The following is a 60308-nucleotide window of genomic DNA, read 5'->3' as shown; positions in this document are numbered from 1 at the left end:
CCAGAGCACGGGTATGGTGTTGAAAACCCCTAAAATATAAACAGGGAGAATATTGGATTCGAACCCACGATTCTGGCACGACTGGGCCACCCGTTGCCCTCCTGTATCATAGTTGTAGCTGGAGTGGAACAGAGCCCGGGCCCAAATGACAAAGGTGGGAAAAACATTGACAAGGGTTGTTTATAGCTTACCTGCAAGAACATTAGTCGATTTCACCACACCGTCCATCTTCACCGACATATCCTGAAAAGCATTCATGACAGATTCCAGGTTTGTTGTGTCACTCTCCCTCGTGAGACGCACAGTCTGCAGTTGACGAGAGCTACCCCGTGCCTAGGGTCCTTGGTCACCTTTGTCATTTGACCCGGGCTCTGTTCCACTCCAGCTTGATATAACAAGGCGAGTATTTAGGATTAAGAACCTGGAGCGTAGACACGAACCACGTGCTTCACGTGCTGTAACACATTTCTATCATCATCTTATACTGAATGGCCAAATATGATAAAATTTGTAAAACTCTTATCAACAACAAACACACAGGATCTAAAGAAATTTATCAAGATTTATTGTAAAAATGTCCATTAGTGTTAAAAATGCTAGGTAATCACCGCATAGGAATGCGGCCGGGTTCACCAGGACACGAGACACAGCGAAAACAACGACAAAAATACACGTGACTTTCACCGAACACATTGTGAACTCATGACCGGGAATGTGATTGGATTCAAATGTAAAGTAAACAACAAAGAATTGACTGACTCAATTTGATATTTTTGGTTTACTGGAGGGTTTGAAGAATTGTAGTAAATGGAATATTGAAACATCGTTTCCCGACTACCAAGTTAATGCTAACCACAGGGACGCCAACTCCCGTGTGTGGTTGCTGTGTGTATTCGTGCTGGACGTGGTCGCTTTATCAAACATGTTGTGCTGGACCTTTCTGACTTGGTATTTGTACTTCTGTGAGAGGCATTTATCACTTGTTAGAACTTACACCGAAACGTCGCTCCTAATTGTAATAAGGAAGTTGTTCATCCATATATCATATCCTTACTTGGTATTTTTAGTTCTTGAGAAAGCTGTGTTCATGTAGATTGTGATGTCAACATTAGGTTTGTGTATATATACTACCCATCAAAGTTAAGATTCACCAGTGTAAATGTAGCCACTCACTATACTCAACTGTTTCAAACCAGATAATGCCAAATATTCTAAACTTTTTACAGGTACTGTTAGCACATGAACTGATGTGGCGTAAAACCAAATCTGTAACGGTGAAAAGATTAGAGTTTTTCTTTCATTAATTGATAAAACTCTGTGAAATGTCGCACATCTTTAAACAAAATTCGCACCAAAACGCAGGTGTTCACATGCACGATAATGCACGTGTTTTAGCAGCAATTTGACGCGGGATACTCGTGCAATTCATCTTTATAAGGATTGCAGTTGGCTCTTCTGAGTTAGTGGAGAAATTCTTCTTTGATGCAAGCATGGGTAGAGGGAGAATCTCCGTATTGAGCAACGACATCAAGCCTTGGCACTGCTACAAGATGGCAGATCACAACGGTATGTTGCCAGACGTCTTGGCGTATCCCAATAGGCAGTTTCCAACCTCTGGGTACGCTTTCAACAGACCAACTCCGTCCAGGATCGACCCAGGTCGGGTAGGTCAAGGGTAACATCACAGCAAGATGACCGATGCGTCTTTTTGCTGTTTCTCAGGGGCAGACACATTACAGCCACAGCAGCCAATAATGCTTTCCAACAAGCTACAGGACGACGTGTATCTGTATCAACAATACGCCGCCGATTACGTCACTACGGACTGCGGGCACGTCGTCTAGCTGTAAGACCCCCTCTTACACCACGCCACCGTCAGAATAGACTGAATTGGGGAAATGGACATTTACGCTGGGGTCCCCGCAGATGGGCAAGGGTACTCTTCTCCGACGAATCAAGGTTCAATCTGCATTTCAACGATGGTCGGATCCAAGTCTACAGACGTCAGGGAGAACGGTACGCTGACGTTGCTGTTGTGGAGCATGGTCGATTTGGAGGTGGATCCGTTATCGTCTGGGGAGGTATCACCCTGACTGGAAGAACTGATTTACTGGTACAGGATGGAAATCTGACTGGCCAGAGATACATGGACGAGATCATCATTCCTATTGTGCTTCCATTCTTAAGGGCCATGCCAGGTCACGCGGTTTTCAAAGATGATAATGCCAGGCCTCACAGAGCTCGCATCGTGTCAGCTTGTTTACAACAAAATGGGGTGAATCGAATGGATTAGCGAGCATTATCGCCCGATATGAACCCCACTGAGCATGTTTGGGATCTGCTGGGACGGCGTGTTTATGCCAGAGTTCCTCCCCCTGCTAACCTTCGCCAACTTCGCAATGCATTGTTTGAGGAGTGGCAAACATTCCCCAGCGGCAGATTGAACTGTTCTTTCGTGGTATGCAACGTCGATGCAATGTCTGTGTTAGAGCCAGGGGTGGTCATACCCGTTATTACATTTTGCAATTTCACTTTTGTATGGTACTAGCCAATACGGCATTCTGGTTCACTAATCATCAATGCACACGTCCTTGTGAACAAGGATATGAAGACCTAAATGAATGATTTTGTTATTTTTTATCGGTAGCTTTCACAAATACGATTTTCTTACGAGATATAGTGAGTGGTTTCAGTGAGTCTAAACTTTTGATGGGTAGTATATGTTCCACCCATAAGGTCCTCTTTGCAGACTGACGTTAGATTAATTCAAGGCATTGGCGACTTAAATGCTAAATACGGAAGTCTGTATGTACCAAGTTTTGAGACTACCAATGTAAACCAGTAGTGATGGTGTATGTCATGAATATGGGAAGGAGCTCATCAACCTATGTTGGACACATGCCTTCACATGTTAAATGGATGCTGTCGCGGGTCGAAGGGGAGCATTCATTTGTTTTGAGGGAGAAGGAGCTAGTCTCATTGATAACTGCCTGTGCTCTAGTGAGTGTTTTACTCCGGAACCTCACATCAGGTTCCATGCAAGATGTAACTCAGATCACTTCCCTATACGCTTGTCCTTGCAATCTGAACAATTGACTCCTACCACCCATGTGTCGGGCGACAACAACGACAATGACGACACAACCGTCATTACTAGATTTAAGCAGAACTATTCGGTAAATGTCGCAGATGTTATTGTCTGTTTGTTCATTTTCAAAAAGGCATATGACTCTGAAAATGGTAATGGTTATGGTTGGTTTTCAATTATGAGTGAGTGAGTTTGATTTTACGCCGCTTTTAGCAATATCACGGCCGGGGACACCAGAATTGGGCTTCACACATTGTACCCATGTCGGGAATGGAACCCGGATCTTCGGCGTTATGAGCCAACGCTTTAACCACAACCCGACCGCTCCGTTTTAAATCATGAAGACGGGCGAACACGGTCGACTGCTTGCCGTTCTCAAGGACTTATATTCTGAAGTACAGATCGCAGTTAGAACATCTAAATGTTCCATATCAGAGGACTTTGATTCACGATTTAGTGTACGACAAGAGGCTTTGCTAAGACCTTTTTTGTTCACAATGTTTTTGTTAGACCTTCAGTCTATGTTAAGAAATAGTCGCCTCAGAGGAATTTCTGTAGGTCAAGAGTTTCTTTAATTGTTATATTTGTTATATGCTGGTGATTGTGTTTAACTGATGACACTGTGATTGGACTACAAAGACAAAGTGAAGTATTAGATAACCTTTGTAAAGTATAGTGTCTTCTAGTTATATTGGCTAAGACAGAAAGATTGGTTTTTAGAAGAGGTGGACTTCTGCGACGTACTGAAAAATGTTTTTGTTTTTCATGGTACATGGAGACTTATATTATGTTATATCATCACAGTAACAGTGTCATTTGGCTTGAAAGCCGATTAAACTGTTATTATAATTTTGTACTTATGAATGAAGCCACATATGTGAAAAAGACTATTATCACAATAGTCACTGTCAAATCAACAATCGTCACAAATGCGCTTGTAAACATCACTTATCTTTTTCTATGGTCCCACATACAGAAACTAAGATATACATGATCCCAAATAACGCACATAAGGCACATGACATGATCAAAACAATATTTTCGATGTAGGGCGAGGTTCAATAACGTCACAGAATTGATTATCTTTTATGATTTGATGCCCAGAGTCTCTCAGCAACACATGAACAATACGAATGTAGACTCTACTGACATATGATACAGCAAACATGTGCACCTTAGATTGGTTGTGAATTCGAGTTGGGGATTTGCTTCAATTATATTTCTTGATCAGCACCGTACCCGTGACAGTGACCAGCTCCTCCCACACGCCATCCATGACATTACTGTAACATTGTCCAAATCGGCGTTAAACACAACACACTCACTCGTCAAACACGATAACAGCAATCGTACATGGAACATTTTACCACAATTGGCACAAGCAAATACAGAACACATTAACTAAAACGCTGTGTACTGACAAGTTTAGTGTGAACTGTCAAGTACAATGTGTATGACAAGTTTAATATGAACTGACAGGTGGATGTGTACTGACAAGTGCTTATGGAACTGTCGAATATGTGTGAACTGTTCCCGTTACATCCGATTTAACGGTAGCAGTATATTCTGCAGTCTTTGTGTAACACCCTTCGCTAATGTTTTTTGGGCCAACGTAACTTGCTTATCAGCGTTTCGTTGACCCAGTATCCTGTATTCTGGGTTGAGTCCCGTTTACTACAAAAGCTGGTACTGACAAACCAAGGATTATAATCCCGTGTACGACTTACAGATGCTGTTCTTGACAGTAGATTGTGACGCCTCAGATGTTTGTCCCCGCTCTGTAATGTGAAGCTTATTTCCATATCTTCCCATCAATCAAGGGTAGGCTCACCCCGTGATCAGTAAATCTACCTGACGGGCATAGTAACTTACAGCGTCCAATAGCGCTGTATTGTAAACAGTGTCATCACGGGATGAATTGCTGTATACACCTAAGTTAAGAGGCATTTAAATGGAATTTGAAATCAAATCATTTTAACATTAACTTGCCTACCTACTGCGACACTGCAGCTCATGAATTCAAGATGCTATTTATAGGACGACGATTTACAACCCTAATCTCCTCCACGCTTCAGTGACCACTGATGAGGACCACGGTATAGCGGGGAGTGTGTATACGAAGGCTCCTTGGTAGAGGAAGGCCATTATAATTACGTTTGTCATTAACATTATGTAAATGTAAGTAAGTAGTCACCCACTGACCGCCATGTATTTGTGTTTTCAAATACCACAGAAATAACTTCTTTGATAGGCATTTAGAAGTTGGAGTACTAAGTAAGGGTAAGAATTTATGGATAAACAATTTCTTTATTACTATTAATAATTGTAATAAAGAAGTTGTTTATCCATAAATTCTTATCCTTACTTACGACGGAAATATATTGTTGAATTCTGTAAGCATACTTGATGTGCATGAGTACCTTACTCTCTACAACACATCTGTAAATGTATAGTAAAGTAATAACGCATATAATCTTTCTTTCATCCCTTCAAAATATCTTTGTTTTATCGTTTGTTATTATCTTTGCTTTATAGTTTGATATTATCCCTGTTTCATCGCTTGATATAACCTTTGATTCATCTTTTCATATATTTAATATTATCTTTGTTTCGTCAATTCATATTATCTTTGTTTCATCTTTTCATATTACCTTTTTTTCACCTTTTTATAATATCATTGTTTCATCCTCTTATATAATCTTTGTTTCACCATGTAATAGTATCTTTGTTTCACCCTTTCGTATCATCTTTGTTTCGTCCTTTCATATTAGCTTTGTTTCACACTTTCATACTATCTTTGTTTCATCCTTTCGTATTATTTTTGTTTCGCGCTTTCGTATTATCTTTGTTTGGTCGTTTCATGAAATATTTGTTTCGTCCTTTCATATTATCTTTGTTTCACCCTTTCATATTATCTTTGTTTCGTCATTTCATATTATCTTTGTTTCACCCTTTCGTATTATCTTTGTTTCATCCTTTCGTATTATCTTTGTTTTGCGCTTTCGTATTATCTTTGTTTCGTCCTTTCATATTAGCTTTGTTTCACACTTTCATATTATCTTTGTTTCGTCATTTCATATTATCTTTGTTTCACCCTTTCGTATTATCTTTGTTTCACCCTTTCATATTATATTTGTTTCACCCTTTCGTATTTTCTTTGTTTCACGTTTTCATACTATCTTTGTTTCACCCTTACATACTACCTTTGTTTCACGCTTTCATACTATCTTTGTTTCACCCTTTCGTATTATCTTTGTTTCACCCTTTCATATTATATTTGTTTCACCCTTTCGTATTTTCTTTGTTTCACGTTTTCATACTATCTTTGTTTCACCCTTACATACTACCTTTGTTTCACGCTTTCATACTATCTTTGTTTCACCCTTTCGTATTATCTTTGTTTCGTCATTTCATATAATATTTGTTTCACCCTTTCGTATTATCTTTGTTTCACCCTTTCGTATAATCTTTGTTTCACGCTTTCATACTATCTTTGTTTCACGCTTTCGTATTATCTTTGTTTCGTCCTTTCATGTAATATTTGTTTCACGCCTTCGTATTATCTTTGTTTCACGCTTTCATACTATCATTGTTTCACGCTTTCATACTATCTTTGTTTCACCCTTTCGTATTATCTTTGTTTCGTCATTTCATGTAATATTTGTTTTACCCTTTCGTATAATCTTTGTTTCACGCTTTCATACTATCTTTGTTTCACGCTTTCGTATTATCTTTGTTTCGTCCGTCCTTGTTATGTTTGTTTCACCCTTTCGTATAATCTTTGTTTCACCCTTTCATACTGTCTTTGTTTCACGCTTTCGTATAATCTTTGTTTCACCCTTTCATACTATCTTTGTTTCACGCTTTCGTATTATCTTTGTTTCACGCTCTCGTATTATCTTTTCTTCACCCTGTCTTTGTCATTTCATATCATCTTTGTTTTATCGTTCAATAAACCATCAAATAGCCGATTCCCTTCCAATGATTTATCTACCTGAATTAGAAGTAAAGGAATTTAATTGATCATTTGTGAAAAATTTTGTTCTGTTGATTCCAGAAAATGACGTATTAAAATTGCTTGACACGCTATCTAATTACTGAAATGTGTTCAATAACAGTTTTTAAGTGACAACCATGACTGACAAATTGTTTAATAGAATATGCATTCGTTCAAAAGGGCTTTTTCAATATCACAGATTTCTTTCCCGATAAACCACAATATTCTAATTCAATAATGCAATATACGTTCTCTATTCCTCCTGTGGGTAAAGGAATAAATAGTATTATTTCACGTGGTATTTTTTTAAAAAGATGTGTCTATGTAATTTTTAAATCACCTCTATACGTGGTCCCAATCGTTAAAGTTATTTATAGGCTATTTACAGCTGCGGTTCGCTATAAAGTGTCTTGCTACAGGTGGAGTCTTTGCATCAATCAACGTGGGTTCCGAGCTCCAACTGATATAGTGTCTCATGCATATTCAGGTCTACCGGTGAATGTATTTGATGAATGTAATCAAACGGATCAAGTCCAAAGAGACTGTTTGACATTTACATGGTACAAAATCAACACAAATGAAATGTTACAATATTCAATACTTAACTGTGTATAATGTGGAGGTCTAAAATATAGGTAAAATACCTCATTTAAGATAATGAGTTGTATGACATTGCTTGAACCTATTCAGAAGTTTATTTCGAAAGAAGGGTCGACAATGCATGTCACACATTTACGCATGCATGTATTTCAAACGAGGTAATAAAATTCATGGTCTTATATACATTAAGGGATTGATGATCCCCATCTGCCACTACCTGTTCTATCGGTGGGTGTGTCTGGACCTACACACACAGAGCACAGGGAACAAAGGTAAGTCACGTCTAAAGCTGGGATTTGTTGTTTTCTTTGTTTGCTGTTTAACGCCGCACTCAGCAATATTCCAGCTATATGACAGCGATTTGTAAATAATCGAGTCTAAACCAGACAATCCAGTCATTGACATCACGAGCATCGATCTACGCAAGTGGGATCGATGGCATACATCAACCAAGTCAGGTAAGCTGACCACCCGATCCCGTTAGTCGCCTCTTACCACAAGCATAGTCGCCTTTTGCGGCAAGCATGGGTTGCTGAAGACCTATTCTACCCCGAATATTCACGGGTTGTAAAGCTGGGAATTATCCTGGAAAACAATAATTACTTAGTGATATTGCTGCAATATTACTACTTTAGCATTGCCATACATCGATGAAATACCTACGCGTTCGATAAATATTAATTACATAACGTCCGTAATAAGTTGAGGGTAAAGGTTCCCGAAGTGTATGTGCTCCGTGCAATCATCTGGCACTACATTCTGAATGCGCTGGATTTTCTAAGCCAAACTCGGCTTATATTCTCTACGTACTGAACAAGAAAAGTACGCCTGGAGAACAGCAGATATGGCAGATACCTAACTAGGGTGAAAGACAATACTGAGATTTAAACAAAAACCACTGACGTTCTCAGTTATGCAAAGAGAGATTCATGTTTCAACTAATACCGAGGCACGTGGTAGACGGTTGATACTTGATGGTGAAATATAGATCAAGGTATGGTGCTGACAAACCAAAGGTCATAGTCAATCTGAATCTTGGGATCGAACCACGATCCCTGTCTGATCACAGACTCTTAATAGTGAGTTTTCGGCCACCATCACTTATAACGGATACAGTAGTAAGGGCAAAGAGGGCAATTTGTGATCAAAAGGTAACAAACGATAAATGCAAATAATTCGCAAAATTTGTCTGATCAAAATGGTAACATAAAAGTGTTTCATGAATGCATATAATCCACGAAGAAATTACCTTTTTGCGATGGTGTTATTTTGTTGAAAACATAAAACTAAACGAGTTGGGTACAATGTTAAAATTTTGTAGAGCGTTTACATGTAAAAATGTATACATGGGGTATACTTCAATTCTGGATCAGCTATGTATTGCTCCGTTTAGAAAGGGCTGGAAATAGTACATGTTGTCGTTGAAGAGAAGATTGTTAACCTGCCTCTCTAACTCGCAAGAGGACTTCTGATACAGCTACGCATTGACTTAAGTTACCGGTTCTACTTTGGGGGTTATTTACAGACAAGCTTCACATAAGGGCCTTATTCATTCATCTATTTGGGGCGATGGGGCATCCTAGTGGTTAAAACGTTCGCTCGTCACGCCGAAGACCCGGGTTTGATATCCACATGGGTATAATGTGTGAAACCCATTCCTGATGTCCCTCAACGATATATTGCTAAAGCGTAAAACCATATTCACTTCCCATTCATCCATTTCAGAAGATACATATTTAAAGGAGACTTTGATCCACGATCCATTGTCAGCTATGTGCTAGGTGTTGACATTGTAATTAGTGACTTGTGCCAAACTGAGACATCTTATGAATATAGTTAGGACAATCATTAACTGCAGGCTTGATCTACATCATTTATTTGAATTGACAGACAAAGTGTGTTTTGAATGACTTCAATCACATGTGCTGAGACTATTCGTTGACCTGGGCCTAGTCCCGCTTCAACTCGTGAAATCTTGTCACTACACGACTGGCATTCATGATCTTTCCGTAAACTCATCAGAAATGCACAATCATGAATCACACTATGTGATATTTTGCTTCATCAATTCCAAGTCTTTAGTTTGTCAGCACCATACCCGTGCTCGTGGGTTTCACCAAAGTGGTAAACGTCTGAGACCTGCATCATTTCGGGCTTTTCTCCTACATTTAGCTGACACGCCGCGATATGACTGTAATACTGTTAAAAGCGACGTTAAACCCAACTCACTCACTCACTCACTCTTATTGTCACATATTATAGACGTTAAACAAAACCGGAATTTTTTAAAACCAAGATAACCATTGCGTGTATAGATAAAAACGGAAGATGTTATTTACACTGATTTTGCCAAATAAAACATCCCTATTTGATTATGTGGTGTACATTAAATCAGTTAAATCTATCGGAGACAGTGTGTACTGTCCATGACACTGTGTGCTGCACGTGCATTCCATGCAAACGGTGTGTATAATTCATGAAACTCAGCTGCACGTGCATTCCATGCAAACAGTGTGTACATTTCATGACACTCAGCTGCACGTGCATTCCATGCAAACAGTGTGTACATTTCATGACATTCAGCTGCACGTGCATTCCATGCAAACGGTGTGTATAATTCATGAAACACAGGTGCACGTGCATTACATGCAAACAGTGTGTACAGTCCACGACACTGTGTGCTGCACTTGCATCACATGCAAATGGTGTGTACAAGTCATGACACTCAGATGCACGTGCATTCCATGCAAAATGTGGTGTTCGTTGCTTTGATGAATAATCTGTGTTGTGCGTCTCACATGAAACATCAAACGGTAAATGCACTCAAACTATGTCAGAAATGTAACATTCATGTGCTTAAAAGGGGAAATATTTACTCGTTGTTTTATTACCTACAATAATCCGTATTCGTCTTTCCTGAGGGCCCATAATCGAAATAGGCCACTTTTAACGGTATGCCATTAGACAGTGTTTATGAGGGACCAATCAAATGAAGTCAAGTGAAACACTCAGCAGGGCGTGAATAAAGAGTTTCGTCACTTGGGCAATCACGCGGCTCTGCTTTTAGGTGCACCTTCGTCAGCTGCTTTCCAACTATGTTGATATTAATCAAGTAAATGTACGTTAAAAGCTGGAATATGGTGAAAGATTCTGTTCTAGATTTCTCATTAAAACATATATTTAGAAACGAACTTTGATGACCTTTAAAGTTATGGTTACAAGTATGGTCTGTACAATAATGACCCCTTAAAGAATAACAACATTCCATTTTGTTAATTATTGAACGAGGACATTTTTAACGAGTATTATTTTGTCATACCTGACCCCAAAAGCATGAGCAAACAGGGGACAAAGTTGTTTTATTTATTTGTGTTATGTCAGCAGACGGACAGAAATCAATGTTTATATTTACTGCCCGTGTGTTCATGGTGAATACAGTTTTCATCATGTATGAAATTTCGGAATATCTTTGTTCATTAATGAAGTGGAACAACGCTGTGGCCTAACGATGTTGGATTAATATGTCTATAAATAACGCATATAAAACAACACAGAATGTAAACACAGCAAGGGATGGCCCCCTGTGTACTGTTTACTGTGCTTATGTAATAGTGTACGGGAGGGTGTCGCTAGATGGGGGATGATACTCTCAGTCTAGTGGGTACTGTGGTCAAGGGAGGCTCACCACAGCAGAGATACAGAGACCCCTTCAGTGGAGATCTTGAAAGGTAAGACATGTCAACATATATACCCAGGAAGTCACAGGCCTATACTACACATTGATAGTTGTTCAATGTAAGCATAGCTGCGGGAAAAGGGCTTTTTTCCAATTCAATTGATAGGAATAAGAGACCTCCTGGCGAATTGAACTTTCTGACATAATTCCGACGTTTAAAAACTCTTATCGGAATTTGTATCGCCTTAAGAAGGAAATGTATTAGGAAGTCATGGTAAATACATTTTTACAGTACTGTAGTCATTCAAAATAATTCTAGAATCAATTTAAACAGCTCACTAAAAGTAAAAGCATTTGTTACAAATTCTATATAAGCTGCGGAATGTGTGTCGCATTGAGTGGCTTTGGAACATCGTTGATTTCGATATTGACCAAGATCACATTGGAGAGGCGGATGAGTATGTACGATATCAATATGATGACATTTGTAATGTTTGCAAGGACGATGGTGTCAATATTATTCGAAACTTAGAAATATCTAACACTGAAATTGTAGAAGGTATTGGTAATCTGAGAGAGGGCAATGTGCCAGGGCATCATGCACTCACACTAGAGATGAGTTAGTGTTGTGAAGCCAATCTTTTACCATTTTTTCAATGTGTTATGTAATATAATTCTGAATAGTGGAAATTCTCCTGGGGAATGGGCGAAAAGATTACGAGTATGACTTAATGGAAACTTGCTTTGGAATACCATATAAAATGAAGGCATTCATGGTAAAGTCTTTAATGTTTTATTGGATGTGTACTCTCAGGAAATAATTCTATTTCTCATCACGTTGACACTTTCAGTGGTGTAAAGCAGGGTTGTGTTTTAGTCCTTTATTTTTCTAACTCTTTGTCGTAGATTTGGAATCCAATATTGGATTAGTAGGTCAATAATTCCTTGATATATATATTATTATTGTTATATGCAGATGACCTTTGCCTGTTTGGTGAAACTGTTATTGGTTTACAAAGAAAACTTAATGTTCTCAAAGAATTTAACATTCAATGGGAATTACCTATCAATTTAGATAAGACGGAAATGTTAGTTTTTTTACGGAATGGTGGTACACTTGTATGGAAATGAACATGTAAAATATGTACGTATTATAATTGTGTTGGGTTGCTATTCAAATAGGTTGTTTTGGTTTAATTGAATTATTATTCTTAATCCTAAAGCTGATAAAGCTTTAGTTTGTGTTAAACAGTTACAGTACAAGATTAATAATATTTCACTCTCTGTTCTCTTTAAAATATTTGATACCCAGATTAAACCAATATGACTGCATACATTGGACGTATGGGGACACTCTAAAGTTGTATACATCGAGTGGTTTCATATAAACGTTTGTAGGTATGAGATAGGAAATTGTTGTCAGTGTCTGATAACAGTTATCAAAAGCAATGTTTTCTTTTCTGTCTATCATAGATCAATGCAATCGTGTAACGTGGGGCAGGATACGCTCACATTTTCGCGAACACCTGGTATCATTACTATATTGATTCATAAACCCATGCTCGTGATATAGTCGTAATTGTACAATTGACTCCACTTATTTCTATTGGATATGGAAATGGGCTTATCGTTTTATTTATTTCAAATGTAAATAGATTATTGTTCTCGTACGGTTATGGCGTTGCACTGATCACACAAGAAGTTGGTGATCATATTTTATTTTAAATAACTTTGTACAAAGATGAAGAGATCAAAACAAGACTTGTATTCTAAAGCTTGTAAATCAAGTAAACTATGTCTTTATCGAGAACATAAATCACACTTTTTTGAATATTATTTGCGTGCATTCACGGTTCTTGAATACGTGCGACTTGTATGTTTATTACAAATTGGGGAACTGACACAAATGATATGTGTTGGAAGATGATCCGGTGTTGCTCGTTGGATTCGGCTGTGTAAATTGTGTAATCTTGGAATAATTGACGATGAGCAAAACTTTATATGTTTGCCCATATGGTTTGCCCATATTTCACTGCCTTAAGATCAACATGAGTAAATTTAATATGTAATTATCTTTTAATATGAAGGATACTGTAATGAACAGTACAAAGTTTGCGAGAGAAGCGTTTGTATTAAGAAATATCTATATGTTAAATTAATGTATCAATCTGTCACTGTAAAATGAATCGTGCTGAATCTATGTACATTGGCTTTATACCGAATATTTATTCTATACTTGAGCCTCGGAAACCCCCTCATCAGCTTGAAAAACAATGAACGTCAGTCACTGGGGAACTAAACATTTGTGACATTAATACTGGACTGCCTCTTCGATAGCATGTATGTCATTTGGCAATAGGATATTTAGGTAAGACGTGCTCCCTTTCTTGCTGATCTTTCTATTTAAGCATATGAATCAGAATTTCTCATCAGATTGGCAATATACGGGAAATAAGAACTTAAGCTTCAAGTTCATCAATAATCTGACATATTTCACTTATGGTCAAATAGCCAAATCCTTTTCCCAGATTTACCCACCTGCAATAGAAATAAAATAGACCAATAAAACAGCCTCACCTGTTTCATATGTAGATATATTTATAACCATTCAGAGTTACAATAAATATTCACAAGGCTGCATGATAAGAGAGATGAGGGATGTCCACAGGTAGCAAGATAACGAGTAAGTGAGTAACGTTGGTTCTTAGGCCGCTTTTAGCAATATCACGGCGGGAGACACCAGCAATCGGCTTCACACATTATACTAATCCAATGTTGGAAATCAGACCCTGGTCTTCACGAGACGTGACAACATAATCACAAAACAATCAATGTGTCCATGTGCTGGTAATGAAAGGTTACAGCACAGTTTATGCTGGGATGGTGGATGCTTTGGTCTATGTTATGTATCAGTATTGATCAGTGTTAATGTCTATCGTCTCCTTGAATCGTTTCACCCACATAAATCATATCCGTATCAAAATTCATTCGTTTCGTATTTACGTATTTTCAGTTATGGCGTTCCCTTCAGTGATATACCTCCTTGCTGCCTTGTGTCTGTGTGTCGCCGTAGCTGATTATTATGATGATTATATTGATACTCCTAGTGACCAGTTTGGTAAGTAATACCTTCTCGCCTTGTCAGATCAACTTCTGTTCTTCGCGAGTTTTTGTGTCCGCGTTTCTGGGCATTCTCAAATCATTGGAATAAACGGTTGGTACATGCTGAATGCAGTTATGGTGAAAATGTTCTTGTTAAGTTAACAAGACCTTCGTTGTTCTGCGAGACTTGGGAACACGACACTTATCACTTTCCAAAACATCTTATATGTAACATCTTTGTCTTTGAGCTGGAAAATCAATTGTGAATGACAGCTGACGTCCCCTCCCTCATGCCATTATTTATAATTCCCATATTCGAAAATGGGAAAAACGAGATTTGTCTTTTTTCATAAAATCAATATCAATCCACGTGTGATAGTAATGTCAGTTTTGTGTGTTGCCATGGCGATAAGTCTACACTTTGTCATCTTCCTATTTGTGTTACCTAGGAAACATAATCGGCCATGACCGCATGTCTGAGATCGCTGCTATGAGGTCCACCAAACTGGGATATGGGTTAGGAGGACAGTTCAAGAAGATGAACGACCTTTTTACATCTCCATTTGGATTTGGTGGTCTAAACTTCGGACATAAGATTTTTAAGAGACAGTAAGTGACAATTGATTTATGTCAATATTTTTCGAAGAATGCAATTCAAAACGTCAACACCAGCTAATAACCAGTCTCGATTATCTGCCGAAACTGATTCCATTGGTCGTAGAAGGCAAACTAATGGAGGACATTATATACATGGATCACTGAAAATCAGTGATGACACCAGGTGTTCACGAAAAGGGTGAGCATGTTCTACTCTAGCTGTAGCATCAGCAACTCACACGATTTTCATAAATTAGTAAGTGTTTGTTTGTTGCATCCTGCCACACCCATCAATTCTTCTGCCATTCGACGGCGGTCTGTAAACAATCCAGTTTGGACCAGACAATCCAGTGATCAGTATCATGAGCACTGATCATGGTCGTTTGGGTACAACATCCCGCTGTCAACCAAGTCACCAAGCCATTAAAGTAACAAAACATCTCTTTTAAATAGTCAGTCAGGGGACCACATCCTCCGCATAATTGTCGTCCTAAATGTCTGTATTTGTTCAACAAGACATGTTTCTATTGACCCCACAATTAATTAACCCTGTGATCACGTGTTGGATTGTACCTTCCCGTATGGCGAGCTTGTCTTTACATTCAAATTAAACCTGTTTTTGTTCAATCCGAGTATGAGTATGTTGAGATAAACATGGGAAGATAACGTCTTGCGTATATCGATCTAGAATTTCTTTAATATGTCGTAAATTATTGCATATACTTATAATCACATCATGTTGAAGTCGTCAGTTTTATTAAATACATGTTCCGGCATTCCATAATTTCAGAGCCCCAGGATTTGGTCCTGTGCCCAGTTTTACCGAAAAAGCATCTTTCGGTCCAGATCCGTTCCACAACGATCCATTCCAAGACAGTTTCGGCTCCACAAACGACAAAACAAACTTCTTCAAGGATTCGGACACTGGATTCAAGCCCCAGAAAGAGGTGAAGATCAGCTGCTCAGACAGGTCGATCCAGTGTGACCGTCTGGCCAAGTTCAGGACCTATGACGGCCATTGCAATAACCTCGCCAACCCCAAGTGGGGGGCAACGATGCAGCCTGTGGCCAGGTTCCTCAACCCCCTGTATGCTGATGGTGAGTCTCACCCTCCTTCGTATGTCACGTGGGCACGAGTAATCAACTTGTCTAATGCGCCGCTATTCGCTGTGCAGAGTCGCGTCCCTTTGGTCTGCCAGACACCCGAAGTCCTTGGTTTGCATCCAGATTCGTCGTGATGACGTTTCTAGGTTTGTCAGCACCATGTCCGTGCTGCTGGGTTTCACCTGCATCACTCTGAGCTTTCCTCCCACATTAAGCTGACACGCCGTGATCTTACCGAAATACTGTTCAAAGGGGCGATAAACCATCATCACTCACTCACTCTATAGATGTGAATTAATTGTGTAATAATCTTTTATAATCTATATAGTGTATATTTAAAATTGTCGTGACTGTTTTGGTCACCTTTCCATCTTTCAAGAGTTGACTGATAACACATCTGTTCCATAAATACTTCGGCCTAACATGAATTGTGTCCTTTTTTACCATGCCTGTGTTATTAACTCTGTAGCGCTCAGAGCATCCACTTGTGAATGGACTTTGGCGCCATACAAATGCACTTATTGTTATCAGAGTTAGTGAGTGAGTTTTGTTTAACTTCGCTTTTTTCGGCTTCACTGTTTGAATTTGGAGAAAAGTTCGAAATGACGAAATGGCTTGGATTATTGTTAAAGAATATTGATATTAAGTGGTTATAAAAGAACATGGTTGTCCTTCTTCCGACACGCGCAATCGGCATGAAGATAAGACTGTCGACGATGTCGTTGCCGTTTCTGTTGATGTTGATGTTGACGTTTCTATTGGTGTTGTTAACGTTTCTGTTTCTGTTGATATTGACGTTGCCGTCGATGTTGCTACTGGCATTTCTGTTGATGTTATTGTTGACGTACGTTTTCGCCGATGTTGCTGATGACGTTTCTGTCGATGTTGCTTCTGGCATTTTTGTTGATGTTACTGTTGACCCATCTGTCGATGCTGCTGTTGACGCTATTGTTGAAGTTTCTGACAATGTTCTGTGTTCCAGGAACATCTCTACCCCGGATGTACAGCCGTGTGAAGGACCGGAACACCGGACGCTATCCCCTCCTCCCGACCCCCCGCTACGTCAGCCGTCAGATGCTTCTTCCCGACGACGGCGACGACAAACACCTTCCCGACATCAGCAACCTCTTTATGCAGTGGGGACAGTTCACTGACCACGACATGACCGGCACGCCAGTCTCCAAAGGTACCGGGCGGAACTATTCATTGTGTTGTGAATATTCACCTTGCTGCATTTTAAAAAGGCGAAACTACATGCTAGCGTTTTCAAATTTTCCATTTATTCGTATTTTAATATAATAGTTGTTTGTACTGAGAATAATAAGAATACTAGGAACAGTACTGACACAGGGTGGTGATGAACCCAAGAAGATACACGACACTAAATACTCGGTGGAGGAATGCGATCTTTTCTTGAAAAAATAATTATAATTTGTACCCGAAAATATACGGGACAAAAGCGATATCCAATAGAAATCTCGATGGTACGATTCCGACAAAATCATAAGCATGTGTTTATGAATTACTTTCAAGTGGGGATGATACCAGGTGTTCGCGAAATGCTGAGCGTATTCTGCCTCACCGTGACACCCGTTACAAACACATGCAAAGGAAAGTCAATTGTTCACTTTAAAAAAAACGGGAACATATGGAACAAGTCAAGAACTAAGTTTACGTCATGTTTTTTACCTAAAAAATCTCGATGTAGTGAAACACATATTTTGTATCTAACAAAGCCCAATCACATTTCTAAATGAGACATTTGTATTGCAGCTACCAATGGGAAAGACCTGAAATGTTGCAACAATGTCTTCCTCTCTGATGACAACCCCCACCACCCTGATGTGTTCCAAGGGTAGGTCAAAGTGTACTGGTGAACACAGACCTTCTATCCAAGATGGTTTTCAATACATTTTGAGGATATTAAGCTAATATTGTCAAATAATGTTTATCTCAAATGTACCTGTCAAACATGATATTATCAGGAGTGGTTAAGCAAAGGCCAACTTGAGCAGGTCGATGAGCTGAACCTGTAATGAGGCTAAATGGGTTTTTTTTTCATTTTTGAGTATTTGTTTAAATTACATACGTCTTTAAGGCCCCTTTGTTCCGATTCGACATTAGATTAGTTTGTAATGTATAGTACAATTATCTTTTCGATATTTTGCAGCAAGCCTTGCTTCCCAATCTACATTCCCCCAGGTGATCGTCACTTTGATCGGACTTGCATGAACTTCGCCCGGTCTCAGCCGGAACCCCGGAAACTCATGTGCGAAGGAGGTACATGTATTGTGTTAAATACTGCTTCAGTAATGGATCTGGTGTCCCTGTGGACTTTGGTGTATGATCGACCGTTGTTTTATCTGGTCCCTGTTATATCTGAATCATTGAGCCATAAAACAATATCCACTCGTTTACTCATGCACCACGTGGCACATCCCCGATTATCCAGTGTAACCCCATTCTGTTATGAACCCATTCGCCGCCATAGCCTCGTTTTGATCCTGATTCGAATATACAGATACATACATTGACATCCGATAAGATCCGGGGTAGAATAGATCTTCAGCAACATATGCTTGCCATAAAAGGCGACTTTGCTTGTCATATTAGGTGACTATGCATGTCATCGTCTCCCAATTGCGTGAATCGATGCTGGTGATATCAATCACTGGATTATTCGGTCCAGACTCGATTATTTACAGACCGCCGTCATATAGCTGGAATATTGCTGAGTGCGGCGCTTTACAACAAACAAACACACAAAGCATATTCTTCATGGTGAATATTCACTAAATATATTTTTTATTGATGTTTGATTTTCAGTTCCTACTTCCAGGAGATATGTCGTCATATTGTGTTGTATTTGCCGTTTTAATCATAAACACGTGAGGAAACTGGTATATAATATCCCGGATATGTTGTCACAGGGATCAGGGAACAGATGAACATGATCACCGCTTTCATCGATGCCTCCCAGGTGTATGGTGCCAGTTTCAAGGAGATGAGGGATCTCAGGACCTACAACTTGGGTAAGTAAAACACTGGTATTGTGTCACTTACCTTGTACGGGCGCTGGGGTAGCCATGTGGTTCAAATTGTGTGCGTGGGTTCGAACTCCCGACTCGCCGCGCTTATAATCTGTGAGAATGTGTACCCGGTTTCGTCGGAATCACCAAATAATTGACGCATGAGACATCCTTCACAGATATCACGTCATAGTGTAATTGAAAAGCTGCTCGAAGCGGTGTTTAACACAGCCCTACAATGTCATGTTTGATGTCTTATTATTTAAATACCCGTGAAGATCCGGGGTAGAATAGATCTTCAGCAACCCATGCTTGCCGTAAAAGGCGATTATGCTTGTCGTAATGAGGCGACTAACGGGATCGGGTGGTCAGGCTCGCTGACTTGCATGTCATCGTATCCCCATAGCGTGGATCGATGCTCATAATGTCAATCACTCCAGACTCGATTATTTTCAGACCGTCATGATATAGCTGGTATATTGCTGAGTGCGGCGTTAAACAACAAATAAAAAAACAAACAAACTTATTATTTAAATTAAATTATCAGGACAGCTGAAGGTTACGGAGAAGAACCTTCTCCCCGAGGACGTCAATGCCACATGCATCAAGGACAACCTGGACGACTACTGCTTCAAGGCTGGTAAGTCAGATGCCTTCTTCGACGCAAATGTAACATTCCGCGCTTCTTGCCTCACGCTGCCTTCTTGCTCCATGAAGGTGTTACATCCGTGTTTACCGACCCATGCTTCTTGCAGGCGTTAGGCGTAGGTTCCGCACTGCTGACCCTTAGGTTGGTTTGAGGCGTAATTATAAGTTTCGTGCTTCTCGCACTGAAGTTGGCGTTATGCATAATTATAAATTCCTTGCTTCTCGCACTAAGGTTGGTGAGAGGCGTTAGTTCCGCGATTCTTGCCCTTAGATTGGTGAGGTGTGTGTGTGTTCCGCACTAATCGCACTAAGGTGGGTAGGAGGGGTGTGATCGGCGTTTCACGTACTTAGGTAAGTGAAAAGCGATGTTCTGGGTTTCGATGAGGGTAACATTGTTACTAAACAGCATTTCCCTTACAGGTACAATTACGTGTTAAAATTTCTTAACAAGATGTTTTTTTGTAGTTTTAGTAACATCAGTGAAACACATTGAGTTAAAATGTTACAAATGTAATCACAAACTATTGATACTAAGCGGCAAAACAAAATCAGGAGGAACGGAAACTCACAACGGCGATAAGGAAACACATTTCATATTCTTTACTAATGGAGGACATGCAATTTCCAGGTGACGAGAGAGTGAACGAACAGCCAGCCCTCACAGCTCTCCACACACTGTTCCATCGTTATCATAACATGCTGACTCTCACGTTGAAGAGAATCAACTCCCACTGGGAGGACGAGAGGCTGTACCGGGAGAGCAGGAAAATCCTGGGAGGACTGCTCCAGCATGTCACCTACTACGAGTGGCTGCCCATCCTATTGGGCAGGACTTACATGAAGGAGTATGGTCTTACCGTCTCAGGAAGTGCGGACTACCAACCCTACGGATCCAACAACTGGTACTACGATTCAAGCATGAACCCCACCATTATGAATGCTTTCGCCAGTGCAGCCTTTAGATTTGGACATTCTCTGGTTCCAAGCAAGTTCTCCATGGGTGGGCGTCGGGAGCTTCTGAGAAACATGTTCAATCGACCCAAGTTCATACTTCAGAACGATGGGGAGGGCGTGAACCTCATCTGCAATGGTCTTGCTGGAGATCCTCTTCAGCATCCAGACCACTTCTTTGCCACAGACCTCACTGACCGACTGTTTGAGGACTTCAATAACAAGAGTCTGGATCTGACGTCTCTGAACATTCAGAGAGGTCGTGATCACGGTCTCCCTCCGTACAACGACTTCAGGAGGGCCTGCGGAATCCCCGCCCTGCAGGACTACTCGGCTCTGAAGATCAACTTCCCTGACAAAGCTAAACTCCTGTCTCAAGCTTATCGGTAAAATGATTTTTGAGTTTCACTTTCCCCCTTAAACTCTCCTCAATCCGTCAGTCCGGAAAGACGCCTTTCGGACAAATTCTGTCGGAAACGACTTCATACATTCCCGACCCGTGAAGATACGGTTAAGAATTGGTCTTCAGCAACCCATGCTTGTCGTAAGAGACAACTATGCTTATCATAAGAGGCGATTAACGGGATCGGGTGGTCAGGTTCGCTTGGTTGATGCATGTCATCGTATCCCAATTGGGTAGATTTATGCAAATTATGTCAGTCACTGGACTATCTGGTCCAGATTCGATTATTAATAGACCACGGTCATAAAGCTGGAATATTGCTGGATTCGGCGTAAAAACAACAAACAAACAAAACATTTATACCCGTAAATAATAGTACATACCCTTTACTTGTTAATCTAAGATGTGTTAGACCAGACTGAGACAATACAGTACGGAATAGTGGAGTTTATCTCACATACTGCTATTGTCCGTCTTGATGGTATTGCACTCTTCGTTCACTCACCTCACCTCACCTCACCTCACCTCACCTCACCTCACCTCACCTCACTCACTCACTCACTCACCTCACTCACCTCACTCACCTCACTCCACTCACCTCACTCACCTCACTCACTCACTCACTCCACTCACTCACTCACTCACTCACTCACCTCACTCCACTCACTCACTCACTCACTCGCCGTCACATGGCGCCACGGACGAATACTTAAACTACCACTCCTAATACAGTTCTGAAAGAGCTAGGGAACCCTTTAACTTGTTTTCGTTTTATTCCTAGTTTATTCACCGGAGTGACAATGTTGTTTTCGACCGCAGTAATAATTAAAATAATCATTTTGAAATAATTCTGATGTTGTCTGATTGATGTTTTGGCCATCAAAATCCATCTCAAACATATTTAAACTTTCTTCCAGCAACATTGACGACCTTGACCTTTTCCCTGGTGGAATCGCCGAGAACCCTGTTGCTGGAGGTATGGTGGGACCAACGTTCGCCTGTATCATCGCCGAGCAGTTCCGGAGAATCAAGTACGGTGACCGCTACTGGTACGAGACCCAGGACCGCTACACTGGATTCACACTAGGTGAGCCATTCCTCTGTCGTCGTGCACTGTGTGTGCTTGCGCGTGCTTATAGTCATCTGGACAAATGTTGGAGTTCTAGTGCGAGCCTACTCAGATACCGTGCCGCAGTTTAACATGAATACCCTACTCAGAAACAGTATACTGACTCCGAGCCGACCAGTCCTTGAATTGATGCCGAGCGCCAGGCATGGTAACAACATGTAGCGTCTTTCGGTACGACGCGGTCGGGGATCGAATCAACGATCTTCCGTTCTCTAGGCAAACGCTCTGTCCTCTAGACCACAGAGGCGGTCCGTGTATGTAGGATGAATACATGACGATGTACGCTGTGTGGGGCTGAAGGAAAGAATGTTTCATGATCTGTTTCCTAAAGTTCTAGTATGATACCCTTCTGGAGAACGTGATCAGCAACACCGTACAGCAACACCGGACAACCTTCATACAGGATTCACATGATTGGAAGACTAAAATTTAATCAATTGTTTTGTTCTGTTTCAGACCAGGTGAAGGAAATCAAGAAGTTCTCCATTGCACGTGTCCTGTGTGATGCCACATCTGCACAAGAAATGCAGACTAACACCTTCCTCCAGCCGTCCTACCTGTGAGTAGTGGTAGTGGTAGTAGTATCAGTAGTGGTAGTAGAAGTAGTAGTAGTGGTAGTGGTAGTGGTAGTAGTAGTAGTAGTAGTGGTAGTGGTAGTGGTAGTGGTAGTGGTAGTAGTGGTAGTAGTAGTAGTAGTAGTAGTAGTAGTAGTAAGAAAAGAATCGCGAAATTGTTCCCAAGAACATAAAATTCCACTCACGACTTTGATTCTGTTTCAGCAACCCCAGGATCCCTTGTCGCGACCTTCCTGACCTGGATTACAACAAATGGAAGGAATAGTCACGTGAAAGTCGCGCATGCGCAGATCAACATAACCAGATTTGTCCTTGTAATTGCTGACAGTGGGGTTATAAACTTGGTATTGTTTATTGAATGTTTTGTACGCTGATTATATTGGTAAAACTGTCTTAAGTATTAAACTTTATACAAACTAAGTTCATATCTTTTTCGCGAATACTTGGTATCATCACTATTTGATAGTGATTCGGAAACCCATGCTCGTGATATAGTCGGAATTGTACAATCGACTCTGCTTTATGCAGATATTTCTATTGAATTCTGAAAGGGTTTTGTCGCTCAGTCAGGCAAGTGTTATGGACTTTACACTACGACCATGCGGTGAGTCATGGCAAAGTTCCGTCGAGGAGATCCGCCCTTAAGAAAATATCAGGACAACATTTAAACCCCGAACCGGGTAATGGTTGAGGTCTTGGTGTATATTTTACACCCGCTTCTAATACTCTCTCGCCTGGAAGCTGCGTGCTGTTGGTCAGTCAAACAAGAATGGAATACTGTAAGGGACATCACGCTCGACCTTTGGAAACGAGCTAAATACTAGTATGCCAAAAACACGAGAATGCGAGATCGCGAGAATGTCCCTTACAGTATTCCATACACAAGGGAAGGGCGGAATTGTTTCACCTATTATTGTGTCCATCATGGTAATGTTCTCGTCCGTAACTGAATACACGTCAGAAGGTGATTCCACTTGAATTAGATGATAGTAAACCGGGACCCCACAGAGTTACTGTTTGATGAATGAATAGAGTCCCAGACGAAAACAATTCACCCAACGCTATTCCCAGCGTTTTACTGAGCGAGATGTTACATTAAAATATATATAGGTCCGTAAACATTAATATGTATTATTCAAATGACCACCCCATGCACATGACTGCACTGTCTCGTGTAGTCTGCCGGGCAAACGAAAGTATACACCCATGCTTGATGGTGGCTAAAACTGAAACAATCAAGGAATGGTTATTCCATGGTGATGTGATTGATTCGGGTGCCATTGTATTTGGGACTTCACGCTTGTAAAGCTTCGTCGTTTGTTTTCTGGCTAGTACCGTTTTCATACCTTTTGGAAATATTTGGTCAAATCCAACGTGTAACAACTAGAAAGAGTGTCAACTGTCAAATATTGTCCGACTATAGTCAGAATCGTTCAGTGGGCTCTGCTTGTTAAAGAGATTTCTTATGATCATGGACACGGTTTTGTCGCTTTTATTTAAAGGAGGAATATTTAAAAGGGGAACAAGTGGCCCTCTGGACCTGGGGTCACGGGAGGTCATTAAGAGGAGTCGGGTTGAGGTGAACAACCTCAGCCACTCAACGTTTGTCTCGCGATGTGTGCAGAGTATCTTATTGTTCAGATTATAGGAGTCTGCCCAAGTGTTTTGTAGACACACTGATCAACCTGAAGTAGGTCCATACTCAATATCGAGGGATCAGATGAACCATCATATCACATGCGGCTCGGCCTCAGCTTGACCTCTCAGTGTCGTTATGCAGACATATCGTGTGATCACTACCCTCACATGCGCGGACAACTAGGGGCGGGGTGGTGGAGGTGTTGTGTATACTCAACGGTAGGATACGGGACGAAGCATGGTATATCGGGGATCCTTCCTGTCTCGGTGTCTCCCAGATGGACACACACGGGGTACTGGGGCCTATTCTCACATAGTATCTCACAATACAACACACAGGGAGTACTGGAGCCTATTCTCACATAGTATCTAACAATACGACACACACGGGGTACTGGGGCCTATTCTCACATAGTATCTCACAATACGACACACACGGAGTACTGGAGCCTATTCTCACATAGTATCTCACAATACGACACACACGGAGTACTGGAGCCTATTCTCACATAGTATCTCACAGTAAGACACACACGGGGTACTGGGGCCTATTCTCACATAGTATCTCACAATAGGACACACACGGAGTACTGGGGGCCTATTCTCACATAGTATCACACAGTACGACACACACGGGGTACTGGGGCCTATTCTCACATAGTATCTCATAGTACGACACACACGGGGTACTGGGGCCTATTCTCACATAGTATCTCACAATACGACACACACGGAGTACTGGAGCCTATTCTCACATAGTATCACACAATACGACACACACGGGGTACTGGAGCCTATTCTCACATAGTATCTCACAATACGACACACACGGAGTACTGGAGCCTATTCTCACATAGTATCTCATAGTACGATACACACGGGGTACTGGGGCCTATTCTCACATAGTATCTCACAATACGACACACACGGAGTACTGGAGCCTATTCTCACATAGTATCTAACAATACGACACACACGGGGTACTGGGGCCTGTTCTCACATAGTATCTCACAATACGACACACACGGAGTACTGGAGCCTATTCTCACATAGTATCTCACAATACGACACACACGGGGTACTGGGGCCTATTCTCACATAGTATCTAACAATACGACACACACGGGGTACTGGAGGCCTACTCTCACATACTATCACACAATACAACACATTGGGTACTGGTCCTATTCTCACATAGTATCTCGCAATACGACACCGAGGGGGACTGGGGAACTATTCTCACATAGTATCTCACAGTATGACACACACGGGTACCTGGGGCCTATTCTCACAAAGTATCTCACAATACGACACACACGGGGTGCTGGGGGCCTACTCTCAAATAGTATCACACAATACGACACACACGGGTACTGGGGACTATTCTCACATGGTATCTCACAATACGACACACACGGGGTACTGGGGGCCTATTCTCACATAGTATCTCACAGTACGACACACACGGGTACTGGGGGCCTATTCTCACATAGTATCACACAATACGACACACATGGGTACAGTGGGCCTATTCTCACATAGTATCTAACAATACGACACACACGGGGTACTGGGGGCCTACTCTCACATAGTATCTCACAATACAAAACACACGGACTACTGGGGGCCTATTCTCACATAGTATCACACAGTACGACACACACGGGGTACTGGGGCCTACTCTCACATAGTATCACACAATACGACACACACGGGGTACTGGAGGCCTACTCTCACATACTATCACACAATACAACACATTGGGTACTGGTCCTATTCTCACATAGTATGTCACAGTACGACACACACGGGTGCTGGGGGCCTACTCTCAAATAGTATCACACAATACGACACACACGGGGTACTGGGGACTATTCTCACATGGTATCTCACAAGACGACACACACGGGGTACTGGGGGCCTACTCTCACATAGTATCTCACAGTACGACACACACGGGTACTGGGGGCCTATTCTCACATAGTATCACACAGTACGACACACATGGGTACTGTGGGCCTATTCTCACATAGTATCTAACAATACGACACACACGGGGTACTGGGGGCCTTTTCTCACATAGTATCACACAGTGCGACACACACAGGGTACTGGGGGCCTTTTCTCACATAGTATCAGATAATACGACACACACGGGGTACTGGGGGCCAACTCTCACATAGTATCACACAGTACGACAAACACGTGGTACTGGGGGCCTACTCTCAAATAGTATCACACAATACGTAACAACATGGGGTACTGGGGACTATTCTCACATGGTTTCTCACAATACGACACACACGGGGTACTGGGTGCCTTTTCTCACATAGTATCTCACAGTACGACGCACTTGGTACTGGAGCCTAATCTCACATAGTATCACACAGTACGACACACACGGGGTACTGGGGAACTATTCTCACATAGTATCTCACAGTACGACACACACGGGGTACTGGGGGCCTATTCTCACATGGTATCTCACAATACCACACACACGGGGTACTGGGGGCCTATTCTCAAATAGTATCTCACAGTACGACACTCATAGAGAATTGGGGCCTATTCTCACATAGTATCACACAATACGACACACACGGGTACTGGGGCCTACTCTCACATAGTATCACACAATACGACACACACGGGTACTGGGGCCTATTCTCACATAGTATCACACAGTACGACACACACGGGTACTGGGGCCTATTCTCACATGGTATCTCACAATACGACACACTGGGGTACTGGGGGCCTACTCTCAAATAGTATCACACAATACGACACACGTCGGGTAATAGGCCTACTCTCACATAGTATCACACAATACGACACACATGGGGTACTGGGGGTCTATTCTCACATGGTATCTCACAATACGACACACATGGGGTACTGGGGGCCTGTTCTCACAAGTATCACACAGTACGACACACATGGGTACTTATGGGCCTACTCTCACATAGTATCACACAATACGACACACACGGGTACTGGGGCCTATTCTCACATAGTATCACACAGTACGACACACACGGGTACTGGGGCCTATTCTCACATAGTATCACACAATACGACACACGTCGGGTACTAGGCCTACTCTCACATAGTATCACATAATACGACACACATGGGGTACTGGGGGCCTATTCTCACATGGTATCTCACAATACGACACACATGGGGTACTGGGGGCCTATTCTCACAAGTATCACACGGTACGACACACATGGGTACTATGGGCCTACTCTCACATAGTATCACACAATACGACACACACGGGTACTGGGGCCTATTCTCACATAGTATCACACAGTACGACACACACGGGTACTGGGGCCTATTCTCACATAGTATCACACAATACGACACACGTCGGGTACTAGGCCTACTCTCACATAGTATCACACAATACGACACACATGGGGTACTGGGGGCCTATTCTCACATGGTATCTCACAATACGACACACATGGGGTACTGGGGCCTATTCTCACATAGTATCTCACAGTGCGACACACACGGGGTACTGGGGGCCTATTCTCACATAGTATCTCACAATACGACACACTGGGTACTGGGCGCCTATTCTCACATAGTATCACACAGTACGACACACACGGGGTACTGAGGGCCTATTTTCACATATTATCACACAGTACGACACACATGGGTAATAGGGGCCTATTCTCACATAGAACAACACTCCAACACAAAAGTTTGTTATCGTGTTCTGCAGTAGAACTGCGACCTGTCCGCGGATAAGTTGCAAATAATTCGCTAAAAATTGGCGAATAGATCGTGGATTTCTGCGAACACTATTTTATTGTTTTATGGCACTAATTAGGAGTTTTATGGGACTATCACGCCACTAATGCGAGGCGGGCCATGGCAATAGCCTCAATACATCTACAATGTATACTATGATGCTACGCTGTGTATGGATTACAGGTACATTTAATAAGTACATGTAAACACCACTTTGTAAAATATTTCTGCTGTGACAATGCTGTCATTAATAGTTCTTTTTGACATGAATATTTGATTTATGATCAACTTGCAATGTTGCTTGTCTTGTACAAATCTACATGTATACATGTATGTACTAGCATCTCCTTACCTATAAATACCACTTTGACACAGGTTTGAGAACAGTGAGATGAGATGGAGTTTAATAAAGCAGTGTATTTATTCAAATTCTTCACGCAAAACACAACGGCATACATGTTTGTTCTTCACTCAAAGCATAGGGAATGTTGGATATCATTACACTTCATCACGTTTTTAAGGAAAGCAGAATACCTTATCATATAATAAAGTTACCATTTTGGAAAGATGGCGATTGTACAATTGTACGATTGTAAAGCATGCAGTGGTGATATTCATGTAAAGCATGCGGTGGTGATCTTCATGACAAAATATGCAGTGGTAATCTTCATATAAAACTTGCAGTTGTGGCCAATAGCTGAGCATGTGACATTCAAAAACCATTTTGGTACGAGATATACACATTAGTGCAGCAGCATGGCATAATCACAGAACGCATAGAGGCATTTGATCTTCACCCGAAAGCATAATGGAACACGATCTTCACGCAAAGCACAACGGCACATGATCTTCACCCAAAGCATAGGGAATGTCGGATATCAATACACGTCATCACGCTTTTAAGGACAGCAGAATAGCTTATAATATAATAAAGTGACCATTTAGGAAAGACAGAAAATCTTCTGAACTCAAAATACTCATAATTTACAATTCACATGAGCTCAAATCAAGTGGTTATTTTAAAGTAGCCATCCACAACAACAAACTCAGAGGGCCAAACAAGATGCTGGGATTAAACTGGACACTACTCGCCATCGTTCTGCAAGTGTCAGCTCAATGGGTCTAATTTAGTTATATATCACATCATATATTTCTTGTCTTGCGGGAACGTGGTCTGAAGTGGCCATGGAAAAACATAAATCCTAGTCTAAAGGAACAATATACTACTGTCGCATTTAAGCATCAGCTGTCTATAATAATGTCAAACTACATAGTGTTATTACATGCTGCAGTTGGGCATCCGTTGTCTGCCATAAATTTGAAATGAAAGAGGCTCATTATTGTTTTAGTGGGAAAACACTTATCTGCAAAATAAATCAATCTATATATTAAATCACAATCGGTCATTATTGCTGCAGTAGTCATCAGTTGTGTGGAAATACATATGATATTGAATCGGGTGATTTCTGCTGTAGTTGGACACCAGTTGTCTGGAGCCGCCGATATATTGCTGGAATATTTCCGTGCACGGCGTTCTACGAGAAACAAACAGTTGTTTGGAATATATTTAAAACTTCATAGTTCCATTATTTCTGCAGTGGGTCATTAGTTGTCTGGAATAAATTTGAAATTAAAATAAGTGTCATTACTGCTGCTGATGGACACCAGTGATGCTGTCTGTGGCGGATCCAAGGAAGAGCAAGTACATGAGGACAGACAAATGTGTATATAATTCTTCATTATTTATTTAAATAGATAACCAAATGACCCAAGAGAGAATGAGATGATGTGCTGATCTCCATGTAAAAAGAAGCGACAAAACACTTTCATTATTCCTACGAAATCTCTGCCAAAAGCACATGCAATTGTACAATTGTACAATTGTAAAGCATGCAGTGGTGATCTTCATGTGAAGCATGCGGTGGTGATCTTCATGCCAAATATGCAGTGGTGATCTTCATATAAAACTTGCAGTTGTGGCCAATAGCTGAGCATGTGACATTCAAAAACCATTTTGGTACGAGATATACACATTAGTGCAGCAGCATGGCATAATCACAGAACGCATAGAGGCATATGATCTTCACCCGAAAGCATAATGGAACACGATCTTCACGCAAAGCACAACGGCACATGATCTTCACCAAGAGCATAGGGAATGTCGGATATCAATACACGTCATCACGCTTTTAAGGACAGCAGAATAGCTTATAATATAATAAAGTGACCATTTTGGAAAGACAGAAAATCTTCTGAACTCAAAATACTCATAATTTACAATTCACATGAGCTCAAATCAAGTGGTTATTTTAAAGTAGCCATCCACAACAACAAACTCAGAGGGCCAAACAAGATGCTGGGATTAAACTGGACACTACTCGCCATCGTTCTGCAAGTGTCAGCTCAATGGGTCTAATTTAGTTATATATTTCATCATATATTTCTTGTCTTGCGGGAACGTGGTCTGAAGTGGCCATGGAAAAACATAAATCCTAGTCTTAAGGAACAATATACTACTGTCGCATTTGAGCATCAGCTGTCTGTAATAATGTCAAACTACATAGTGTTATTACATGCTGCAGTTGGGCATCCGTTGTCTGCCATAAATTTGAAATGAAAGAGGCTCATTATTGTTGTAGTGGGAAATCACTTATCTGCAAAATAAATCAATCTTTATATTAAATCACAATCGGTCATTATTGCTGCAGTAGTCATCAGTTGTGTGGAAATACATATGATATTGAATCGGGTGATTTCTGTTGTAGTTGGACACCAGTTGTCTGGAGCCGCCTATATATTGCTGGAATATTGCCGAGTACGGCGTTCTACAAGAAACAAACAGTTGTTTGGAATATATTTAAAACTTCATAGTTCCATTATTTCTGCAATGGGTCATTAGTTGTCTGGAATAAATTTGAAATTAAAATGAGTGTCATTACTGCTGCTGATGGACACCAGTGATGCTGTCTGTGGCGGATCCAAGGAAGGAACAAGTACATGAGGACAGACAAATGTGTATATAATTCTTCATTATTTATTTGAATAGATAACCAAATGACCCAAGAGAGAATGAGATGATGTGCTGATCTCCATGTAAAAAGAAGCGACAAAACACTTTCATTATTCCTACGAAATCTCTGCCAAAAGTACACGCGATTGTACAATTGTACAATTGTAAAGCATGCAGTGGTGATCTTCATGTAAAGCATGCGGTGGTGATCTTCATGCCAAATATGCAGTGGTGATCTTCATATAAAACTTGCAGTTGTGGCCAATAGCTGAGCATGTGACATTCAAAAACCATTTTGGTACGAGATATACACATTAGTGCAGCAGCATGGCATAATCACAGAACGCATAGAGGCATATGATCTTCACCCGAAAGCATAATGGAACACGATCTTCACGCAAAGCACAACGGCACATGATCTTCACCCAAAGCATAGGGAATGTCGGATATCAATACACGTCATCACGCTTTTAAGGACAGCAGAATAGCTTATAATATAATAAAGTGACCATTTTGGAAAGACAGAAAATCTTCTGAACTCAAAATACTCATAATTTACAATTCACATGAGCTCAAATCAAGTGGTTATTTTAAAGTAGCCATCCACAACAGCAAACTCAGAGGGCCAAACAAGATGCTGGGATAAAACTGGACACGACTTGCCATCGTTCTGCAAGTGTCAGCTCAATGGGTCTAATTTAGTTATATATTACATCATATATTTCTTGTCTTGCGGGAACGTGGTCTGAAGTGGCCATGGAAAAACATAAATCCTAGTCTTAAGGAACAATATACTACTGTCGCATTTGAGCATCAGCTGTCTGTAATAATGTCAAACTACATAGTGTTATTACATGCTGCAGTTGGGCATCCGTTGTCTGCCATAAATTTGAAATGAAAGAGGCTCATTATTGTTTTAGTGGGAAAACACTTATCTGCAAAATAAATCAATCTATATATTAAATCACAATCGGTCATTATTGCTGCAGTAGTCATCAGTTGTGTGGAAATACATATGATATTGAATCGGGTGATTTCTGCTGTAGTTGGACACCAGTTGTCTGGAGCCGCCTATATATTGCTGGAATATTTCCGTGCACGGCGTTCTACAAGAAACAAACAGTCGTTTGGAATATATTTAAAACTTCATAGTTCCATTATTTCTGCAATGGGTCATTAGTTGTCGGGAATAAATTTGAAATTAAAATGAGTGTCATTACTGCTGCTGATGGACACCAGTGATGCTGTCTGTGGCGGATCCAAGGAAGGAACAAGTACATGAGGACAGACAAATGTGTATATAATTCTTCATTATTTATTTAAATAGATAACCAAATGACCCAAGAGAGAATGAGATGATGTGCTGATCTCCATGTAAAAAGAAGCGACAAAACACTTTCATTATTCCTACGAAATCTCTGCCAAAAGCACATGCAATTGTACAATTGTACAATTGTAAAGCATGCAGTGGTGATCTTCATGTAAAGCATGCGGTGGTGATCTTCATGCCAAATATGCAGTGGTGATCTTCATATAAAACTTGCAGTTGTGGCCAATAGCTGAGCATGTGACATTCAAAAACCATTTTGGTACGAGATATACACATTAGTGCAGCAGCATGGCATAATCACAGAACGCATAGAGGCATATGATCTTCACCCGAAAGCATAATGGAACACGATCTTCACGCAAAGCACAACGGCACATGATCTTCACCCAAAGCATAGGGAATGTCGGATATCAATACACGTCATCACGCTTTTAAGGACAGCAGAATAGCTTATAATATAATAAAGTGACCATTTTGGAAAGACAGAAAATCTTCTGAACTCAAAATACTCATAATTTACAATTCACATGAGCTCAAATCAAGTGGTTATTTTAAAGTAGCCATCCACAACAACAAACTCAGAGGGCCAAACAAGATGCTGGGATTAAACTGGACACTACTCGCCATCGTTCTGCAAGTGTCAGCTCAATGGGTCTAATTTAGTTATATATTACATCATATATTTCTTGTCTTGCGGGAACGTGGTCTGAAGTGGCCATGGAAAAACATAAATCCTAGTCTTAAGGAACAATATACTACTGTCGCATTTGAGCATCAGCTGTCTGTAATAATGTCAAACTACATAGTGTTATTACATGCTGCAGTTGGGCATCCGTTGTCTGCCATAAATTTGAAATGAAAGAGGCTCATTATTGTTTTAGTGGGAAAACACTCATCTGCAAAATAAATCAATCTAAATATTAAATCACAATCGGTCATTATTGCTGCAGTAGTCATCAGTTGTGTGGAAATACATATGATATTGAATCGGGTGATTTCTGCTGTAGTTGGACACCAGTTGTCTGGAGCCGCCGATATATTGCTGGAATATTGCCGAGTACGGCGTTCTACAAGAAACAAACAGTTGTTTGGAATATATATAAAACTTCCTAGTTCCATTATTTCTGCAATGGGTCATTAGTTGTCTGGAATAAATTTGAAATTAAAATGAGTGTCATTACTGCTGCTGATGGACACCAGTGATGCTGTCTGTGGCGGATCCAAGGAAGGAACAAGTACATGAGGACAGACAAATGTGTATATAATTCTTCATTATTTATTTAAATAGATAACCAAATGACCCAAGAGAGAATGAGATGATGTGCTGATCTCCATGTAAAAAGAAGCGACAAAATACTTTCATTATTCCTACGAAATCTCTGCCAAAAGCACGTGCGATTGTACAATTGTACGATTGTAAAGCATGCAGTGGTGATCTTCATGTAAAGCATGCGGTGGTGATCTTCATGCCAAATATGCAGTGGTGATCTTCATATAAAACTTGCAGTTGTGGCCAATAGCTGAGCATGTGACATTCAAAAACCATTTTGGTACGAGATATACACATTAGTGCAGCAGCATGGCATAATCACAGAACGCATAGAGGCATATGATCTTCACCCGAAAGCATAATGGAACACGATCTTCACGCAAAGCACAACGGCACATGATCTTCACCCAAAGCATAGGGAATGTCGGATATCAATACACGTCATCACGCTTTTAAGGACAGCAGAATAGCTTATAATATAATGAAGTGACCATTTTGGAAATACAGAAAATCTTCTGAACTCAAAATACTCATAATTTACAATTCACATGAGCTCAAATCAAGTGGTTATTTTAAAGTAGCCATCCACAACAACAAACTCAGAGGGCCAAACAAGATGCTGGGATTAAACTGGACACTACTCGCCATCGTTCTGCAAGTGTCAGCTCAATGGGTCTAATTTAGTTATATATTACATCATATATTTCTTGTCTTGCGGGAACGTGGTCTGAAGTGGCAATGGAAAAACATAAATCCTAGTCTTAAGGAACAATATACTACTGTCGCATTTGAGCATCAGCTGTCTGTAATAATGTCAAACTACATAGTGTTATTACATGCTGCAGTTGGGCATCCGTTGTCTGCCATAAATTTGAAATGAAAGAGGCTCATTATTGTTTTAGTGGGAAAACACTTATCTGCAAAATAAATCAATCTATATATTAAATCACAATCGGTCATTATTGTTGCAGTAGTCATCAGTTGTGTGGAAATACATATGATATTGAATCGGGTGATTTCTGCTGTAGTTGGACACCAGTTGTCTGGAGCCGCCGATATATTGCTGGAATATTTCCGTGCACGGCGTTCTACATGAAACAAACAGTTGTTTGGAATATATTTAAAACTTCATAGTTCCATTATTTCTGCAATGGGTCATTAGTTGTCTGGAATAAATTTGAAATTAAAATGAGTGTCATTACTGCTGCTGATGGACACCAGTGATGCTGTCTGTGGCGGATCCAAGGAAGGAACAAGTACACGAGGACAGACAAATGTGTATATAATTCTTCATTATTTATTTAAATAGATAACCAAATGACCCAAGAGAGAATGAGATGATGTGCTGATCTCCATGTAAAAAGAAGCGACAAAATACTTTCATTATTCCTACGAAATCTCTGCCAAAAGCACGTGCGATTGTACAATTGTACGATTGTAAAGCATGCAGTGGTGATCTTCATGTAAAGCATGCGGTGGTGATCTTCATGCCAAATATGCAGTGGTGATCTTCATATAAAACTTGCAGTTGTGGCCAATAGCTGAGCATGTGACATTCAAAAACCATTTTGGTACGAGATATACACATTAGTGCAGCAGCATGGCATAATCACAGAACGCATAGAGGCATATGATCTTCACCCGAAAGCATAATGGAACACGATCTTCACGCAAAGCACAACGGCACATGATCTTCACCCAAAGCATAGGGAATGTCGGATATCAAAACACGTCATCACGCTTTTAAGGACAGCAGAATAGCTTATAATATAATAAAGTGACCATTTTGGAAAGACAGAAAATCTTCTGAACTCAAAATACTCATAATTTACAATTCACATGAGCTCAAATCAAGTGGTTATTTTAAAGTAGCCATCCACAACAACAAACTCAGAGGGCCAAACAAGATGCTGGGATTAAACTGGACACTACTCGCCATCGTTCTGCAAGTGTCAGCTCAATGGGTCTAATTTAGTTATATATTACATCATATATTTCTTGTCTTGCGGGAACGTGGTCTGAAGTGGCCATGGAAAAACATAAATCCTAGTCTTAAGGAACAATATACTACTGTCGCATTTGAGCATCAGCTGTCTGTAATAATGTCAAACTACATAGTGTTATTACATGCTGCAGTTGGGCATCCGTTGTCTGCCATAAATTTGAAATGAAAGAGGCTCATTATTGTTTTAGTGGGAAAACACTCATCTGCAAAATAAATCAATCTAAATATTAAATCACAATCGGTCATTATTGCTGCAGTAGTCATCAGTTGTGTGGAAATACATATGATATTGAATCGGGTGATTTCTGCTGTAGTTGGACACCAGTTGTCTGGAGCCGCCGATATATTGCTGGAATATTGCCGAGTACGGCGTTCTACAAGAAACAAACAGTTGTTTGGAATATATATAAAACTTCCTAGTTCCATTATTTCTGCAATGGGTCATTAGTTGTCTGGAATAAATTTGAAATTAAAATGAGTGTCATTACTGCTGCTGATGGACACCAGTGATGCTGTCTGTGGCGGATCCAAGGAAGGAACAAGTACATGAGGACAGACAAATGTGTATATAATTCTTCATTATTTATTTAAATAGATAACCAAATGACCCAAGAGAGAATGAGATGATGTGCTGATCTCCATGTAAAAAGAAGCGACAAAATACTTTCATTATTCCTACGAAATCTCTGCCAAAAGCACGTGCGATTGTACAATTGTACGATTGTAAAGCATGCAGTGGTGATCTTCATGTAAAGCATGCGGTGGTGATCTTCATGCCAAATATGCAGTGGTGATCTTCATATAAAACTTGCAGTTGTGGCCAATAGCTGAGCATGTGACATTCAAAAACCATTTTGGTACGAGATATACACATTAGTGCAGCAGCATGGCATAATCACAGAACGCATAGAGGCATATGATCTTCACCCGAAAGCATAATGGAACACGATCTTCACGCAAAGCACAACGGCACATGATCTTCACCCAAAGCATAGGGAATGTCGGATATCAATACACGTCATCACGCTTTTAAGGACAGCAGAATAGCTTATAATATAATGAAGTGACCATTTTGGAAATACAGAAAATCTTCTGAACTCAAAATACTCATAATTTACAATTCACATGAGCTCAAATCAAGTGGTTATTTTAAAGTAGCCATCCACAACAACAAACTCAGAGGGCCAAACAAGATGCTGGGATTAAACTGGACACTACTCGCCATCGTTCTGCAAGTGTCAGCTCAATGGGTCTAATTTAGTTATATATTACATCATATATTTCTTGTCTTGCGGGAACGTGGTCTGAAGTGGCCATGGAAAAACATAAATCCTAGTCTTAAGGAACAATATACTACTGTCGCATTTGAGCATCAGCTGTCTGTAATAATGTCAAACTACATAGTGTTATTACATGCTGCAGTTGGGCATCCGTTGTCTGCCATAAATTTGAAATGAAAGAGGCTCATTATTGTTTTAGTGGGAAAACACTTATCTGCAAAATAAATCAATCTATATATTAAATCACAATCGGTCATTATTGTTGCAGTAGTCATCAGTTGTGTGGAAATACATATGATATTGAATCGGGTGATTTCTGCTGTAGTTGGACACCAGTTGTCTGGAGCCGCCGATATATTGCTGGAATATTTCCGTGCACGGCGTTCTACATGAAACAAACAGTTGTTTGGAATATATTTAAAACTTCATAGTTCCATTATTTCTGCAATGGGTCATTAGTTGTCTGGAATAAATTTGAAATTAAAATGAGTGTCATTACTGCTGCTGATGGACACCAGTGATGCTGTCTGTGGCGGATCCAAGGAAGGAACAAGTACATGAGGACAGACAAATGTGTATATAATTCTTCATTATTTATTTAAATAGATAACCAAATGACCCAAGAGAGAATGAGATGATGTGCTGATCTCCATGTAAAAAGAAGCGACAAAACACTTTCATTATTCCTACGAAATCTCTGCCAAAAGCACATGCAATTGTACAATTGTACAATTGTAAAGCATGCAGTGGTGATCTTCATGTAAAGCATGCGGTGGTGATCTTCATGACAAAATATGCAGTGGTGATCTTCATATAAAACTTGCAGTTGTGGCCAATAGCTGAGCATGTGACATTCAAAAACCATTTTGGTACGAGATATACACATTAGTGCAGCAGCATGGCATAATCACAGAACGCATAGAGGCATATGATCTTCACCCGAAAGCATAATGGAACACGATCTTCACGCAAAGCACAACGGCACATGATCTTCACCCAAAGCATAGGGAATGTCGGATATCAATACACGTCATCACGCTTTTAAGGACAGCAGAATAGCTTATAATATAATAAAGTGACCATTTTGGAAAGACAGAAAATCTTCTGAACTCAAAATACTCATAATTTACAATTCACATGAGCTCAAATCAAGTGGTTATTTTAAAGTAGCCATCCACAACAACAAACTCAGAGGGCCAAACAAGATGCTGGGATTAAACTGGACACTACTCGCCATCGTTCTGCAAGTGTCAGCTCAATGGGTCTAATTTAGTTATATATTACATCATATATTTCTTGTCTTGCGGGAACGTGGTATGAAGTGGCCATGGAAAAACATAAATCCTAGTCTTAAGGAACAATATACTACTGTCGCATTTGAGCATCAGCTGTCTGTAATAATGTCAAACTACATAGTGTTATTACATGCCGCAGTTGGGCATCCGTTGTCTGCCATAAATTTGAAATGAAAGAGGCTCATTATTGTTTTAGTGGGAAAACACTTATCTGCAAAATAAATCAATCTATATATTAAATCACAATCGGTCATTATTGCTGCAGTAGTCATCAGTTGTGTGGAAATACATATGATATTGAATCGGGTGATTTCTGTTGTAGTTGGACACCAGTTGTCTGGAGCCGCCTATATATTGCTGGAATATTGCCGTGCACGGCATTCTACAAGAAACAAACAGTTGTTTGGAATATATTTAAAACTTCATAGTTCCATTATTTCTGCAATGGGTCATTAGTTGTCTGGAATAAATTTGAAATTAAAATAAGTGTCATTACTGCTGCTGATGGACACCATTGATGCTGTCTGTGGCGGATCCAAGGAAGGAACAAGTACATGAGGACAGACAAATGTGTATATAATTCTTCATTATTTATTTAAATAGATAACCCAATGACCCAAGAGAGAATGAGATGATGTGCTGATCTCCATGTAAAAAGAAGCGACAAAACACTTTCATGATTCCTACGAAATCTCTGCCAAAAGTACACGCGATTGTACAATTGTACAATTGTAAAGCATGCAGTGGTGATCTTCATGTGAAGCATGCGGTGGTGATCTTCATGCCAAATATGCAGTGGTGATCTTCATATAAAACTTGCAGTTGTGGCCAATAGCTGAGCATGTGACATTCAAAAACCATTTTGGTACGAGATATACACATTAGTGCAGCAGCATGGCATAATCACAGAACGCATAGAGGCATATGATCTTCACCCGAAAGCATAATGGAACACGATCTTCACGCAAAGCACAACGGCACATGATCTTCACCCAAAGCATAGGGAATGTCGGATATCAATACACGTCATCACGCTTTTAAGGACAGCAGAATAGCTTATAATATAATAAAGTGACCATTTTGGAAAGACAGAAAATCTTCTGAACTCAAAATACTCATAATTTACAATTCACATGAGCTCAAATCAAGTGGTTATTTTAAAGTAGCCATCCACAACAACAAACTCAGAGGGCCAAACAAGATGCTGGGATAAAACTGGACACGACTTGCCATCGTTCTGCAAGTGTCAGCTCAATGGGTCTAATTTAGTTATATATTACATCATATATTTCTTGTCTTGCGGGAACGTGGTCTGAAGTGGCAATGGAAAAACATAAATCCTAGTCTTAAGGAACAATATACTACTGTCGCATTTGAGCATCAGCTGTCTGTAATAATGTCAAACTACATAGTGTTATTACATGCTGCAGTTGGGCATCCGTTGTCTGCCATAAATTTGAAATGAAAGAGGCTCATTATTGTTTTAGTGGGAAAACACTTATCTGCAAAATAAATCAATCTATATATTAAATCACAATCGGTCATTATTGCTGCAGTAGTCATCAGTTGTGTGGAAATACATATGATATTGAATCGGGTGATTTCTGTTGTAGTTGGACACCAGTTGTCTGGAGCCGCCTATATATTGCTGGAATATTGCCGTGAACGGCGTTCTACAAGAAACAAACAGTCGTTTGGAATATATTTAAAACTTCATAGTTCCATTATTTCTGCAATGGGTCATTAGTTGTCTGGAATAAATTTGAAATTAAAATAAGTGTCATTACTGCTGCTGATGGACACCAGTGATGCTGTCTGTGGCGGATCCAAGGAAGGAACAAGTACATGAGGACAGACAAATGTGTATATAATTCTTCATTATTTATTTAAATAGATAACCCAATGACCCAAGAGAGAATGAGATGATGTGCTGATCTCCATGTAAAAAGAAGCGACAAAACACTTTCATGATTCCTACGAAATCTCTGCCAAAAGTACACGCGATTGTACAATTGTACAATTGTAAAGCATGCAGTGGTGATCTTCATGTGAAGCATGCGGTGGTGATCTTCATGCCAAATATGCAGTGGTGATCTTCATATAAAACTTGCAGTTGTGGCCAATAGCTGAGCATGTGACATTCAAAAACCATTTTGGTACGAGATATACACATTAGTGCAGCAGCATGGCATAATCACAGAACGCATAGAGGCATATGATCTTCACCCGAAAGCATAATGGAACACGATCTTCACGCAAAGCACAACGGCACATGATCTTCACCCAAAGCATAGGGAATGTCGGATATCAATACACGTCATCACGCTTTTAAGGACAGCAGAATAGCTTATAATATAATGAAGTGACCATTTTGGAAATACAGAAAATCTTCTGAACTCAAAATACTCATAATTTACAATTCACATGAGCTCAAATCAAGTGGTTATTTTAAAGTAGCCATCCACAACAACAAACTCAGAGGGCCAAACAAGATGCTGGGATTAAACTGGACACTACTCGCCATCGTTCTGCAAGTGTCAGCTCAATGGGTCTAATTTAGTTATATATTACATCATATATTTCTTGTCTTGCGGGAACGTGGTATGAAGTGGCCATGGAAAAACATAAATCCTAGTCTTAAGGAACAATATACTACTGTCGCATTTGAGCATCAGCTGTCTGTAATAATGTCAAACTACATAGTGTTATTACATGCTGCAGTTGGGCATCCGTTGTCTGCCATAAATTTGAAATGAAAGAGGCTCATTATTGTTGTAGTGGGAAATCACTTATCTGCAAAATAAATCAATCTTTATATTAAATCACAATCGGTCATTATTGCTGCAGTAGTCATCAGTTGTGTGGAAATACATATGATATTGAATCGGGTGATTTCTGTTGTAGTTGGACACCAGTTGTCTGGAGCCGCCTATATATTGTTGGAATATTGCCGAGTACGGCGTTCTACATGAAACAAACAGTTGTTTGGAATATATTTAAAACTTCATAGTTCCATTATTTCTGCAATGGGTCATTAGTTGTCTGGAATAAATTTGAAATTAAAATGAGTGTCATTACTGCTGCTGATGGACACCAATGATGCTGTCTGTGGCGGATCCAAGGAAGGAACAAGTACATGAGGACAGACAAATGTGTATATAATTCTTCATTATTTATTTGAATAGATAACCAAATGACCCAAGAGAGAATGAGATGATGTGCTGATCTCCATGTAAAAAGAAGCGACAAAACACTTTCATTATTCCTACGAAATCTCTGCCAAAAGTACACGCGATTGTACAATTGTACAATTGTAAAGCATGCAGTGGTGATCTTCATGTAAAGCATGCGGTGGTGATCTTCATGCCAAATATGCAGTGGTGATCTTCATATAAAACTTGCAGTTGTGGCCAATAGCTGAGCATGTGACATTCAAAAACCATTTTGGTACGAGATATACACATTAGTGCAGCAGCATGGCATAATCACAGAACGCATAAAGGCATATGATCTTCACCCGAAAGCATAATGGAACACGATCTTCACGCAAAGCACAACGGCACATGATCTTCACCCAAAGCATAGGGAATGTCGGATATCAATACACGTCATCACGCTTTTAAGGACAGCAGAATAGCTTATAATATAATAAAGTGACCATTTAGGAAAGACAGAAAATCTTCTGAACTCAAAATACTCATAATTTACAATTCACATGAGCTCAAATCAAGTGGTTATTTTAAAGTAGCCATCCACAACAACAAACTCAGAGGGCCAAACAAGATGCTGGGATTAAACTGGACACGACTTGCCATCGTTCTGCAAGTGTCAGCTCAATGGGTCTAATTTAGTTATATATTACATCATATATTTCTTGTCTTGCGGGAACGTGGTCTGAAGTGGCAATGGAAAAACATAAATCCTAGTCTTAAGGAACAATATACTACTGTCGCATTTGAGCATCAGCTGTCTGTAATAATGTCAAACTACATAGTGTTATTACATGCTGCAGTTGGGCATCCGTTGTCTGCCATAAATTTGAAATGAAAGAGGCTCATTATTGTTTTAGTGGGAAAACACTTATCTGCAAAATAAATCAATCTATATATTAAATCACAATCGGTCATTATTGTTGCAGTAGTCATCAGTTGTGTGGAAATACATATGATATTGAATCGGGCGATTTCTGTTGTAGTTGGACACCAGTTGTCTGGAGCCGCCTATATATTGCTGGAATATTTCCGTGCACGGCGTTCTACAAGAAACAAACAGTCGTTTGGAATATATTTAAAACTTCCTAGTTCCATTATTTCTGCAATGGGTCATTAGTTGTCTGGAATAAATTTGAAATTAAAATGAGTGTCATTACTGCTGCTGATGGACACCAGTGATGCTGTCTGTGGCGGATCCAAGGAAGGAACAAGTACACGAGGACAGACAAATGTGTATATAATTCTTCATTATTTATTTAAATAGATAACCCAATGACCCAAGAGAGAATGAGATGATGTGCTGATCTCCATGTAAAAAGAAGCGACAAAACACTTTCATGATTCCTACGAAATCTCTGCCAAAAGTACACGCGATTGTACAATTGTACAATTGTAAAGCATGCAGTGGTGATCTTCATGTGAAGCATGCGGTGGTGATCTTCATGCCAAATATGCAGTGGTGATCTTCATATAAAACTTGCAGTTGTGGCCAATAGCTGAGCATGTGACATTCAAAAACCATTTTGGTACGAGATATACACATTAGTGCAGCAGCATGGCATAATCACAGAACGCATAGAGGCATATGATCTTCACCCGAAAGCATAATGGAACACGATCTTCACGCAAAGCACAACGGCACATGATCTTCACCCAAAGCATAGGGAATGTCGGATATCAATACACGTCATCACGCTTTTAAGGACAGCAGAATAGCTTATAATATAATGAAGTGACCATTTTGGAAATACAGAAAATCTTCTGAACTCAAAATACTCATAATTTACAATTCACATGAGCTCAAATCAAGTGGTTATTTTAAAGTAGCCATCCACAACAACAAACTCAGAGGGCCAAACAAGATGCTGGGATTAAACTGGACACTACTCGCCATCGTTCTGCAAGTGTCAGCTCAATGGGTCTAATTTAGTTATATATTACATCATATATTTCTTGTCTTGCGGGAACGTGGTATGAAGTGGCCATGGAAAAACATAAATCCTAGTCTTAAGGAACAATATACTACTGTCGCATTTGAGCATCAGCTGTCTGTAATAATGTCAAACTACATAGTGTTATTACATGCTGCAGTTGGGCATCCGTTGTCTGCCATAAATTTGAAATGAAAGAGGCTCATTATTGTTGTAGTGGGAAATCACTTATCTGCAAAATAAATCAATCTTTATATTAAATCACAATCGGTCATTATTGCTGCAGTAGTCATCAGTTGTGTGGAAATACATATGATATTGAATCGGGTGATTTCTGTTGTAGTTGGACACCAGTTGTCTGGAGCCGCCTATATATTGTTGGAATATTGCCGAGTACGGCGTTCTACATGAAACAAACAGTTGTTTGGAATATATTTAAAACTTCATAGTTCCATTATTTCTGCAATGGGTCATTAGTTGTCTGGAATAAATTTGAAATTAAAATGAGTGTCATTACTGCTGCTGATGGACACCAATGATGCTGTCTGTGGCGGATCCAAGGAAGGAACAAGTACATGAGGACAGACAAATGTGTATATAATTCTTCATTATTTATTTGAATAGATAACCAAATGACCCAAGAGAGAATGAGATGATGTGCTGATCTCCATGTAAAAAGAAGCGACAAAACACTTTCATTATTCCTACGAAATCTCTGCCAAAAGTACACGCGATTGTACAATTGTACAATTGTAAAGCATGCAGTGGTGATCTTCATGTAAAGCATGCGGTGGTGATCTTCATGCCAAATATGCAGTGGTGATCTTCATATAAAACTTGCAGTTGTGGCCAATAGCTGAGCATGTGACATTCAAAAACCATTTTGGTACGAGATATACACATTAGTGCAGCAGCATGGCATAATCACAGAACGCATAAAGGCATATGATCTTCACCCGAAAGCATAATGGAACACGATCTTCACGCAAAGCACAACGGCACATGATCTTCACCCAAAGCATAGGGAATGTCGGATATCAATACACGTCATCACGCTTTTAAGGACAGCAGAATAGCTTATAATATAATAAAGTGACCATTTAGGAAAGACAGAAAATCTTCTGAACTCAAAATACTCATAATTTACAATTCACATGAGCTCAAATCAAGTGGTTATTTTAAAGTAGCCATCCACAACAACAAACTCAGAGGGCCAAACAAGATGCTGGGATAAAACTGGACACGACTTGCCATCGTTCTGCAAGTGTCAGCTCAATGGGTCTAATTTAGTTATATATTACATCATATATTTCTTGTCTTGCGGGAACGTGGTCTGAAGTGGCAATGGAAAAACATAAATCCTAGTCTTAAGGAACAATATACTACTGTCGCATTTGAGCATCAGCTGTCTGTAATAATGTCAAACTACATAGTGTTATTACATGCTGCAGTTGGGCATCCGTTGTCTGCCATAAATTTGAAATGAAAGAGGCTCATTATTGTTTTAGTGGGAAAACACTTATCTGCAAAATAAATCAATCTATATATTAAATCACAATCGGTCATTATTGTTGCAGTAGTCATCAGTTGTGTGGAAATACATATGATATTGAATCGGGCGATTTCTGTTGTAGTTGGACACCAGTTGTCTGGAGCCGCCTATATATTGCTGGAATATTTCCGTGCACGGCGTTCTACAAGAAACAAACAGTCGTTTGGAATATATTTAAAACTTCCTAGTTCCATTATTTCTGCAATGGGTCATTAGTTGTCTGGAATAAATTTGAAATTAAAATGAGTGTCATTACTGCTGCTGATGGACACCAGTGATGCTGTCTGTGGCGGATCCAAGGAAGGAACAAGTACACGAGGACAGACAAATGTGTATATAATTCTTCATTATTTATTTAAATAGATAACCAAATGACCCAAGAGAGAATGAGATGATGTGCTGATCTCCATGTAAAAAGAAGCGACAAAACACTTTCATTATTCCTACGAAATCTCTGCCAAAAGCACATGCAATTGTACAATTGTACAATTGTAAAGCATGCAGTGGTGATCTTCATGTAAAGCATGCGGTGGTGATCTTCATGCCAAATATGCAGTGGTGATCTTCATATAAAACTTGCAGTTGTGGCCAATAGCTGAGCATGTGACATTCAAAAACCATTTTGGTACGAGATATACACATTAGTGCAGCAGCATGGCATAATCACAGAACGCATAGAGGCATATGATCTTCACCCGAAAGCATAATGGTACACGATCTTCACGCAAAGCACAACGGCACATGATCTTCACCCAAAGCATAGGGAATGTCGGATATCAATACACGTCATCACGCTTTTAAGGACAGCAGAATAGCTTATAATATAATAAAGTGACCATTTTGGAAAGACAGAAAATCTTCTGAACTCAAAATACTCATAATTTACAATTCACATGAGCTCAAATCAAGTGGTTATTTTAAAGTAGCCATCCACAACAACAAACTCAGAGGGCCAAACAAGATGCTGGGATTAAACTGGACACTACTCGCCATCGTTCTGCAAGTGTCAGCTCAATGGGTCTAATTTAGTTATATATTACATCATATATTTCTTGTCTTGCGGGAACGTGGTCTGAAGTGGCCATGGAAAAACATAAATCCTAGTCTTAAGGAATAATATACTACTGTCGCATTTGAACATCAGCTGTCTGTAATAATGTCAAACTACATAGTGTTATTACATGCTGCAGTTGGGCATCCGTTGTCTGCCATAAATTTGAAATGAAAGAGGCTCATTATTGTTTTAGTGGGAAAACACTTATCTGCAAAATAAATCAATCTATATATTAAATCACAATCGGTCATTATTGCTGCAGTAGTCATCAGTTGTGTGGAAATACATATGATATTGAATCGGGTGATTTCTGCTGTAGTTGGACACCAGTTGTCTGGAGCCGCCGATATATTGCTGGAATATTGCCGAGTACGGCGTTCTACATGAAACAAACAGTTGTTTGGAATATATTTAAAACTTCCTAGTTCCATTATTTCTGCAGTGGGTCATTAGTTGTCTGGAATAAATTTGAAATTAAAATGAGTGTCATTACTGCTGCTGATGGACACCAGTGATGCTGTCTGTGGCGGATCCAAGGAAGGAACAAGTACATGAGGACAGACAAATGTGTATATAATTCTTCATTATTTATTTAAATAGATAACCAAATGACCCAAGAGAGAATGAGATGATGTGCTGATCTCCATGTAAAAAGAAGCGACAAAACACTTTCATTATTCCTACGAAATCTCTGCCAAAAGTACACGCGATTGTACAATTGTACAATTGTAAAGCATGCAGTGGTGATCTTCATGTAAAGCATGCGGTGGTGATCTTCATGCCAAATATGCAGTGGTGATCTTCATATAAAACTTGCAGTTGTGGCCAATAGCTGAGCATGTGACATTCAAAAACCATTTTGGTACGAGATATACACATTAGTGCAGCAGCATGGCATAATCACAGAACGCATAGAGGCATATGATCTTCACCCGAAAGCATAATGGAACACGATCTTCACGCAAAGCACAACGGCACATGATCTTCACCCAAAGCATAGGGAATGTCGGATATCAATACACGTCATCACGCTTTTAAGGACAGCAGAATAGCTTATAATATAATAAAGTGACCATTTAGGAAAGACAGAAAATCTTCTGAACTCAAAATACTCATAATTTACAATTCACATGAGCTCAAATCAAGTGGTTATTTTAAAGTAGCCATCCACAACAACAAACTCAGAGGGCCAAACAAGATGCTGGGATTAAACTGGACACTACCTGCCATCGTTCTGCAAGTGTCAGCTCAATGGGTCTAATTTAGTTATATATTACATCGTATATTTCTTGTCTTGCGGGAACGTGGTCTGAAGTGGCCATGGAAAAACATAAATCCTAGTCTTAAGGAACAATATACTACTGTCGCATTTGAGCATCAGCTGTCTGTAATAATGTCAAACTACATAGTGTTATTACATGCTGCAGTTGGGCATCCGTTGTCTGCCATAAATTTGAAATGAAAGAGGCTCATTATTGTTGTAGTGGGAAATCACTTATCTGCAAAATAAATCAATCTAAATATTAAATCACAATCGGTCATTATTGCTGCAGTAGTCATCAGTTGTGTGGAAATACATATGATATTGAATCGGGTGATTTCTGCTGTAGTTGGACACCAGTTGTCTGGAGCCGCCGATATATTGCTGGAATATTGCCGAGTACGGCGTTCTACATGAAACAAACAGTTGTTTGGAATATATTTAAAACTTCCTAGTTCCATTATTTCTGCAACGGGTCATTAGTTGTCTGGAATAAATTTGAAATTAAAATGAGTGTCATTACTGCTGCTGATGGACACCAGTGATGCTGTCTGTGGCGGATCCAAGGAAGGAACAAGTACATGAGGACAGACAAATGTGTATATAATTCTTCATTATTTATTTAAATAGATAACCAAATGACCCAAGAGAGAATGAGATGATGTGCTGATCTCCATGTAAAAAGAAGCGACAAAACACTTTCATTATTCCTACGAAATCTCTGCCAAAAGTACACGCGATTGTACAATTGTACAATTGTAAAGCATGCAGTGGTGATCTTCATGTAAAGCATGCGGTGGTGATCTTCATGCCAAATATGCAGTGGTGATCTTCATATAAAACTTGCAGTTGTGGCCAATAGCTGAGCATGTGACATTCAAAAACCATTTTGGTACGAGATATACACATTAGTGCAGCAGCATGGCATAATCACAGAACGCATAGAGGCATATGATCTTCACCCGAAAGCATAATGGAACACGATCTTCACGCAAAGCACAACGGCACACGATCTTCACCCAGAACATAGGGAATGTCGGATATCAATACACGTCATCACGCTTTTAAGGACAGCAGAATAGCTTATAATATAATAAAGTGACCATTTTGGAAAGACAGAAAATCTTCTGAACTCAAAATACTCATAATTTACAATTCACATGAGCTCAAATCAAGTGGTTATTTTAAAGTAGCCATCCACAACAACAAACTCAGAGGGCCAAACAAGATGCTGGGATTAAACTGGACACTACTCGCCATCGTTCTGCAAGTGTCAGCTCAATGGGTCTAATTTAGTTATATATTACATCATATATTTCTTGTCTTGCGGGAACGTGGTCTGAAGTGGCCATGGAAAAACATAAATCCTAGTCTAAAGGAACAATATACTACTGTCGCATTTGAACATCAGCTGTCTGTAATAATGTCAAACTACATAGTGTTATTACATGCTGCAGTTGGGCATCCGTTGTCTGCCATAAATTTGAAATGAAAGAGGCTCATTATTGTTTTAGTGGGAAAACACTTATCTGCAAAATAAATCAATCTATATATTAAATCACAATCGGTCATTATTGCTGCAGTAGTCATCAGTTGTGTGGAAATACATATGATATTGAATCGGGTGATTTCTGTTGTAGTTGGACACCAGTTGTCTGGAGCCGCCTATATATTGCTGGAATATTTCCGTGCACGGCGTTCTACAAGAAACAAACAGTTGTTTGGAATATATTTAAAACTTCCTAGTTCCATTATTTCTGCAATGGGTCATTAGTTGTCTGGAATAAATTTGAAATTAAAATGAGTGTCATTACTGCTGCTGATGGACACCAGTGATGCTGTCTGTGGCGGATCCAAGGAAGGAACAAGTACACGAGGACAGACAAATGTGTATATAATTCTTCATTATTTATTTAAATAGATAACCAAATGACCCAAGAGAGAATGAGATGATGTGCTGATCTCCATGTAAAAAGAAGCGACAAAACACTTTCATGATTCCTACGAAATCTCTGCCAAAAGCACATGCAATTGTACAATTGTACAATTGTAAAGCATGCAGTGGTGATCTTCATGTAAAGCATGCGGTGGTGATCTTCATGCCAAATATGCAGTGGTGATCTTCATATAAAACTTGCAGTTGTGGCCAATAGCTGAGCATGTGACATTCAAAAACCATTTTGGTACGAGATATACACATTAGTGCAGCAGCATGGCATAATCACAGAACGCATAAAGGCATGTGATCTTCACCCGAAAGCATAATGGAACACGATCTTCACGCAAAGCACAACGGCACATGATCTTCACCCAAAGCATAGGGAATGTCGGATATCAATACACGTCATCACGCTTTTAAGGACAGCAGAATAGCTTATAATATAATAAAGTGACCATTTTGGAAAGACAGAAAATCTTCTGAACTCAAAATACTCATAATTTACAATTCACATGAGCTCAAATCAAGTGGTTATTTTAAAGTAGCCATCCACAACAACAAACTCAGAGGGCCAAACAAGATGCTGGGAAAAAACTGGACACGACTTGCCATCGTTCTGCAAGTGTCAGCTCAATGGGTCTAATTTAGTTATATATTACATCATATATTTCTTGTCTTGCGGGAACGTGGTCTGAAGTGGCCATGGAAAAACATAAATCCTAGTCTTAAGGAACAATATACTACTGTCGCATTTGAGCATCAGCTGTCTGTAATAATGTCAAACTACATAGTGTTATTACATGCTGCAGTTGGGCATCCGTTGTCTGCCATAAATTTGAAATGAAAGAGGCTCATTATTGTTTTAGTGGGAAAACACTCATCTGCAAAATAAATCAATCTATATATTAAATCACAATCGGTCATTATTGCTGCAGTAGTCATCAGTTGTGTGGAAATACATATGATATTGAATCGGGTGATTTCTGCTGTAGTTGGACACCAGTTGTCTGGAGCCGCCGATATATTGCTGGAATATTGCCGTGCACGGCGTTCTACATGAAACAAACAGTTGTTTGGAATATATTTAAAACTTCATAGTTCCATTATTTCTGCAATGGGTCATTAGTTGTCTGGAATAAATTTGAAATTAAAATGAGTGTCATTACTGCTGCTGATGGACACCAGTGATGCTGTCTGTGGCGGATCCAAGGAAGGAACAAGTACACGAGGACAGACAAATGTGTATATAATTCTTCATTATTTATTTAAATAGATAACCAAATGACCCAAGAGAGAATGAGATGATGTGCTGATCTCCATGTAAAAAGAAGCGACAAAACACTTTCATTATTCCTACGAAATCTCTGCCAAAAGCACATGCAATTGTACAATTGTACAATTGTAAAGCATGCAGTGGTGATCTTCATGTAAAGCATGCGGTGGTGATCTTCATGCCAAATATGCAGTGGTGATCTTCATATAAAACTTGCAGTTGTGGCCAATAGCTGAGCATGTGACATTCAAAAACCATTTTGGTACGAGATATACACATTAGTGCAGCAGCATGGCATAATCACAGAACGCATAGAGGCATATGATCTTCACCCGAAAGCATAATGGAACACGATCTTCACGCAAAGCACAACGGCACATGATCTTCACCCAAAGCATATGGAATGTCGGATATCAATACACGTCATCACGCTTTTAAGGACAGCAGAATAGCTTATAATATAATAAAGTGACCATTTTGGAAAGACAGAAAATCTTCTGAACTCAAAATACTTATAATTTACAATTCACATGAGCTCAAATCAAGTGGTTATTTTAAAGTAGCCATCCACAACAACAAACTCAGAGGGCCAAACAAGATGCTGGGATTAAACTGGACACTACTCGCCATCGTTCTGCAAGTGTCAGCTCAATGGGTCTAATTTAGTTATATATTACATCATATATTTCTTGTCTTGCGGGAACGTGGTCTGAAGTGGCCATGGAAAAACATAAATCCTAGTCTTAAGGAATAATATACTACTGTCGCATTTGAGCATCAGCTGTCTGTAATAATGTCAAACTACATAGTGTTATTACATGCTGCAGTTGGGCATCCGTTGTCTGCCATAAATTTGAAATGAAAGAGGCTCATTATTGTTTTAGTGGGAAAACACTTATCTGCAAAATAAATCAATCTATATATTAAATCACAATCGGTCATTATTGCTGCAGTAGTCATCAGTTGTGTGGAAATACATATGATATTGAATCGGGTGATTTCTGCTGTAGTTGGACACCAGTTGTCTGGAGCCGCCGATATATTGCTGGAATATTGCCGAGTACGGCGTTCTACATGAAACAAACAGTTGTTTGGAATATATTTAAAACTTCATAGTTCCATTATTTCTGCAGTGGGTCATTAGTTGTCTGGAATAAATTTGAAATTAAAATGAGTGTCATTACTGCTGCTGATGGACACCAGTGATGCTGTCTGTGGCGGATCCAAGGAAGGAACAAGTACATGAGAACAGACAAATGTGTATATAATTCTTCATTATTTATTTAAATAGATAACCAAATGACCCAAGAGAGAATGAGATGATGTGCTGATCTCCATGTAAAAAGAAGCGACAAAACACTTTCATTATTCCTACGAAATCTCTGCCAAAAGTACACGCGATTGTACAATTGTACAATTGTAAAGCATGCAGTGGTGATCTTCATGTAAAGCATGCGGTGGTGATCTTCATGCCAAATATGCAGTGGTGATCTTCATATAAAACTTGCAGTTGTGGCCAATAGCTGAGCATGTGACATTCAAAAACCATTTTGGTACGAGATATACACATTAGTGCAGCAGCATGGCATAATCACAGAACGCATAGAGGCATATGATCTTCACCCGAAAGCATAATGGAACACGATCTTCACGCAAAGCACAACGGCACATGATCTTCACCCAAAGCATAGGGAATGTCGGATATCAATACACGTCATCACGCTTTTAAGGACAGCAGAATAGCTTATAATATAATAAAGTGACCATTTAGGAAAGACAGAAAATCTTCTGAACTCAAAATACTCATAATTTACAATTCACATGAGCTCAAATCAAGTGGTTATTTTAAAGTAGCCATCCACAACAACAAACTCAGAGGGCCAAACAAGATGCTGGGATTAAACTGGACACTACCTGCCATCGTTCTGCAAGTGTCAGCTCAATGGGTCTAATTTAGTTATATATTACATCGTATATTTCTTGTCTTGCGGGAACGTGGTCTGAAGTGGCCATGGAAAAACATAAATCCTAGTCTTAAGGAACAATATACTACTGTCGCATTTGAGCATCAGCTGTCTGTAATAATGTCAAACTACATAGTGTTATTACATGCTGCAGTTGGGCATCCGTTGTCTGCCATAAATTTGAAATGAAAGAGGCTCATTATTGTTTTAGTGGGAAATCACTTATCTGCAAAATAAATCAATCTAAATATTAAATCACAATCGGTCATTATTGCTGCAGTAGTCATCAGTTGTGTGGAAATACATATGATATTGAATCGGGTGATTTCTGCTGTAGTTGGACACCAGTTGTCTGGAGCCGCCGATATATTGCTGGAATATTGCCGAGTACGGCGTTCTACATGAAACAAACAGTTGTTTGGAATATATTTAAAACTTCCTAGTTCCATTATTTCTGCAATGGGTCATTAGTTGTCTGGAATAAATTTGAAATTAAAATGAGTGTCATTACTGCTGCTGATGGACACCAGTGATGCTGTCTGTGGCGGATCCAAGGAAGGAACAAGTACATGAGGACAGACAAATGTGTATATAATTCTTCATTATTTATTTAAATAGATAACCAAATGACCCAAGAGAGAATGAGATGATGTGCTGATCTCCATGTAAAAAGAAGCGACAAAACACTTTCATTATTCCTACGAAATCTCTGCCAAAAGTACACGCGATTGTACAATTGTACAATTGTAAAGCATGCAGTGGTGATCTTCATGTAAAGCATGCGGTGGTGATCTTCATGCCAAATATGCAGTGGTGATCTTCATATAAAACTTGCAGTTGTGGCCAATAGCTGAGCATGTGACATTCAAAAACCATTTTGGTACGAGATATACACATTAGTGCAGCAGCATGGCATAATCACAGAACGCATAAAGGCATATGATCTTCACCCGAAAGCATAATGGAACACGATCTTCACGCAAAGCACAACGGCACACGATCTTCACCCAGAACATAGGGAATGTCGGATATCAATACACGTCATCACGCTTTTAAGGACAGCAGAATAGCTTATAATATAATAAAGTGACCATTTTGGAAAGACAGAAAATCTTCTGAACTCAAAATACTCATAATTTACAATTCACATGAGCTCAAATCAAGTGGTTATTTTAAAGTAGCCATCCACAACAACAAACTCAGAGGGCCAAACAAGATGCTGGGATTAAACTGGACACTACTCGCCATCGTTCTGCAAGTGTCAGCTCAATGGGTCTAATTTAGTTATATATTACATCATATATTTCTTGTCTTGCGGGAACGTGGTCTGAAGTGGCCATGGAAAAACATAAATCCTAGTCTAAAGGAACAATATACTACTGTCGCATTTGAACATCAGCTGTCTGTAATAATGTCAAACTACATAGTGTTATTACATGCTGCAGTTGGGCATCCGTTGTCTGCCATAAATTTGAAATGAAAGAGGCTCATTATTGTTTTAGTGGGAAAACACTTATCTGCAAAATAAATCAATCTATATATTAAATCACAATCGGTCATTATTGCTGCAGTAGTCATCAGTTGTGTGGAAATACATATGATATTGAATCGGGTGATTTCTGTTGTAGTTGGACACCAGTTGTCTGGAGCCGCCTATATATTGCTGGAATATTTCCGTGCACGGCGTTCTACAAGAAACAAACAGTTGTTTGGAATATATTTAAAACTTCCTAGTTCCATTATTTCTGCAATGGGTCATTAGTTGTCTGGAATAAATTTGAAATTAAAATGAGTGTCATTACTGCTGCTGATGGACACCAGTGATGCTGTCTGTGGCGGATCCAAGGAAGGAACAAGTACACGAGGACAGACAAATGTGTATATAATTCTTCATTATTTATTTAAATAGATAACCAAATGACCCAAGAGAGAATGAGATGATGTGCTGATCTCCATGTAAAAAGAAGCGACAAAACACTTTCATGATTCCTACGAAATCTCTGCCAAAAGCACACGCGATTGTACAATTGTACAATTGTAAAGCATGCAGTGGTGATCTTCATGTAAAGCATGCGGTGGTGATCTTCATGCCAAATATGCAGTGGTGATCTTCATATAAAACTTGCAGTTGTGGCCAATAGCTGAGCATGTGACATTCAAAAACCATTTTGGTACGAGATATACACATTAGTGCAGCAGCATGGCATAATCACAGAACGCATAGAGGCATGTGATCTTCACCCGAAAGCATAATGGAACACGATCTTCACGCAAAGCACAACGGCACATGATCTTCACCCAAAGCATAGGGAATGTCGGATATCAATACACGTCATCACGCTTTTAAGGACAGCAGAATAGCTTATAATATAATAAAGTGACCATTTTGGAAAGACAGAAAATCTTCTGAACTCAAAATACTCATAATTTACAATTCACATGAGCTCAAATCAAGTGGTTATTTTAAAGTAGCCATCCACAACAACAAACTCAGAGGGCCAAACAAGATGCTGGGATTAAACTGGACACTACTTGCCATCGTTCTGCAAGTGTCAGCTCAATGGGTCTAATTTAGTTATATATTACATCATATATGTCTTGTCTTGCGGGAACGTGGTCTGAAGTGGCCATGGAAAAACATAAATCCTAGTCTTAAGGAACAATACACTACTGTCGCATTTGAGCATCAGCTGTCTGTAATAATGTCAAACTACATAGTGTTATTACATGCTGCAGTTGGGCATCCGTTGTCTTCCATAAATTTGAAATGAAAGAGGCTCATTATTGTTTTAGTGGGAAAACACTTATCTGCAAAATAAATCAATCTATATATTAAATCACAATCGGTCATTATTGCTGCAGTAGTCATCAGTTGTGTGGAAATACATATGATATTGAATCGGGTGATTTCTGCTGTAGTTGGACACCAGTTGTCTGGAGCCGCCTATATATTGCTGGAATATTGCCGAGTACGGCATTCTACAAGAAACAAACAGTTGTTTGGAATATATTTAAAACTTCATAGTTCCATTATTTCTGCAATGGGTCATTAGTTGTCTGGAATAAATTTGAAATTAAAATGAGTGTCATTACTGCTGCTGATGGACACCAGTGATGCTGTCTGTGGCGGATCCAAGGAAGGAACAAGTACATGAGGACAGACAAATGTGTATATAATTCTTCAATATTTATTTAAATGGATAACCCAATGACCCAAGAGAGAATGAGATGATGTGCTGATCTCCATGTAAAAAGAAGCGACAAAACACTTTCATTATTCCTACGAAATCTCTGCCAAAAGTACACGCGATTGTACAATTGTACAATTGTCAAGCATGCAGTGGTGATCTTCATGTAAAGCATGCGGTGGTGATCTTCATGCCAAATATGCAGTGGTGATCTTCATATAAAACTTGCAGTTGTGGCCAATAGCTGAGCATGTGACATTCAAAAACCATTTTGGTACGAGATATACACATTAGTGCAGCAGCATGGCATAATCACAGAACGCATAGAGGCATATGATCTTCACCCGAAAGCATAATGGAACACGATCTTCACGCAAAGCACAACGGCACATGATCTTCACCCAAAGCATATGGAATGTCGGATATCAATACACGTCATCACGCTTTTAAGGACAGCAGAATAGCTTATAATATAATAAAGTGACCATTTTGGAAAGACAGAAAATCTTCTGAACTCAAAATACTCATAATTTACAATTCACATGAGCTCAAATCAAGTGGTTATTTTAAAGTAGCCATCCACAACAACAAACTCAGAGGGCCAAACAAGATGCTGGGATTAAACTGGACACTACTCGCCATCGTTCTGCAAGTGTCAGCTCAATGGGTCTAATTTAGTTATATATTACATCATATATTTCTTGTCTTGCGGGAACGTGGTCTGAAGTGGCCATGGAAAAACATAAATCCTAGTCTTAAGGAACAATATACTTCTGTCGCATTTGGGCATCCGCTGTCTGTAATAATGTCAAACTACATAGTGTTATTACATGCTGCAGTTGGGCATCCGTTGTCTGCCATAAATTTGAAATAAAAGAGGGTCATTATTGTCGAAGTGGGAAATCACTTATCTGCAAAAAATTAAATCTATATATTAAACCCCAATCGGTCATTATTGCTGCAGTAGTCATCAGTTGTGTGGAAATACAGATATTGAATAGGGCGATTCATGCTGGCGATATATTGCTGGAATATTGCCGAGTACGGCGTTAAACAAGAAACAAACAGTTGTCTGGAATACAGTTTAAACAGCAGATGGGCATCGGTTGTCTGCCATAAATTTGAAATAAAAAGTTTCATTTATCCAAAGTGGCAAATCACTTATCTGCAAACAAGATATATCATATGAAACCCCTACCAGCCCATCAACAAATATACATACATGGTTCTACATGTCCATCAACACACGAGGAAACAACACATATGACTAAGAGATATAATCAAAAACCAACTCAAATAACGTCTTGAAAATTTGATTCTTCATACATACGCCATTGCATGCACTAAGTCGCTAACACGTGCACATGGATACGCATCTACACATACCCATACACACATACAAATACACACGTACGATGCTACACATATCATACACTGACCTTGTGATATCAGATATCCGGCAGATTAAACTCAACCACTGAGTAAACAAGTCCACTTTTTGCCTCCTTGACGGTGACTGACGTAACAGATCCACCAGTGAGTGAAAACTGCGTGGTAGTTATGTAATCAAGACAAGGGCAGGGACGAGTCCGAGCTTTAGATATTGTAAGGTCAGTACTCATTGCATTGATTGATGGGCTTTGCTCGCCCATGCTTCAGCTGTGAAAATGAGCTGGTAACAATTAAAGGTATGCGTCGCACAAATATGAACAGATATGATAAGATAAGATAAGATAAGATAAGATTATATTTTATTTGCGTGTCACGCAGTATAAAAATACATACATTCAAAGTACAAGACAAAATATATAATATACCACCCGGCCGGTTGGCCTATGAGACACGAGAGATAAAAAAAATAGCTCAGTTTTATATAAAGAGATTATGCTAGTATCGTTTAGTGAGATACTTGTGGATCAGAAGTGCACTACTTACAATGCAAGTTGAAATTTTCTTCTTTTATACATAGCAGTAGCAACTGTGGCTAGGGGAATAGCCAGACTGTCATTCTGCATAACATATATAAATTGGTCTTCTGGGGTTAAACTTCTTAGACAAGTATGTATTGGAGAAAACAAATGAGAATAGTCATATCGTAGATCAGAGTAGAATTCACATTCTGTGAGGAAATGTACTTCGTGTTCGACACACTGGCGGTCACATAACCTACATAAACGGAGGTGTAGTGGTGTCTTTGGACGGGAGTAGCGACCAACTTCAACCTCCAAAGGGAGAGAACTGCAGCGTAGTTTTGCCAAGGTACTACGTTGCTGTCTGTCTAAAACAGAGCGGACATAAGTCGACGTATTTAGAGTATTCTTAAAGTGTCTGAAAGTCCTCAACTTATTCCCCATGTTCATGACCAGTGTCATTCCATAAATCACGTGACCAACAATCGGCGTCCTTGCATCTCAAAGTGCGTGTGATTAGATGGAATTCACTAATAGAGAAATTAAACAAATCCATAGATGGAAGTTGTAGTGATATAAACATTGCCTTAACTGTCTTATCCCATGATTTGCGGAAGGTAAGAGACCAATTTCGAATCTGTGAAACAAGTCTAGATGGCGGAACAGAGTTTATCTTTCTCCAAAATCGGAAAACTTATATTTTCTGTTTAGTAAGCTGAGCAGGCCAACCCATCTCGCCTCGGACAGCTAAATTTGGAGTATATTTCTACAACTGCGTTAACACGACGTACTGAATATACAATATGACACCGCCACACAACAAATGGTCATTAGTTCCGTAGTTGTGAATCTCTTGCCTGCATCAAATCTTATCTATATAGGGCCACCATTGACACAGTTGGTCATCAGGTGTGTGCAATACATATATTCTCGTTAGTATTTTCAACAACTGATTATTTTAAAGTGAAGACAAATCTACAATCACCAGTACCTGTACGCGGAAGTAACAACACACCAGTATGACACTACAAGTCCAGCATCAAACTGGGTTGACTACTCGCAAAAAGGAGGAAGAATTGGCACATTGTCTCTTCAAAATTGAAACTACAATATTGAGAAATAATCCTCTTTGGAGAAGCGATAGAAATCAGTCTGTACTGGATTTCGACGTTTTCAACATGTGAGGGACTCAAAGTCTGGGTTCCACATAGTATACCAATGATTGTGTATATGACTCTCCTTGATTGAGAGTGTGTTTCTTACTGAAGTAATTATTGTGATAGTTGTAAAATCAGTTATGTTTTGGTGATGCTGAAGTAAACATGTGCATTGAGAGTTTATGTTTTGAGAGAGTGAGCGACAAAAACAGGCCAGGAAGAACAAATATTTGCAAATTATTCCTAGGCGAAGTCAAGCGGCCCTAAAATCAGAGGTGGTTTTCGCTCATTGTGCCATGATTTGAGTAAATACTATTTAATTTGAAAAATAATTGATTCTGATTGGTTAATGAATGTCAGTCAAAGCACCACATATACCCCACCCATGCCATTATCAAAGTGGTAAACGTCTAAGACCTGCATCATTTCGGGCTTACCTCCCACATTGAGCTGACACGCTGACACGATATTACTGGAATACTGTTCAACGACGCGTTGAACCCTACTCACTCACTCATTCTTATTATTGAGGCTATATTTCCGGTAGGTTGCCATGGTTACGTTCTTCAGTTGGCATATACACAATGCGAAATGTACAGTCACAGATGGCTGACGTCACATTTCCCATCACGTCAGCTCCACTCAAGCATAATTTGATTTCCGACGACATTTTTAATGAAAGGAATTAAAAAGGAAATTCGTTTTATAATCATATTTAACAAACCTACATGTGTGTTACCAAATTCAAAAACTTATATACACTCGTTCTGCATTTCGTTCCAATATACCCGGGGGGGGGGGGGGCGGGGGGTAGCTTAGTGGTTAAAGCGTTCGCTCGTCACGCCGAAGACCCGGGTTCGATTCCCTACATGGGTACAATGTGTGAAGCCCTTTTCTTGTGTCCCCCGCCGTGACATTGCTGGAATATTGCTAAAAGCGGCGTAAAACCATACTCACTCACTCACTCACTCCAATATACCTGGATCATTCAACTCGATAGCGAAGGTCGATGATCGTAGACGACTTTAAAGTGAATACACCTACAGTGTACACGTATAGGTACGACTTTTAACGGCATAATATATATTCGAATGAACACTTTCTGAGTCTTAATCTGCAAGACGATAGACAATGTAAACAATACAAACGTAGCGGCTGATAAAAGAGACAATAATTAAATTATATATGTGTAATTCATTATCTGTTCTCGTTCAATCTTTTGTACTTAACATTTGAAGTCGTTTTAAAGTTTCAAGAAGTACAGTATTGATGTGGTATTATGAATGAAATTAAAATATGAATAGAGAAAAACAGTCACAATATGGGATGTGCGTGTGTAACTTGCCTTCCAACAGCACGCTTTTGCCGC

General features: G+C 39.6%; 1 protein-coding gene across 1 annotated transcript; it reads left to right on the top strand.

Moving 5' to 3' along the window:
• Positions 1-14370: 14370 nt before the first annotated feature.
• Positions 14371-23286, top strand: LOC124125890 (peroxidase-like). Its single transcript, XM_046489276.1, has 12 exons — positions 14371-14479; positions 14913-15072; positions 15851-16158; positions 17147-17350; positions 17938-18019; positions 18335-18444; positions 19095-19196; positions 19741-19833; positions 20470-21178; positions 22113-22282; positions 22781-22883; positions 23104-23286. Exons 1-12 carry the CDS (start codon positions 14377-14379, stop codon positions 23162-23164), a joined length of 2205 nt encoding a protein of 734 aa, XP_046345232.1. The 5' UTR covers positions 14371-14376; the 3' UTR covers positions 23165-23286.
• The last annotated feature ends 37022 nt before the right edge of the window (positions 23287-60308 follow it).

The sequence above is a fragment of the Haliotis rufescens genome, unplaced genomic scaffold (genome assembly GCF_023055435.1).
Source record: "Haliotis rufescens isolate VD_foot unplaced genomic scaffold, xgHalRufe1.0.p SCAF_27, whole genome shotgun sequence".
Lineage (NCBI taxonomy): Eukaryota > Metazoa > Mollusca > Gastropoda > Lepetellida > Haliotidae > Haliotis > Haliotis rufescens.
This window is presented reverse-complemented; position numbering and strand designations above follow the sequence as displayed.

Coding starts and splice junctions, on each gene's coding strand:
- LOC124125890 (XM_046489276.1), top strand. CDS start 14,377: ATGGCGTTCCCTTCAGTGATATACCTCCTTGCTGCCTTGTGTCTGTGT. Junction 15,073..15,850: donor CATAAGATTTTTAAGAGACA/GTAAGTGACAAT, acceptor CCATAATTTCAG/AGCCCCAGGATTTGGTCCTG. Junction 21,179..22,112: donor CTCCTGTCTCAAGCTTATCG/GTAAAATGATTT, acceptor ACTTTCTTCCAG/CAACATTGACGACCTTGACC.